This window comes from Strongylocentrotus purpuratus, unplaced genomic scaffold (assembly GCF_000002235.5).
Source record: "Strongylocentrotus purpuratus isolate Spur 01 unplaced genomic scaffold, Spur_5.0 spur5_scaffold_5, whole genome shotgun sequence".
Lineage (NCBI taxonomy): Eukaryota > Metazoa > Echinodermata > Echinoidea > Camarodonta > Strongylocentrotidae > Strongylocentrotus > Strongylocentrotus purpuratus.
In genome coordinates, this window is record NW_022145611.1 from 21527346 (window position 1) to 21599434 (window position 72089).

Sequence of the window (72089 nt, forward strand, 5' to 3'; positions counted from 1 at the left end):
TGTGCTTGGTAATAGGGCACAAGGAGGATCAATCCAATCAAATGGCCTATAAATATGACTATATTTCCACATGCTACACAATGTGGAATATCAGCAGAGAGGGATCCTATCACCCACACCATGCAGATGTACTTCATGAAGAACACTATCGGACTACTCACCACAAGGATCCCCTATCATGAGATCCTTGAGATACACAGCAAAAAGATCTTCATCTGGTGATACAGGTTCAGTCTTGATTGGAGGATGATGATGATGATGCTGATAATAACCACTCATTGTGAGAGCTAGCTTTCAAAGTCACAATCTACACTAATAGGAGTACGTTCAGCTGGAGTAATGTGTCCTACAACAAACAATGATAGTCAGACCGAACAAAGAACATCATCTCTGAAACAACACTACGGCAAGATTCTTAGTGCTGCTCCCTTAATTGCTGTTAAAAGTTGTCATCAACATGGAAATGCTTCTTCCTAACTTCTTCCCAATGCTAAAGAACTATTTTAAAGAACTCTTTCAAAAGTTTTTCCACCAGGATGAATACAAGAAAACAGGTTACTTGTATTCATGAACAGAACAACACATGCAACTATTCCTCTTTAACAGGTATCCATAAAGATCAATATAATCCTCTCATTTAATACAGATCTGCTTGGAGCTACGTCCTTTACACACTCCATTGGTTTACTAAAGTGATAAGTTTCATATCAATTATCTCTGCACACTGTCAATATCACACACTAAAACCTGTGTATGATGTCATTGATGGATGTGCGCACACAGAAAGCAAAGTCCTGTTACGACAACTATTATTTAAAGCACACAGCATTTCCTTGAATCTATGAATATGAAGTACCGACTTCCTTATATAGGTTCAGGGATTATATTCAGAGAAACAAGTACTCTTATCATACTTTATCTCTTTTAATAGCATTCTTATTCCCTAGAAAAACAAAGTTTTGTTTCATACCACCTTTTTTCAACAAAGAATGAAATGTATGAATATGATTAGCTGTTTAATGACTGGATGCTCTTAAATCATATTGGCGGATGTAATAGAAAGTTTACATGAACTTTAATAGAGTATGTAGATGTAGAATGACTGTGCTATATCTACATCTCCCAACAACAACAAAAGTTGTCTTTTAAACCCTGCCCTATAAGAAAATCAGGTGTATGAACTGAAACCTCCTATACAGGCTCAGACTTACTGTATTGAAGGGGGAAAAGACTAAAAGGGGTTGCAATGACAATCTACAGTCTTTGTGTTTACCGTGTGAGTCAAAAAAACATTTACACTTAGAAAATTGCTAATTATTTTAAAAATCATCTATGAACAGTAAATGATTATACATCTTATGAAAGGGTGTTTTATCCCAAATCATTTGGAACCATTTTTGTGTGGTATGTGACTGTGTTCACACTTGGATGAACAGGAGGCATCGTTTGCGAGAGTGCAAAAATTGATTTGCGCCAAAGTTGCTTGTGTGATGTTTGAACAAAGCAATGGGGATTTGGGTATTAATTCGGTCTTTGCAGATCCAAATAACATCCCTAAGAAAATTAATCATGCCACACATATCAAATATTGAATATTTAATATCAACGAACATTAAGTGCGCGCGTGTGTGTGACTTTGCTTCTGCAAAAAGCATCATCATCAATAGTGATCTGTCAGTTCATGACAGGTTCAGTGACTCATTAAAAATTCCATATCAAGTGTCTCTCCAAGCCCCTCTCCAAGTTCCTCGGTCTTGAGCCAACCGTTTCATCGTCTCATACCCCGTCGCTCCACATTGTGTGATTACATCATCTAGAAAGCCTTTACGAGGTCTTCCCCTCTTCTTCTTTCCATGAATACGACCTTCTATGACTCTGAGCATCAAGCCCTCATCATGCCGCATTATGTGTCCAAGCCATTTCTTCTGTCTCTCTCTAATCGTTTGAATCAGCACCCGCCTTTCTTGAGCTCGATGCAACACCTCTTCATTCGAAACTCTGTCCCTCCAAGACACACCTAGTAATTTGCGCCAGCACATTTCGACCGCCTCCAATCGCTGCATGTCCTTTTTAGTGAGTGTCCACGTCTCAGCCCCATACAGCAGTACACTCCATACTAGAGACTTCACAAGCCGCTTTCTCAAACTAAGGTCAATGTTGTGGCTCATCAAGATATCTTGTCTTTGAAAGAAGGCAGCTCTTGCCAGAACTGAGCGCAAGTTGACCTCTTTGGCAGACTTGCCATCCTCAGTCAGCACACTGCCTAGATACTTAAAGTGGTTGACTTGCACTAGTCTGTTGCCATTTATCATGATAGTTATTTCTTTTGTCTTGCCTTTACTTATCATCATCACCTTCGTTTTCTTCTCGTTGATTCTCATGCCATATCTCCTGACCACTTGATCCATCTGTACCATCTGTCTCACTCCGCTAATCCCAACATTATACATGCTGTAGGCATCACTTTGGCGCAAGTCGATTTTTGCACTCTCGCAAAGAATGCCTCATGTTCATCCAAGCGTGAACACATACCACACAAAAAAATGATACCAAATGATTTTGGATAAAACACTCTTTCATAAGATATGTAATAATTTACTGTTTCATAGATTATTTTTTAAATAATTAGCAATTTTCTAGGTGTAAACTTTTTTTTGACTCACACGGTACATACAAACTGGTAAATAAATTTTGAAATCCATTAAATCATCCATCAATTTACATGCTAACGTATTCTACGAACATCACTGTAGTAAAGGCTTATTTTCAATCTTTCATCAAAAACAAAAACAAAAACTAAGTCGATCTCATTACAATTCCCAGATGGTACATTAAGTTATGTGGGGGTGGGGGTAGGGGGAGGAGTTGTATGGACTTTCTGGTCTGACAAAAAAAATATACTGATCGAGAGGAGTTTTTTTCTGGGGAACCTTCAGAGACCTAAGTGTACATGTACCTTTGATAGGCTTTCTACATCTATAGGCCCAAATTTATGTACATTTACATGCAAAAAGTGAGAAAAACCACCAGCTATGGGATGGATTTGCACAATGATTTCCTCCAGAAAAAAAAGAAAAAATATATTGAAACTTTTAAAACTGATCAAAATAGAGCGATATTCAGTGAAACCAAGACCCATTTTTTATACTGTCTGCAGAGCACCACCTAGTGCTTTCTCTTTTAGAACTTAGAAGAAAACAATATTGAGGTAACATAACTATGACTTTAAAGGAGCTACACAAAGAAAATCCACTAACAACTCATAATTAGAACAAATTACATATGGATGGAAAGATTTTCTCTCGAAAAACACGAACAATTTGCTGGGAAATCATATAGATATCATGGAAAGGCGTAAAATGCAATTTTTCAAGACCCTCCTTAGACCCCCGAACGCCCCTGAACATAAGTCAAACACACAAGCGTAACGAGCTCTGAAAAGTGACGTCACACACTGGGTAAACAGCTCAGTGCCGTGTAGCAGTATGCAGCTAGCCAGCTGTGTCCCGTATGTGTCGTCACAAATATTGACGCTCTACAAAGGACCGCTGAAGGCAGAAAATCTGGATCTGAAACTAACATTTTTGAGAGTTGATTTCTCAGGCCCCAAACATATTTCAAAGAGAAGAGTTGTTGTATTTGATCGGCAATGCTTCCCCTTCGCAATGATATGAGTTTGGCATCAATTCAAAACACTTTTGATTCTTCGTGTGGCTACTTTAAACTATGGGCAATTCTAGCCTATCAAATATCAGGGGGCTGGTGATCGCTGCTAAATAGATTCACTTTAAATTCAATTTATTTCACAGGTGGGAAAATAGTGTAATTTTTTCCTACTCCCGATGTGAACCTAACTGCCAGATGTCAGTAGCCTACTATAAATAAATGTTAACCCAGGTCAAGACTGCGGAAGTTGGAAGATGTAAAGATGAGGTCAGAACTAGAATGTCATTTTATAACATTTAATAGACACATGGTTTGTAGTGAAAGAACCTATTCATGTCAAAGCCTTTACACACCCACACAGTGAAGTCATTGACACGAAGGAACAAAAATGTTCCTCTTGATCATTGTAGTACTAGTAATGTGTTTGAATCCGCTCCATTGTTGAGACTTACTTAACAAGTAACTCGACAGTTAACCAACAAGGTTAGGACATTATCTGGCGCCTTTTCTTTGTGTGCACTTCAGGGGGGTGTTTCACAAAGATCCTAAGTTGAACTTATCTCTAAGTTAAACTTAAAAATTATGGAAAGCCATTAGCATCATTGAAAATAATTTGTAAAAGTTATTTAAAAGGCATAAAATGTTGATTTAAATCATTCTTATTTTCTATTATCATGGGAGATTTCATGTTCTTGATGTGGAATTTATGAAAAGTCTAAAATACTTGAATTTTTGCTTTTGAATATATTTCATTATAATTCTACAAATGGCTCTCCATAATATTTAAGTCTAACTTAGAGTTAAGTTCGACTTAGAATCTTTGTGAAACACCTTCCTGATCCTCTAATTGGCAATGGAAATCAGTTTTCCATGATTTGGTTTCTATTCATTCTCTTGAAAATGATCCATGCGGACTAAAGAGAAAAGTCTGATATCTCAATCTCTCACTGAATCTCATAGCTCTAGAGTGGTTCATATCATCCCATTTCAGGGCTCTTATCTCCTATGAATTAATAAACATAGCTCAAGAATTACAATATTACATTCCTACTTTTATTCATCAGTGTTTCTACATTTCTACAGACTAAAGAGAAAAGTCTGATATCTCAATCTCTCACTGAATCTCATAGCTCTGGAGTGGTTCATATCATCCCATTTCAGGGCTCTTATCTCCTATGAATTAATAAACATAGCTCAAGAATTACAATATTACATTCCTACTTTTATTCATCAGTGTTTCTACATTTTATAAAGAGTTTTTTCAAAATTTACTTGGAATTTGCACACATGAACCAAACTATTTTAAATGAACACTTTCAATATCTTCCACATATTTCATAAGATTTTATCTTTTGATTGAAGCAAAAAAATATTCCACTGTTCCACATGAAATGTAATGATGTGCTAGTGCAAGGATGGAACAAGGATTTTTTTTTTAAAGCAGGACACTATTCACACCACAGGCTTTACAATTTATCTATGGAGCATCAACATAATTATTTGAGGGGAGGAAGGGGGGGGGGGGGGGTGCTACCGGGCACCAAAGTTTCTTGGAAGACAGTTTAGTCACGTACTATCTCTAGACTGTTAGCAAATAAATGAATATCTTAACTACAGAATAGTACAGAATACACTTCTGGCTTATAAATGAATATAATTATGAGCTACAGAATACACTTGTGGTTTACAGTAAATCCTTCCGGTAGTCCAAAGTCTAGCCATTATAAAATGTAGTGATCAAACTACATGTATACTGATCTGCTTTACCACTCCAGAAGTACAGTTTGTTTGTCCTCACACTCATCGCAATTTTTATGCCAATGGGATCCATAATGCCATAGCATGTTGCTTTGACATCACAGGTCATTTTGGCGCGGAATCCAACTGTGTACTGCCGGCCTGATCATCAAGTCATGGATTTTTTTCTTTCCTTCAGAAGATTACTATCTATTTTCCTTGATTAATGTTTTGTTGCCATCTTTACTTTATTTTAGTCTTTTGTTTTTCCTTCTCTTTCCTTGTGTTTTCCTTAGTTTTATCTTATCCTCTTCTGTTTCTACCTTTCCTTACGTTATCCTCTGTTTTCTTGCTATCTCTCCATATGCTATTCTTTATCATCTTCTCTTCCTGACTTTCCTTATGTTATTCTTTGTTTTTCCTGTTATGATCTTATCTTTCTGTCTTTCCTCTTGTCATTTTTTATTTTTACCATTTTATCATCTTCTCTCTTATTTTTATTTATGTTATCCTTTGTTTTTATTCTTTAACAATTATCTCTTTCTATCTTTCATTAGTTTCTTGCATACACACAATAATGCGAACACATGAGAACAAATGGGAAGAAAAACACTAGGAGAAATTCACTATTTTGAAAGCAAAATGGACTTTCAGAAACATGACTCCTGATAGATAGTCTCCGATGAATGAATAGTAAAATCTTTTACGCAAGAATGAACGGCCGCATACAATTTCACCTGCTCATTCTGCTCTCACTAGCAGAAAGAAAAAAATAAAACTCTAGCCATCTTTCTAACCAGCAGAAGCCAAGTTTTAGGTATGTGCAAAGTGAATGCAAAATCTACAGAGCTGTATGAACTGATCGGTGCATCGGATAGGTTAAATAAAACCCAGGCTCTGATGGTTATTGCCAGGGCTGGTTTACAAACCCAAAGGAATAAATGGGTTAAGTTTGATTCACATAAAAATATATAATATATACTGAAGTAGTTTCTATTTCCTTCTCATCCCTTAGAATGCACTTGATATTTATTTTTAGTGTCACCAAATAATTTTCTTTGCAATTTCCAGTCTCTTGAAAAAGAAAAGAGGTGGGGAAAAATACATCATAATGATTAACGATTCAAATTATGTCTTTGTCAGTGTATACAGTATATGCACATTTTCAATACTGAGTTGGTACAATGCAAACAATGAAGCAGATCAACCATTATGTAGATGAATTCATTGACATCAAAGCTTCATATTTCTGTCAATGCTCATCATTGCAATGTTGGAGCAGGCCGCTTGGCTTGAAAACCTGGAATGATGTACTTGTAGTATCCAAAACACTGCCTGTTGCTAAGGTCCCTGGAAGCTATATTTTTTATTAAGCGCACAAACACAAAGGCACTATTAAACTGGCTAATGAAAATGAGAGCACAGTGGGGGAAGGGCGTGGATACATTTCTGACTGGCTATTTTTTGTTTACATCTAATCAGTAATCAAGCATGCCTTTGCAAAGTAATAATCATCGTATTTCACACACCACAGATCACAACCAATTGAATAGAATATGTGGGCGTTCAAAGTACTGGAGCTCTTTTAATAATTCATTGGACAATTCACCCTCAGACAAGCATACATTTTTTGTAATGCTTTTATACTGATGTGTTAATGACGACATGACATGGATTTTAATTGAACAGCACTTGTGGTTCCCATTTATATTCCTTGGTGAACTTCATAAGTTCATATTGTATATACAAATGTACAAATCAAAATGCCATCAGAATGAATTCAAATTTGATGTGTAGTTGTCTACATGTATATTGGGTAATGTAGAGTGCTATCAAATTCTTAGGAAACTTTCACACAATGATAGAAACTAGAAATGAATTAAATGTACATGTACATACTGGCTTATTACCAAAGAGATATATAACATCTGGTCATGGCAGGAGTGAAAAACTAAATCATTATTACCTTTTATTTATTCTTTATTAGAAAGATTTCAAAACTATTCAAAAAAAATGCTTGTCCAAAACAACAGAACCTCCTTACTTAAGGTTCCTATGAAACCAGTTTGACTTTAATCAGAATTAAAGACACCCTTTAGAATATGCACAAGCAAGACGAGTCTTTCACATCTTGTAAACATATCAGTTATTACAACTGTATCTGGATTCAGATTACAGAAAGGCAGGGCTAAGGCTAAGTTTGAAAGGGGTTGTACAGTTCTCTGTCAAATGAACAGAGTATCACATTTTCCAAACACATTTAGAACTATATGTAGGCAAAATCTTATATGCTGCATATTCAAGCAGGGAGATTCAAGTAATACATGAAACTATTGTGTTTTCTAGACTACATGTACCTGTACATGTACATCTTACGGTATATACTTGATCCCTACATATCATCATTTTCATTTCCGCATGCCCAGGATTATAATCAATATCATACATGACATGTACACATGAACCTCTACACGTAGTCGTGTGAGGAACCATTGTTTGCATGAGGGTTAAAATTCTCAACCAGGGCATTATGCGCATGCACGACATATTCGGCCGTTTACAGCACACTACGTATGAGCAACGCCCCTAAGCTTGGTATTCATGTTCCAACTACTACGTGTACATTCAATGACAATGTGTGGCTGGTTTCACGATCTCCAGCCTTGCCCTTTGCACCCAGAAATCTGAAGGCAATGTTATCTTTTTGAAAGTCAAGTATTAACTCAATGTGATAAGAGTTAGTGCCCTTAGTCTCTCAGCAGACTAACAAATCCCTGAACCTAAAACATACAAGACAAGGGATATGGCCCAAAGATCAATCAAATATTGGTTGCGATTGCAGTCACTTAGTTTCATTTCATGCTGTTGAAATTGGTTCATGAGACGTAATGTAGACCTACACGTACATGTAGTATGTGTACATGTATACAAATATATAATTTATCAATTTCTGATCAATTTGTTTCACAGTAACATTAAAGATTTTATACAAATCGTGTCAAGTGCAGGATAAGGAAGTATTTCATCATTATCACATGATACGTTTCCACTCCAGACATACTCATACACAACCGCCTACATACTACATACAATGTCTCCTCCAATACATGTACTGCCTACATGTATTGTAGTTCTACAAAAAAACACGCTTCATAGTGCTAGTGCTATTGTTTAGTTGCGGGATACTGGGGTCGTAGGGATCAGACTTTGTATATAAGAGCCTCCTTGCAAGTCTCACCTTACAATTTAACTTATCAACACTCTCATACTGAGCAGTTCCGCATTGCAAGTTATATATATATATATAGAACCATGCAGATTTGAATTCCTTGAAATAAAACGAAGCCATTCAGATTGCTAAGTTCATTAAGTTGCTAATGGAAATGACTTAATCAAATGTTATGTGAAAAATAGAGAAGCGTGTCTTCCTATAATTACTCCATTAAATAACATCTGTTTATAATAACTAATACAAAGAGCTCTAAACTTTGTAGAACAATGCAATAATAATGTTTTTATGATTGTACATTTACATTGTAATGCACAAATTTATCAAACATGGATGAAACATATGAGACATAATTATGTGCATATATATATCCTATGAACTATATTGCATGATAGCTGAAGTGAATTCAAAAATTTGACAGCCCTGATTGCACATTTGTTCCAGTTATCCTGTAACACAACATTCCTTCCATCGGTGCCCTAAGATTTTATATTTCAACCAAATATGTTTGATCTCATTGAGGAAGAGAAAAAGGTGACCCATTTATATCCCACTTTTAAAGTGTACAAATATCCTTCACAAATTATTTTTTATGCAGCTAGAAGGTATGAAATCAACCTCATAAAAATTAACCTAGCTTTGTATGGGCTAACAGATAAAGACTATGAAGAAAATAAAGAATAACATAAAACCCTTTGCATAGAACCAAAGTTAGAATTGGGTTCCGTGCGTCATGCCTTATACTATGCAAGTGTTTGTAGCATTTTTTACAAATCCAAAAACAACAAAAATTGAATACGAGATATAGGTAGAAAGAAAATTGGGTTAATTGCCATAAAAAGTGATCTGTTTTCTGGAATTTCTCCTTCCTGATGAAAATACTTTCATCAATCCGAAATAAATACAAGCTATAATACTGTACATTTTATAATATTCAGATTGAATTTTGTTCTTTCTTTTTCTAGACAAGTGAATGAGAAATGAAAACAGAAGTTCTTCTATTCACAAGTCTCAAGATAAGTCTTGGTCTAATGGATGTGTTGCCAGAATATACAAGAGACCAATTCAACAACAACCTAGAAACGTAAAAAGCATCCACCAAATTTTTGTCTCACTTACCTTTCTTTTCTTTACCATGAAAACAAATGTTTCAAAATAGGAATTCTGATTTTCTGTTAACATGCATAAATTGATGTCAAGGGACAAGGGAACATGTTGAAAGAATTTTCTCAGGAAAAGTACATTTACATGTACATTTATAACAGTCATATGTACAATTCAAACAGACAGACCTGTCATTGGAATACCCGTTGAATGGAAGGGGTTTTAAAATGCATGTTCTTGGACTTTAGAAGCAAGAGTGCAGGGAAGATCTGAGAGATCTATAACCCTGAATAGCTTGAGCATTTTTAAATGTAAATAGTGCATTGAATTTTTCAAAGTGATTGACAAGTGGCTGAGGCTGGGGGGGGGGGGGGGGGGGGGTCACCTCCAACCCAGGAAAATGTAAATATTTTAAGTGGGAAAATTATAACAAAATGACACCCAGCATAGTAAGTCTGGGAGGGGGTATTGATCTTTTAGGTCAAGGAGAATCAAAGCATTTTTTAGAAAAAAGCCCCCCCCCCTCCCCACAAATATATGTGTACATGAATATACTTATTTACATGCCAGTCTCCTCTTCCTCCCCCCCCCCCCCTCTTTCCTTTCTCTTTTCCATTTCCACTATTCAAACCCTACATATTGCCCCATGCCCCAGTTATGGAATAGGCTGGCCATTCAAAATTCTGCTCTTTGCAACCAAACAGTAGAAGAATCCGGGGGAGGATATCCAAACATAGGACGACCTCCAAATTTGAAAATATCTGTTCTCTTGTATTTAATCAACCAGCACTTGCGAGCAGAGATAAAGTCAGGAAGCGGCAATTTTTTCAAATCAAACAACCCCCCCCCCCCCCCCCATCCATTGCCTAACATTATGCACTAAAACCAAAACTAGTGGATGTAAAGCGGTATTATGATTAAAGGTACTTGGAAATTCTGTTTCACTCACTTGATTTAAAGGACTGCAGTACATCCTCCATTGCTGCGTCCATCTCTATCATTGCAAGAGCATCCAAGTCCGCGTCTACAGACAATGAAGAACAAAGATGAATTATAAGAAAATGAAAAATATTTTGATCCAAAAAGATTATGCTCATAAATATGAGATATGATATATCTCGACCAAATTTTTCTTGTTTTTTACAAAAATCATCAGGTTATTTAAATCTGTTTCAGAGTATCGCACTTATTTTTTTCGCCATGTAACAACTCTGCCTGAGAATACATATTTGCAGGTCATAGTTTGGGGCAATATCTGCTACTCTTAACAAGTTTTACAAGAGTTGTTGATTACTGTACTGCAAACCAAAAAGAACACTTACCTTCTGTATCATCACTCCTGTGCCCATTTACAATTTCTTCAGGCTCCGTCTTAATAATCCTGCGTTTACGACTTGCCCTTTTCACAGGCATGGTGAATAATCTTAGGAAAAAGGAGTTCTTTAATTATTTCTCCTCACTCACTAAGCCACAAGTAGAAAATCAGGCCTATGTAGCTCAGATGTTAAAAAGTCACCAAATTGTAATGCCTGTGCTCCACAATGATACACTCGATCGACTCATGTACTGCATGTTGTTGTGGTTCAAAAACTTGTTCTCAGCGTACATGTAATCTCTTTTTAAACATTTAGATCTGGGATCTATATAGATTCTTGATCTACTTATTCAGTTTTTAATATTACTTATGCAGCTTTGAATATATCACACATTTTTGTTCTGCCTAATCACTCAAAATATTATAGCTGACAGTGTGAGTAATTGACATTCTGATTCGAATCAAATTGACCTACACAGGACTTCGAACTGTGTATCAGGATATAACATATATAAAGATGGCAATGTCTGGCAAGGTGCTCTTGATCTTGTGCAGTCTTCTTTTCTTCTTTGGGTTAAGTCTACCTCGGCCTCCTTCACAGTTGGTAAAAAATATGTTCAGTCAGTTGGTACAATAAAATGTACAAAGCAATGTCAACAAACAAGTCCTCAGTTTAGCCAGGATATTTCCTTGCTAAATTATTGTTTTAATATTGGTAAGAAAAACTAGGCCTAGAGTCTACTACGATTAACTGTACTGCACTAGGCCTACATACAGTTTTGTTTGTGAAAACAACCCAGGCCAGGCTAGCGCTGTTTATCAATATCAGATCAGGCCACAGCTGCACAGTCAATTGCCAGGGCCAGCGGTATAATTATAAAGGACTTTCATTTGAGCACTCTCTCAACTATTCACACACTTTCGCAACATCAACGATATTACTCATCGTAACACATACCTCGTTCTGTCATCTTGTCTGGTGTTGCGCAATTCAGGGATGAAAGGTTGGGAGAAATCCCGAAGTTTCACTTCAAGCAAATGGACGAAAAATCTCATTAACAGGAATTGCGAAATACATATTACGCATATAGTCTAGTTATAGTACGTACGGCACATACGGAACATGTACACATAAAATATCCGTACGCATCAACAGAGTACGACATGCAGTACAGCTCGAGTCGAGTGTCTCCGTTGTTGTTGTTGTTTTAGTTTTAAGGGCGTGTGTCATGAGCTCCCGATGTCTAGTCTTAGTCGTCTAAAGAAAAAAAAACATTAAAAAAATCATGCGTACCTTTTCCGATTTATACAAGAGAAAAAAAAACTTCCATGTACTACTTAGTTTCTCTCAGTTTTCTCGCATATTATAAAAGTATCCTTAGCTCAAAAATTATCACATTTGACGTTTCTGGGGCTTAAATTGAGGTGAGGGGGTGGGGGGAGCAGGGGGCAGGGGGGGGGGGGGGGGGGGGGGCAGGGGGCAGGGTGGGGGAGGGGGCGAGTGGAAAGGCTGGGAGCCGGGCACCAATCAGAGGCCGGATTGCCGGATATGGGGTTTGTGTTCCCTGGATCTAACATCGATTACTATCATTTTCTGTTGTACATAATCCTATATAGAGTTCACTCGTTCTATAATCAGGGAAAAGGGGTGAAAGAATAAGGAGAAGAAGTACGAAAGAGAAAATGCTATATGCCGGGGTGGCTGAGTGACTTCGAAAGTGGGGGGGGGGGGGGAGCACCTATGAAAAAGGGCACTTTCTTGGAGGAAAAAAAGGGCACATACAAAGAGAAATCTCAAAGCAAAGATATTCCCCCCAAAATAGACATTGGTACTTTGTGATAATATTATCAGGGATGATTTCAATATTCGATTCTCTTTATACATGTACATCATACAAGATATTACAGTTGGGTGTGATGAAATAAATATTTATTTGCAAGCGAGCAAAGCAATCAAGGAAAATGTAAACATTAATAAAGAGGAAAAAAACCGATTCTGATCAAGGTTAAGTGTCAAACTGTTAACCTATTCAAAACTAGCACAAACGTTTTATTCAAAATTGCTTTCGATGATTAATTAACTCTGTTCATTTTAATGTGTATTCCATATGTATTGTAATTTGTAGGTTTTAATATTTTCCCTTTTTTGTTTTGTTTAATATGTAATTTTTTATCAGTCTATTTTGTGTGTTATAGCGCTTAGAGACTTCGGTGGTAAGCGCTTTATAAGTAACGTTATTATTATTATTTTTATGAGCCATTCTTATAACGGAAGACTAAAAAGACTTTTGATAAGTGACACAACATAAATCATTGCTCTTAGTCCCTTTAAATTAGGGGCACGTATAATGATGAATGGAAAAGGGGGCCCTTATCAAAATGGATCGGACTAGTAAAAGATAGAATCGCCATATACTAAGGGCGCGTTCATGCTTGATTTTGACGGCCAGAATCAGGCATCTGTTACGCGTTTAGTTTAAACACGATTGCGTTCATGCTCACTTTTGTAGAATCACCGAAAAACGGCGATCACGATCGCCGATCGTAAACTCACAAAAAGATGCGTTTACAATTTGTAAACGCGTTTAAATGGGGTCAACGCACTGACCTCTAGTGGGTCTACGTAGCATGCGCACACAGGTTTGCGAATCCAGCTGAAGGCCACCCAAGGAGAATTGCCTGGAGAAGTGAGCATGAACAGTGCACCGTGGAACTGCGATTACGATGAGCGTTTACGATGAGCGTTACAAATCGCTCATTCTGCCTTCAAAATCAAGCATGAACGCGCCCTAAGAAGATCCGAACCGTTTGCAGCGTGGCACCGTGTATAAGAAGACTACGCTGTAATAATAGGGGGAATCCCCGTTACGTCATCTCTGTTCTGATTGGTCATAGTGTGTCAGGTGACAACGTAACAGAATCTCCATCCAGCGCCCTCACAATCTAAAAAAAGCCGCAGACGCTGCTCCGCAAAATAAACAAGTACATGTAAATATTGGCTTGATGCATGATTTGGAATAAGAAAGAGGAAACTCACGAATAAGCACAACGAGGGCATAATCATTTTGAAAGCATCTATGAATGTACAGGACAGTATAGGACAAATATATATGATTACATGTTGTAGGTCAGAAACTGACTGTACTAGATAATGGTAGTCAATAGAAACTGACTATATATCTATCTATCTAGTAGTCAATAGAAACTGACTACTAGATAATGGTCTTTCCAGTAAATTTCGATTAAAACGGCATTGTCTGATCGAGGAGAGTTTGACTTTCAAGAGTGGTGCACTAATTATGACTTTTGGTAAATTATTAAGCATGCCGTTTTTTTAGTCTTCATTTTTAGAAATAAATCAATTATAGGAACAATGGCATCGCGGTGACATAGATATTTGCGCACTAATGCACTATTTTTTGTTATGCATGACAGGAAGGAAACCCTATCATTAATTTGATTGGCCTCGTCACAACCTCCGGCTACAGTACAGGGATGTCTCTGGCTATGAACATACCCGTGTTTTCTGAAATATAATGAGCTATTATATAGTACACCATCGGATCCCCCATCCCCGCCGAATTGTTTCACTTTCCTTCCCCATTATCATTTTACACATTTTCCTTCTTCCCTTTACCTTCCTTGATTCCAGTATTAATTTTTTTTTTCATGAACGCTGTTTTTCAAATGAATATTAATCCCATCAAACAAGCACCTCCGTTCGTGATTTACGAGTGCATGATAATACATACATGAATTACGAGGAAAACATTTGAATACTTTCATGGAAGTTTACAGATGTATAAAGAGAAACCATGGTTTTAAGCAAAGACGTTTAAATATAATTACTAGACGGAAAGCAATGGATCCGGACAAAATGGCGGAGCTTGGGGGGGGGGGGGGCCTGGTTTTAAGTAATATGCGCAGATCAGTTTTCTTTTAGGATCAGAACTCCTTTTTGCGTATGTTCACTCTCCTCCCCCCCCCCCCCCCCTCTCTCTCTCTCTCTCTCTCTCTCCTTCTCGGTTTCTCTATTACCCCTTCTCTCTATATGCATAATTTCTTTAAGAAAGAAAACCACAAATATGGACCCGGTAAGAGCTGCATAATGACATAACCTTTCACAACATTTAGTATGCTAATCAAAATGAAGACTGTCGCTCTGACCTACATGGATTTCACTAAGTATCAGCAGCAACATAACAAATGTAAATTCCGTAGTGACGAGGAAAACATTTGAATACTTTCATGGAAGTTTACAGATGTATAAAGAGAAACCATGGTTTTAAGCAAAGACGTTTAAATATAATTACTAGACGGAAAGCAATGGATCCGGACAAAATGGCAAAGCTTGGGGGCCTGGTTTTAAGTAATATGCGCAGATCAGTTTTCTTTTAGGATCAGAACTCCTTTTGCGTATTTTCACTCTCCCCCCCCCCCCCCCCCCCTCTCTCTCTCCATCTCGGTTTCTCTATTACCCCTTCTCTCTATAATTATGCATAATTTCTTTAAGAAAGAAAACCTCAAATATGGACCCGGTAAGAGCTGCATAATGACATAACCTTTCACAACATTATTTTTATGCTAATCAAATTGAAGACTGTCGCTCTGACCCACATGGATTTCACTAAGTATCAGCAGCAACATAAAACATGTAAATTCCGTAGTGATGACCGACTTGAATTTGTGATATATATTGTTTTAGAGATTAATAATATCAAGTCTGTCCTATAATCTCACATATTATTTCATCTGTTATCCCTCTTGACTCCCAATACACACAAATAACACAATAATACACTTCAATTATTGTGGAATAGCCTGACAACGAATAGAATAGCCTGACGACTAGAGCCGGCCGTTTATTCAGTATGAATGTTTAACAAACATTTCTTCTCGTTTCCTTCACTGTAAACCGGACCTATCATGGTCCCGGATAGAAAACCAGAGATAAAACTCAACGAGCATAAAAACTCTGGAAAACCTTATTCAAACACAGTCATGTAACACTACATGACACAACGCACTTTTATTGTAAATAAAAATTGTCTCGTTGAAAGTTCAAGCTAGAATGCCACTTATTCATGCCACGGCCTGGTCTCCGTGGCAGAATTAGCTCGCCCACCTGTACGAGCTGCCTATGCAAATTACATTCCATCGGGGCACAGCCCCGAACCAACATAAGTATGCATTCATTAACGATACAAACAACATTTGTCTGCTATACAATCGTACCGCAGACAAATAATATTAATAGGGAACGGATGGAATAGATGGCGCCCTTCATAGTGTTATCGTGAGACTAGTAGACAGGGCTTTACTGTGCCGAGAAAAAGAGAGAGCGAGCTCGGGGGTTCGGGAGAGAAGGGGTGTGGAGGAGAGAGAAAGGTCCTTTTATCAAACGTGTTTTCTTGTGTATACATTTTTCACATCATCTTTCAACCAACAGAAAAGAAGAGAAAACATATCAAAGAGAAAGACAAAACCATCAAGTTGTGCCTTTGTTTTAGTTTTTGACAGTTTATTTCTACGTTTTATTTACATGTGGAGACTAGGATCAATTCTACTTTTTATCACATCTTACGACACAAATATTTTTCAACTACAAAAAAAGAACCAGCAAGCGTATGATTTTTCATGTATTTATTAATATTTTCTGACTGCGAATGCGACATTCATAGTAAATCAGACATGGTGTAAGTCATCATGAAGTGCAGTCATACATATAACCACTTTGACATTTTATTTTCATCAGCCAATGATACATGTATAATACTGAATATAACACATTTACTGGAAATTATAAAATAGTATACTTTAAAAAAAAAATTAAAAAATCATTTGAATATAATGGCAAATAGCAAAGAATCACAAATATTCAAGGATGACTGCTTTTTCAATGAATGGGGGTAAAGTAGTAACCTACAATTATGGATTTTTATTGTTGAAATAGTAGTAGGTAAAATAAAATGCAAATATGGCTATGAAGTGCCCTTTTCCATTCACTTTCTTTTTCTTACCCTCCCCTTCTTTATGTTACACTAACACACTTCTTGTAAAGGCAAGCTCTGAGACCTTACAAAGAATTTTTACAATAATCCTACCAAACAAATAATGAGCAAATATGGAGCTAAATTCAGCTCCTTTGTTCTGGCATAAAAGTACAGATTATAATGAGGTAATACGTTGTACAAAATGGATAAATCTCTCATGAAGCATATAATTAATAAAAAAACAAGTTGAAAGTAATCTTAAGCAATATAGAATATATCATGACAAAAGCAATTATTGACTGTGCTGTAAATAAAATGCTCAAACATATTTCATGTTTGATGAGTTTTTTTTTCTCTATATATACTATAAACTCATCATCTTTGCCAATTTATTTCATAAAGTTATATAGATGGCTTCAAAATGTTTCATTTACTAGTTGGTGACATGTTCCCAGTCCAGTGTTATAATCGTAGTCAAGTATTACTTTAAATCAAACTGGATCAATTCTATTACTGTCCCTGTAACTAATATGTCATTTATTTATATCTCAGCAAGACATGGTGACATTGTAACAATTAAAAGTTTATCTACTGAATGAGGTTGTGTCATATAATGATAATACATGTACCTTTCTTTCAGTGTAAGAAAATGATAAAAACACTTCAATATTGATACAAACAAAAGTAGGGCATAATTATAGGATGAGTTCATGATGTGTGGTTTAAATTGAGTCAGACACATAAAACTATTCATGCATGGAACTTATTATCAAAATTTGTAATATTTTTTTTTCTTCAATCTACCCTGTGATGAATTGTTGTAAAGATTTCATATAAATATCTATGCAATGTGACGGGGGAAAATGTAATAATTTATCCAGAAAACAAAACCAAATGATCTAAAAACAAATAATAAACACATTTTGTTACAGAGGGCACTACCACATGCATGTGGTTTTAGAGCCAGAATTGAATTCAAACATGGAGAATAATGATAACATTCCTTTAAACCATTATAAATTTATACTTTTCAGCCATGACCGCTCATATGATATCTTCCTAAAGCATTTTAAATGCAGTAACTTTCTTATATTGAAACATAAAAAAACATGCTTTATCCTCTAGCTTGCACATTTTCATGCACAACCAAACAGCCAAATATATATATTTGTAATCAATAGCACCTCTTGGCTAAAGAATAGAAAAATACCCCAATAATCATTAGAGTATGATCAAACTAGAATTATTACCCGCTTTTTTCTACCCATCATAATTTAATAGATTTTGTCCCAAAACACACCATGGCAATTTCCATGTGGCAGCAAGTTTAATGGCTTGCATTTGTATATGCAAGCCAATGGCACGATCATTTTGTGAAAAAGATATCAGATTCAGTTTATAGGGAAAAGTTCAATTAAATTAAAATGTAGACAAAAAACAATACCTACAAACAACATTTTATGATGTGGAGAAAATCTAAGAAAATGTTTCTTTCAAAATTAATTGATTTCATTGCAGCACTACTTGCATGATCTGATTAAAATATCATGATTTGTTACTGACATTAACCACTACATAAGGAATTTGATTGTACAGTTTTAGTCCTGAATTAAATGAATATTGTAACATAGTTCACTTTATCACAATAAATAATGGAATGAATGAAGTGCATATATAACTATCTAAAGCCTATAGTTGAACACATAGTGCATTTCTATCAATCTTAGTACGACATGCATGCTAGTCTGCATGTAAGGCAAGCATTTCACATTGTTAATCCTGGTTAAGAAGTGGCAACGTACATGACATCTTTGTAAAGAACGATTGTCAGATAACATCTGAAATAGTTCACATTAATAAAAAATATACACAAGACAGCCAAGACATCAATAAGTACACAGTGAATTTGTAAATCAGACATGTAATGTCATCATAAATCTTACTAAACTAAGATCATAAATATTACTCATCTAAGATCTTACATGTATATCACAATTAATTTGTACAATGTGAATAATCAGATTCTTATTTCAAAATATCAACTGCATAATCAAGTATCATCACAACCTCATAACAAATAGTTGTTCTTCATTTACTTTTCATTCAGCTTTGTCAAATTTCTGAAATAATATCACCTTTCTCCACTTCACCATGTGACACAATTCATTCCAACATTGACATATATATATACATATCTCCATGTTAAATATTATGATCAATTTAAGATACAAAAACACACTTTGAAACATATCCACAAACAACAACGACAAACGTAAAGTTAGCCTCATTGGTACAGATGGCACTAAAAAATGATGTTTGGAGATATAAAATATGAATTTCATCGGGTGTAATATCCACTTATTCATGTGGCTAATTTTCAGGGTAAAATCAGACTAGAAATAAATGAAAGATTTTGTTTTTTCATTCAGTATGAAACTTGTAGGCTACTTATGACTCGAAGATCAAGAGTGTGTGAATTTTCAACATGGTACGCACACTTCAATGTATGCTTGCTCTGTTTTCAATGTGCGAGCTTGACTAGTTTAAACTTTTCATATCAATTTTCTCCTATGAAAATGTTCTCAATGTTTTATCTCTTGTTTAAGTGTGATTTTCTGAACATATTCAATCAAAGTTTGAAACTATCATTATTTCATATATTAACTACCTACCGGTATAGCTATTTAAAACTGACAATTATTTAAATATGACACCGGTTGTGAATTGTCAATATGAGCGACGGGACATGGGGTCCTGGTACAGAATATCCATTCAGACCATGCTCAACAGTCTGAATTTGACCACAAATGTTTGAAACTCCATCATATTGAGATGCGGACTGCTCATGACCAGGTTTAGTGATCCATCACACATGTTACTGCATGATTCACAAACTAAACTACTTCATAGAGCAAATACATGTACAAATGTACTTCCTCGGATAAATAACATTAACAATTACAAATAACAATATTTTGACACTATAAACATACAGCATATGATTGTCTATCATAAAAGCAAACAACTAGAGAATTAGTTAACTTCAATAAATATTATTTAAATAATCGGGGAGAAAATCCTTCACTTTTCTTATTTCCGAATCTTCACAAATGAAAGCAGCAAAAAAAAATAGGAAATTAAAAAAAAAAATTGAACAATAGATTTTTTTGTATAAAATCAAGGAAACAAATGATCTGCAAATGCAGCAGCATATTAGTACAAAAGACAATATAGTACCAGTTTATCAGAGAGGCAGGTCACATTTTTATACACCAATTTTGAATCAAAATATTGTTGACCTATACAATTTATACATTTACTGTTCACCATACAAAAGGCTGAGGTATTAGGATACCAGTGTCTGATTTTACATATAACAATTGGCAAATAAATATTTGTTTGTACATAAAGGCTGCCTCTACTCTTCACAATATAAATCTGTTTATTCTATTGTTTTGTTTTGTTTCGTCTGTGAAATGCCTGGCTGGAATACACCCCAGGGAGTTGAGAATGTGCATACATTGTGTGCGGGCAAGACTGAATCCGATGACTGGAATGATATACCTCTAAAGCACTTAGAGACATTGTTGATGTATTAAGCGCTATATAGAAGCAGAATATTATTGTTTTTATCTCAAAAAGTTGTTCATAAAGAGCAAATATTTGTTGCCATTTGGTCCGGCTCCATCTCAAATTTGTCCCCAAATTGTTCTAAAATGTATAGTTTTTAAATTGATGAATGATCATGTTGTATTATATTATTTACTACCCACCCTCTCCTGAAAAAGTACTGTTTCTGACAACTACCCAAAGTTGTATGATGCAGAGCGATGATAAACATATTGGCATTTACTGTAGAATGACTTTGATATCAAGTGGTCCTTGCTTTATGTGTCAGATCTTGCGTGAAGTTAAAGCTTGCAATGGAAATATAATCGACTCCACCAAAGTACTTTCCAATAATTACATATGCTGCCATTACCACTACAGAGCCCCACAGCACGAAGGGGGATGTGAGCATGAGCCAAGCAGAGATGAGTACACCGGATATCCAGAATGCAAGTATAAAGATGACTTTGTAGACAGCCTGGCCAGAAAGATTCTCCAGTTTCCCATCTTCCTGGCCCTCGAAGGTCTTGGTGCCGGTGTAGAACTTCTCCAAACAATGCTCCTTCTCCTTCCACTTCTCCACACACCAGTTATCCAAGTCTTCCTTGTTCTGTGGGAGAGCACTGATGGGGTACTTATGGATCAAGAACTGTACCTCTTGAGGGATGTTGCCTCTGAAGATGTCCATCTCGCCCTTCTCAGGAACAACATCACAGTAACCCACCGTCACATCATACACAGTATCTATCATCTTGGCTAGATAAAGGAAGATAATGATAATGTGATACTGAGCAGTAAATAACAACCAAAAACATCCAGATAATCAGTGCTAAAAACAAGTTGATGGACTAAGAATAATGTGCTGTTGTTTTGACCCATAGTCCTTCATTTACAATTTAAGAACCAAATGTACCCCCCAAAAGTTTGATATCTTTATATGAATTAAGTTAAATATCATACTACTGTTTTATTTACTTGCTCTTCTTATTTCAGGTTCATTTTCTTACAAGCGTGATTTAACATGTAGGTCTGTATTAGTTCATGTACCATCACTTTTAACAAGTGGTGATATATATCTTTCCATGTCAACTTGTTTGGCGTCAACAATAAGGGATAGAGCAACGTCGATCTGGCGCTGCTCAGTGGCTGCCGTGCTCATGATCAATTGGGCAAAAAGAATTTCCGTTTCGGTTTTATTTACTTGCTCTTCTTATTTCAGATTCATTTTCTTACAAGCGTGATTTAACATGTAGGTCTGTATTAGTTCATGTACCATCACTTTTAACAAGTGGTGATATATATCTTTCCATGTCAACTTGTTTGGCGTTCAACAATAAGGGATAGAGCAACGTCGATCTGGCGCTGCTCAGTGGCTGCCGTGCTCACGATCAATTGGGCAAAAAGAATTTCCGTTTCGGTTTAATAAAATTTGGAGTGGACTATTGGGCTATTATTATTATTATTATTATTATTATTATTATGGATAGTACTTACAGAAATGAGTATAGGTGTGATTATACAGAAAGGCTACAGCCCAGGCATAGCTTAATTTTTCAGTAAATGATTTACATATATCTGTAAAGAATGTGAACTACAGTACATGAAGTAAGCTTTGATAAACATAATTAAAGGGAAAAATAATGTAACATGTCTCTCAGTATTACTGAAACCATCTATCATAGAACTTAAAGCCCCTCTTAAAGTGTTGGGAGCCCTACAAATTTGATGGCAAAATTTCACTTAAACTGTGTCATAATGTGAAAGAGGATGTCATTTAAGATACATTTCTGCAAGGATTTTTTAAACAAATAGTAAAGAATACAAAGTTTAGATTTTCTGCATACAACAGAAAACCCAATTTACATATTTTTTTGTCAATATTTGTCTTCCAACACATTTTTGGAAGGTAAAATCTCTGCATAAGTGCGTCTTAAAAGGACATCCTCTTTCACATTATGATACAATTTAAAGTCAATTTTTCCGAGAATTTGGGGCTCCCGACACTTTAGAGGGGCTTGAACTAGCCTACCGAATAAGTGGAAAGGCTGATTTGATACTTACATGTACATGCTGACATGTATAATCATATCTAATTTTAAAAAGCTTTAAGAATTCAATGAAATCTGAACTGAAAGGGGTGAAGGATGGAGGAAGGGTGGGTGAAGGGTGGGGGGGGGGGGGGTGATTGGGTACTTACTCTGCCTAAGATAGTCCACAGTGAAAGCAAATCCAGTGGTGTGGGGGTGGAGAACATGTTTATAAATTGGCAGGTCATGTTTCTGGGCATATGCATTGCTGATCTCCTTTCCTGTCCTACAAAAGTTAATACCTGAATAGCAGGATGAAAAGAAATATACAGTTTTTTATAAGCACATATTTTAACATGACAGTTTTTTTTTAAGTTTTTTTTTTTAGCAAACCAGAATTTGTAACGTAAGCATAAATTACATTCATGGAAATTTGTTTCACTCATAAAGGACTCAGAGATAGTTTACAATATTTATAGAATATAGAAGTCAACAACAAAATTGTATTCACTTTCATTTCAAAATATGTATTGCCTAAAATCTATTTAATTTTGTTTCTTTCTCTTCTAGAAAATTGCATATGAAGGGACATTCAACTCTTGCATTAACAGAACAATAGGAACATTTCAAAATCTTATCTGTGATTACAATATAGCAAACGATTCCGCAAAGATAATGCTACGGTCACAAATGTTCGTACGAACGATTCGTTTTTACGAATTTCAGAATTCGTAGAGATTCGTAGACGGTACATAGTTTCTTACGTCCTTCTTACGGAGTTCGTACTAACGCCGTTTAATTCGCAAGAAGAACTTAAGGCCTTCTTGAGAAACGAAGTGATTTTCGGTTATACAATGGCCCTAGAGTTCGTACGTTTTTCGTAAGAACGCCTTGAGTTCTTCTTACGTCAGACGTACGGCCATCTTACGAGTTTTGATCTCGCAAGGTGGTCGTACGTGTAACTCACGGCATTCACAAGTCATTCGTAAGAAGATCTTACGATTTTTTTAAATATTTGGTCGGGTTGCAAAAAAAGCGCTGCTGTATACGGTCGAAAATTTGAGTGTTGAAAGTTTGATATTTCACGATGGCAGTATTGCCAAGAAGACTACAACTGCAACTGCAACTCTATCAAGTGATTCTTGAACTTACTGTTTTTTGTTCTCCATATTTTTCCCTCCACAGGGATTTTATTGATTTTCATTTGAAACAAATTAACAAATATATATTCAAGGTAATTTACATTTATAACATTAATACAATTGGTTTAGTACAATCACATAGCAGATGTATAACTGTTTCAATCTGTTCATTACAAAACGTACATTCTTTTTTTGGGACTAAATTCATTTTAAACAGTAGATCGTTCGTATATAATAAGCGTTGCAGAACTTCAAACTGAACCCATCGTAAGCCCACATCAATGGTAAAATTAAATCCAATAGAACAATATGTTTCCCAACTCTTATCATTCAGGTCGAAATACACGTTTACATAGTCCTTTTCTTCTCTTTAAAAAAGTTGCATAGATATGTAAACATCTTTTAATACATTTCATAACAAATGTCATTGTATCTGGGAAAAGAGGTTGTGGCACCATGTTAAAAAATAGTACAATTGTTAAACCCTTGTCTAATTGCATCGCATAATCCACGATAAAAAAGAAAATTTATTTGAATAATATACTTTTCTTGGAAATGTTTCAGAGAGAAAAAAAAATCACCATTTGTCTCTAAAATATCATTGACAAAGCGAACTCCCTTTTGACACAATTTTATATTATATATTGAGCTATTACCTATTTTAATGTAATCATTATTCCATAAGGGTTGGCAAGAAATGTTATCACAAGAGCGTACTGTAAGCCATGAACATTTCTTTCCAAAAAAGGTTCTTTGTTTTACCTGCCAGTTCCCGAAAATAATTGTTTCCCGAATATAATTGTTTACTGTTAGCATATCTGTTACTTCCTTTATTATAAAAGCAGCCATGTTCACCGAGGAAGTCAACAAGTTTTTGCTCTGTGGTGGCATCAAAGTCATACTTCTCCTTTCTTAGTTTCCCCGTTGCCTCATCTTCATCGCTATCAAACTGCCGTCTTGATGGTTCTCCCTCCTCGTCGTCATCGTCTTCATCTTCCATCGCCTCCTCCCGGTCGCTTTCGATGGCTTGATATTATTGCTTGATATTATTGTTGCTGCTCTCCTCCTCTTTCTCCTTCCTCCTCATCTCTTTCATTACGTTTGTTTCCCTTTCCTCTCTTTCCTCTAACGGATTTCCCCTTTGGTCCCATATTTCTTCGACAGGGGGGCACCCTCGACGACACTATGAACAGGCGCACCAGAAGCAGTTTAGGATTGGGGGTGGGGGGGGGGGGGGGGGGTGGCAAACATTTCAGGGGCTCACCTTCCAGGGGCAATGGCGTAATGAGCAAAAACGTTTGGAAGGGGGAGCAGAAGAAAAATCTGCATCACCACCACTCTTACACGTAAATTCGCGTGGGGTCGAGGGGCTGAGCCCCCGGAAGCTCAGAGGTTTTTAGATATTTAACTACGGTCAGATGAGCATCCAGGGGACCGCCTTGGGGCCCTTAGTGGGGTCCGAGGGCGGAGCCCCTGTAAGCTCTTGGGTTTTAATTAGGCATTTAATTACGGTCAGATCAGCATATTTTGATACCTTATTTGTGACATTGGCAGGTCACTTATTTTTTCTCTCTTTCTTTCTTTTTCTCTGTAACATACTTTTTCAAAAAGTGAGGGGGCTCGAGCCCCCGAGCCCAGCTGTTCTGCAGGCCCTGACATGAAGGCTTTAAATAAGCATATTTTTCGCCCGACTGTAAATTTGGGAATTTCTAGTTTTCCAACAAACGCATCAAAAGGTATGACTTACAAAAAATTTGAGAAAAAATACCGGAAATCATATCTTTTCAGTAACATTTGTAAATCACTGCATGGTATCGAATAAGAAATAACAATAAAATCAGTACGCCAGCGTTCAGGGGCTCATGTCTTCTCACCCCAATACCAAAAAACACAAATGCTTTCCCATCCTCTCACAATAATTCGACGATATGCCCGTATCGCTATTATAAGAACCTCCATTGATAAATAAAGGTTGCATGCGGAATGTTTAAGAAATTTAATTCCTTAATCCCCCCCCACCACTTTTTTTGGTTGGCCGGGGGGCGGGGCTCTATGATTATGAACATAGTGAGGATTTGAACTTCACGCGCTTGGCTTTATAACCGCTAAAAATCAAAATTAGCATAAATTGTGTACGTACACCTTACGAGCACCTTACGAACGCCAGGAGTCGTTCGTACGAAAACCATAAGAATCTCCGCTCGTAAGGAGTTCTTACGAACGCCATAAGAGCCCTCTATGAACAACTTGAGGCGTTCTTACGTTCATCGTAACAATTTGAAGCTTCTAGAATTTTCCCTCGACCCTACAAAATGTACGAAGATCTTGCGTGGTTCTTACGATGTAATTACGGCGTCATTACGGCCGCCTTACGAAGAGAGGGTTTCGTACGATGCTAAAAAAAATCTTGGACCAGACCATCGACCAATTTGTGATCTTACGAACGGTCTACGAACGGTCTACGAACGCTGGTTTCGTACGGCCTTCTTAAGAAGATCTTACGAAATGGTCTGAAAATCGTTCGTACGGCGTTCGTAACAGCCCGTAAGGGTATTTGTGACCAAGGCATAAGCAACAACTGCATCGATGTACAAGAACAGAGTGTGCTATCAATTCTCCTCATAAGATTTCATGTTTGCTGCCACCTACTGAAGCTCCTAATAATGCCCATGCAGGGGCGGATCCGTGGGGGTGCATGCCCCCCTTTATTCCTTCCAGAAAAAAATTGCAGGAATAAAGCCAAGAAATATTCACCTAAATTCAGTTTATGCATTCAGAAATGTCTCAGAATGCTACCACAGCATTATAAGGTGCAAAATTATCCGAACCCCACGCTGCACAGGCTTCGCATTCGTAATTTTGTACATTTCATCCCCCCCCCCCCCTATTTGGAATTTTCTGGATCCTCTCCTGCCATGTATAATTATATGAACAGTTATTTCTTTCAGACTAAAAGACCTCAGACAATTAATTTTTCAAAACTACATATCATACGCATTAGGTAGTCATATTTATCTGTATTTGACACAAGTTGAAAGAGACTGTCCACTAAACTTAAATGGTGTGGTATTCTGAAAATTCTTGTGTCAGTTTTCATGTAACCTTTCTTGTATCTTCTGGAGATACTAAAAGTTTGAAGGCAAAACATCTGGACCAGAAAAATTATGAGTTTAAATGCAAAAAAAAAGATTTTCCCACACAGGAATCCACTCAATGGGCAGCCTTGAATCACAGAATAAAAATAGCTACCACCTTCCAATGGTGTTGGATCAATTTATATTGGTATAATTATTGAAAGGAAAAGGACCCTTGAACTTCTTCACGCCAATGTTAAACTCAAAGTCACTAGGCACGTATAAGGACCACCAACAGGGTTAGAAGGTTCTGTTCTACCCTACAACAAACATAAAAAACCACAGGGTGCACAGGTTCAGTGTTTGCTTTGCCAAACTATTTAAAAGTTGTACATGACATGCCAATACAATAATAAGGTACCCAAAACCCACCATTGGCTCTCATTTAATTGGAGAATGGCTGCTGACAGGAAATTTCATCACATGCAGAATAATTGAAATTGTAGTCACTCTTTCTGATATGCTAAACGCAAAGTCAAACTTTTAGGTACAAAGTCTACACTGCTGTCATACGTGTATACTGCAGAAGCTTATGATAAAAAGGATACAAACTTGACACAATCAGGGCCCACTTCACTAACTAAAACTAATTCAAGCTTGAACCTTGTTAATGAATACATCCCAAAACATTAGTTTACGAGTGTTCTTTCCCTTTTTATCTCTCAATCTAACTTTAATTTTAAAGGACACCAACATAGGCATTCTATATCCATAACCATGAGAAAAAGATTAGGATAAATCTAGTCCTAGTCCAGAATCAGGCCGATAAAATTATGCAACCTCCCCCCCTCCCCCCCCCCCCCCCCACACACACAAGTCAAAGATGGCTTTTCAAAGAATTCATGAATGTGCCGTCTTTTGCCTTTAGCAGGGAGGAAGAGATTGCATAATTGGAAATATGATCTCCACGTGTATGTAGAGATTGTTCAAATACAATTGACTAAATTCTGGACTACCGGTAGATGAAAACATACAAGATTTTAGTGCAGTGTCTGTATGTATTATCTGGATTCATAGGTACACTCTACACTGTAATGTACATTAGACAACCACCGCCAAAATAGGAGTTTAATCACATACTCATTTTCAAAACAGTGATTAAAAAGGTTGTGATAAGGAAACAATCTCTGTTATGTTTTTTTAGCCAAAAGGAAATGATTTATTATACTTTATAAGACCAGGCGTTTTCACTTCCTACTAAACCTCATTAAGCACCTTCTGGAATGAAATTGAATCTAAGCTCAGTCAGATAAAGATAATGCATTTCAATATAATTCTTTTTTTAAATTACATATTACTGCTCAATTCTGATGTAATGTTTGCGTAAATATATGAAATATATGGTAGCACATCAATGCATAAAGATAAATAAATATAAAGACACTGTATTGTATACACACATGAAACCTGTGTACATGGAGGCAAGAAGTACATGTTGTCTATAAGATTAAATGGTAACTTCCAATTGTAATTACCAAGGTAAACATCCACTATATGTCAGATTACACATACTTAGTCCTGCAATGGATACATGTAGATTAGTTTTATTATTAGAATTCTCACTTGTGAATAACAAACACCCAGTACATCTACCATACAGTACGTGTTCATTGTACAAGTATAGCAAGTGAAAATCTGATATGTATACTGCAACACTTATACTCATACATTAGTCAACTGTTAAATTGGGATTTGATGAAGATACTCATTTCATATTCAGATTCTAGTGTAATTGACAGTACATTTGCGATTATGATGAATTGACCTGATGCATTAGAAAATACCATTACGAGAATCAAGAGTTGTGCATGGTTGTGCATGGTTCTGGATTGCTCAAAAAGCTCTGGAACACTACAAATGTTAGAAGGAAACCATACTTGTAGTCTTTTTCTTTCGTATATATCGTGACAAAGAGCATTATGAGACAATTGATTTCTTAGAACTTGCATGTACGTACATGCTTTAATTAGCGCAATGCAAATTAATTTCCCCTCATTGCTTTCATCCCTGGGAGCAATATTCCACATCAAAGTAATAAAGCAATTATGAAACGAGTTGAACATCGCTATACTGCAAGTAGTTGCTATGGAAACCATTGTACAGAGATAATTCCTCATCTCTCATCATGTCATAACATAACATCAAGCTACATGTGTACATGAACATGTTATGCATGTTAATTAAATTCTGTTTGTACAAATTAACATGTACTGTTCAGTGAATGGCCTACTTGCTGTCAAGGATAAGGAGCCTAGTACCGTATGCACAAACGCGTCTTCCCATAAGAATCTCGAGGAGTTATGAGTATTTGTGATAAGTGATATATTACTCGGTACATGTAGTTGGTGCACATAATGGAGGGAGTGTGGAAATGTTTATCAAGGGATTTTCAGAAAACATGACATATATTACAAATATTGGTACAAAATACTGTTCATTTACTGTGATAAAAAGGTTAAGATGTGGTAAAAGGCGTCAAATAATTTGTGAGTTTTTTCATTCTCTGATTTTTGTCAGTTTAAATGCCCTCATCATAAAAATATGATATAATTTTTTTTTTATTTCACATTATTTGATCAATTCTAATGTACTACCGGACAATAATCAAGCTTTCCCCAATTGCTTGCTATCAGTATATTTCACAATATACTGGTAATTGCATGACAAAAACTCATCTTTATTTTTTTAATGCCCTTGAAAATGGAAAATTATTCACTTATTGGGCAATTCCACGGTAACGGAAGGACACTCAGACAAGATTTTTGAACTTCAGGTTCATACTAAAAGAACTGTTTTATTAGTATAAGATGTGAAACAGTACAGATATAATACCTATATAAGTGCCTTTAATTCTCCCCCAAAAAATTGTCATTATAGTTAAGTAGTTTAAGAATGTGCATATTAATTATCTCGGTAACGGAAGGACATAAAAATGGACATGGTTTTTCCAGTTAATTAGTGTTTATCCAAACTTTGTGAAGTTGATGAAGCTTTCCACTTGACTGAAACACATTTTGTTCCCCATAGTTTAATACATACTAATAAAACATTTCTTTTAGTATGAACCTGAAGTTCAAAAATCTTGTCTGAGTGTCCTTCCGTTACCGTGGAATTGCCCTATTACATTCATTGAGATGCCATGCTCTGCAATGATACTACTACTTGAAAGGCATATTAAATCTAAAATTGATCTCAAGAACAAACACATGTAAGAGCTACCTCCCGCAGATAGCTAGGCCACTTATGACAAAAGAAAGATAATCAAAGTCAATTTCAGTGTCCAGGCCAGTCATTGAAACAAGATCTTCAAGATTTCAGCACGTGTAGTGTATAACAAACAAATCACTTTGTGTGTCATGACTGTCTATAAAATCAACAAAGTTGATATATAAATCAGAGCATTTAAGATTTTTTTTAAATGAGGAAAAAATATCATTTAAAGATACTACATGTATGTCCCTTTTGCAGCCAACCCCAAATTCTGTAGAACTTTGCAGGAATTATGAATATGTCATGTATGTCCTATCTGTGAGATTTAAACATTAGCAGTGTCCTTATATTCAAATTATGCAAGGAAACCTGTTCACTTGCTAGACTTCACTGTCAGATACTATTGTCAGTATTGAGTGACTGACTGCCTTTTTTTCTTCTTTGGTAATAACATACATAAATTGAGCTGTAAAGGATTTGTCTCCATCAATAAACTACTTCTTGTAATGGCCAAAATTAAACTGATTGAATCTTTGCGCAGCATAAAACGTACGACCATGCGGTACAATGGTCTGAAAATCAAGACTGTTACTTATTGGCTCTATAGCTCCTAAGTGGATTTGACAACTAATAGTTGTTATTTCCCCACTTAAAGACATTTTCAAGCCCCATTTTTTTAAGGGGAGTCTAAATTAGTATTATCTTTCAAATGCCATTGGAATTCAACCTTTTCATTTTTTTGGCCTGCAAAAGGGTAGTACCTTTAACAGACATATTTCATTACTGTCTCCTTGTTTACCCTATTAACCTGATTGATTTTTTGTTTTTCGCTGACAGCATATTTTTGCACCTAAATATCAACAACTGAAAACTAAGATTGTCTACTAGTTTGTATATACATGTATGAGTAATCCAATAAACCATCAGTACTAAATATAATACATGTTCCCCTTAAAACAAATTAACATTGTTTGTGAAAACTGAATTCTAGCCATTAGAAGCATTAGTGCGATCAAACTTTTGATCAAATTAATGCATGAAAAACTACATGTTAGTGAAATGGCACCATTCTTTCTATTAAAGGTAACTAGTATTTCTAAGTCCAGCTGGACAGTATGAAGTTCTTTTGTATTACAGGAATGCAACATAAAGAGAGAGAGGGGAGGGAGGGGGAGGGACGGGGAGGGAGAAAGAGAGAGAGAGAAAGAGAGAGAGAGTGAGAATTCTAATTATCAGAAGGCCGGGGCCACAGCATCATCACTCCCACCCCTTAAACTTGCCTCTTATCATGCAAGGGGGCGACAACCGAGAGATAACATTAACAGCTAAACGATATGGCTTGTGACACTGCTTGGTATGAAGCCGACAAATATCACAATGACAGTACACCTATCTGATTAATGTTTTCTAGTTTGGAGTTGTTTGACCTTCTTGTGTACGTATTGTAGTAATACATGAAAATTGATACAAAGGGAAATTATAAGAATGTGTCTTCAATTAGTTATACATAGTCCCAATCTGCCAAAAGTGCCAATCATGTTCTAGTTATCATTTTGAAGTTACCTATCAATCATCCACAATAAAAGATATTGACTTATAAACCGCCAAATGTACAAACGTCTATTATTCTTCTTTTAAAATTCAGTAAATTGTACTGAATTTCCAGACACACATCTGCGACCTACATGTGAATGCATAAATCTAGTTTAGTACACCGACAATTAAATGTACCAGCATTTTTCAAGTATATCTTTATTAAGCATAACACAGATAATTCAATAAAAATAGTTTATGAATACTTTTTAAAGGGACATAGCACAAATTATATTTTCATTGTTTTCAAATTAACATGATTATACACAATTCAATTTCTATGACATAGATTAAGTGGTGCATTTACATGTACCTTGGACAAATTGATGACTTTACAAATTAGCTATAAAAAAAAAATCCAATGAATATAGGGTAAAATTCAATATTAATTGTTGACTTTAACATGTGAAATAAGACAGCAAATGTGGGCTTCATGGTCAAGTTTTTACTTTTCTAATTTTTTTAATTCTGTTTTTCTTTGTGTTTATAATAATAATAATAAAGATATATTTATTTAGCGCATAATAAACTAAAGTTTCTCTATGCGCTTTACAAAGTAAAAAAAACAAGCAAGTACAAGTATATTTAAATACGGTAGTTACAAATTATGGGTGATTGCCTGGTAACTTCTGAAGAAAAATTCCTCTGTACGTCCATGCATGATGGGTCAAGGCAGAACTCAAACACTGAATAATACACTAGATTAAATCAGTCAAACATTGGATTCAGCCAGAGTTAAAAAAAATAACACAAGAAGTGTGAAAGTAAGGAAATACTAACCTTCTGAAAAGAGGAGGAGCTGAAAGTCATATCGCATCTCTCAGAAGTACTTGAGAACAGAGGTCAACCAAATACAGTTGACCCCTGTTGACCCCTAATTTGGAGGGGTGCGTAAAATGAGGAAAGTAAGGAAATGCTAACCTTCTGGAAAGAGGAGAAGCTGAAAGTCATAGCGCATCTCTGAGAAGTACTTGAGAACACAGGTCAACCAAACACAGTCCTTGGCCCACTGACGAGCTAAAAAGACAAAGCATGCCTGCTGCATGGCCCATCCTGCACAATAAAAAAAAAAATAACATGAAATATATATGACGTAATTTCACACTAACTTGAAGAGCAGCATCTTAATTGCTATGCTAGAACTCGGTCAATCGGTCAATGGTCACTTAGAACCATATGTAATACATGAGACAAAACATAAGGAATTTCTGGATATCTACAGGGTTCTTTAGTTGCATATTTTATTGATATCTAATCTACAAATGCATCTAAAGGTTTTAAAAAAATCAAGATCGGAGCAAATAAGAGATTTAACATTTCAACCTTTGACCTACCAATACAAGGAGCTGACCTGAGCTGAGATTTGAGGACGATTTTAAGATTGGATGCTCGGGTGTGTCTCAGCAAACAAGCAATGAAGAAGAGCCAATCTAGTCTGGTTCGATGGTTCATGATGATCACACTTCGTTCATTTGGCTTTAGCTTGTCACCAATCGCTTTAAATTGTGTCCCAAAAAATGTCTCTGCATAAAATAAGAAAGGGAAATACATTGTATCAATTCTCGCTACCGCAACTACAGTATTTGGCCATAGAGGGCAGCACCGGCCATGGGTATATTTAGAAAAGGTACTTCATGTCAAGAACTGGAAAGTCCGAAAGAAATTATAGTTTCTGAACCAATAAAGAATAGGTAGCAGATTATGATGGTGCCTCCTTATGGTAGCCAGAGGAAACGTTGTATTATCGTCTTCCCCAGTATTGTATCTGCGCAAGTGCTGACCTGCGCAGTGCGGGAGGAAGGTCACCAGCTACTGTTGAACATGGTATTTGCGGTAGAGAGAATTACTGATGAGCGATGACAAAGAATATCAATCAGATACATGATCAAAATAATAAATTATGATTAATTATGAAATAACAATAACAAAAAGATGCGTGATCAAAATAATGAAATAATTCAACTAGAAATGTGATGAAGTGGTGCATTGATTTTAATAATTCAATTGCAAAAAGTACTGACATTTAATTTCATTTTGAACATTAACTTAAATGTTCGAAGATAAAGTACGATAGATAGAGAGAAGAAGAAAAAACATGTGACCATACTTTTGAATTTATGTTTTTACTTGAACGGATCCAAATGTAAAATATGTGTTGTGTTTAATTCACACAAAAGCTGAACAGAATGAACAAATTTTAACAAATTTTACATTTTCGATGTTCCTTTCAGAATTCCATTTCAAGAAAACTGCTATCTGGAAAAGATCTTTTACAATTGAAACTATTGAAATGAACAACTTATTCTAAAAGTGTCCATGTGTCATAAATAAGTTCAACTTACCCAGCAAAGACTGATTGATTAATCATTTGGAGCGTAACATGAAGAGCATGAAAGAGAATACAGAGGGGAAAAAAATAGTAATAACACAAATTGAAAATAAAAACCTTACTCGTCAGAAATAAGATCAATATATCTTTATATCGTTCATGTTTTGTTTATTGAAATGTTTATATTGAATTTACTTTTAATACTAATTTCCCTATGATTGTATAAAATATTCGATGTAATGGCTTTTTTCACACCCCAATGGAAGAACAGGCATATTTTGTTAGTACGCCTGAAATGGGCTGACCGCCATATATTTCTTTTATGTATGTATTTGTACGTTGTGATGATTTTATACGGAAATAAAAATAAACAAACAATATAACAAATTAGATTCTGTGCTTGCAGACTACATCCAGTGTTCATATAAAATTATATTCTATTTAACTCACTCTAGCATGAGTTCACCTCTCCCATATATCAAACATGATACAAATAAAGGAATATGTTTGATTTCTTCTTAAATGTTCACTGACCTGTCGCCTATATGATTTGTTGGTTAAAAACTGTTCAAGTACATGTACCTACAGTACTATTACATACCGGTAATTAAAGATGAAACTATGTAAAATCAATGTTTTTGGTTTGAACACTTACATCCCTAATGCATCCTTTACTCCTCAGTCACACCGCCGAATCAACTCTAAACCGACCAACAACCGATCGATCCCCAATAATAATAATAATAATAATGTTTAATTTTTAGCGCTTATTACAAATGTCTCTGAGCGCTTTACAAATATAATATTACCCCGATCGATCCATTTGATGTAATATAAACCCTTGTTCGGTTTGATGTCAGTTTGGCATCTAGGTCTCATTGGTGTGTGACTTTTAGGATTTGACCAAGTTACCAACTACATGTACATGTAATATGTTACTTGTATTGACTGTTGTGAATGGTTTGTCTCGTTTCATGTGAGTATACTTCATGTTTATGAAATACTGTTTGTATATACATGTACTGTACATTCTATACATGTATGTAATGCTGATAAGGAAAAATGTAAAAACATGCTCTACTCTACTTACAGATGCAGGACTCAAAGGTCATCATTATTAATTAATCCAATCAGTAAATAATAAAGAAACAGCTACCAGCAGATTGTAAGAACATGTATATCACCATGCAATGCCTGCCTATTAATAATATTCATGCACAATTTCCAGGAAAATCTCCAGAACAAACAGACCCCTTGTGTGAAATTTACCCCCAAAATATTACACTGTGGTTACTACACTGTACATGTAGGCCTTTTTGTGTGTCTGTGTATGTGTGTGGGAGGGGGGGGGGGGGGGGGCTTTGTTCCAGTACTAAAAGGTAACCCAACCGCAAGAAATAAATTGTTATTCTGAGAGATTTATTGTATTCTTGCCCAAGATCCTCCACCTAAGTGTATGAGAGAGGCATATTAAGCAAGAACAGTTTCTCAGCACGACATGAGCATTAGTATTTTTTGTTTAACGTGACGTACTATGAGAAGTCGTTTATCAAGTAAAGGTATTCAAATTTATGGATGCTTCCTTCCCAGACCTATTGTGTGCTGATGAAGCAATTCATTCACGTGCTATTATCCTTTGTACACTGCAAATTCGTTGTGTAACGGCTTTACACAATAGTTGGGTGGTTCACTCCTTACATAGGGGTTGTGTTAAGTTGTGTAAAAAAAAATACTAATCCTTTGGAGTAATAGGTTTTCTTTAAGCATACATGTACTATGTACAGGGGGGTGTTTCATAAAGCTGTTCGTAAAGTTACGCATGACTTTACGAATGACTTGTATATGAAAAGCCAAATGGGATGCTCAATCATTATTAAATACATCAACTAAAGTTAAACTGTGCAGATGTATTTTAACATTCTTATGATAACAAACATTTTTAATGCAGAGTATATTTTTTGCCATAACTTTATTGAGGTTATTGAAAATATCAGAAAAAAATTTGGGCATCCTATCTGGCACTTCATATACAAGTCGTTCGTAAAGTCATGCGTAACTTTACGAACAGCTTTATGAAACACCCCCCAGATCATGCAATTTCAAAATTGGGTTTCTGAAGACAAGCGACATTCATTTAAAACAAATAAATTTGTGATCAACTTGCTCACCAGAACGAAATCTTCAAGATGATAAGTTTTCACTTTTCAGGTGTCAGTAGATCTATAGTTGAAAGTAAAATAACTACATGTAGCACTCCACCCACTCTTTCCCTTACCCACATTATTATTTCATATCCAATGGTCACTTTGCACTCATGGAAAATAATGTCTTATCATCGAGAATAATCATAGGATTATCAGGCACACATCCACTACAATAATAAAGGTGGATAATTAATAGCCCCCCCCCCCCCCCCCCTCAAAAAAGGAAAGAACTAAATGTACGATATCTGCAATAATTTATCTTATTTCAAATTCCCACTGATACAAATATAAGCCTTTATAATGATCTTTCATCTATATCTATAGATAGCAACAAACTGATTTAACATTACTATCATCCGCCCGTTACACACTCCACCATTTCAATGATTTCATCTTGGACTACACACCTCCACACTACATGCACATGTATGCAATATGACTCATAATAATTACTGTGACATCATCACTCTCACTGAATTGTAATGGCCATCATGACTATATACACAAAAGTGAACTGTAGAATTGGATAATAGTGAGTGACTCAACACTGCATCTACATATATAACAATTAGTCACCATGTACAGCATCAAAAATTAAATATGATGGCAAAGAATTATGAAAAATCAACCCAATGGTATATTTTTCCCAATTTATTTTTGTATGCCTATTTTCACCCATGTACAATGTACATTATGTACTACCATGAGTTGGTGCAGCATGTTTGTGTGTATATCTTGGGGTTTTAGAGACATCAATCAGATATGATTATTTACATCTGGGGACTGACCTTTTACATCACCATCCAAAAGGCGTGACTCGGTTTTGAACCGGGGTCCGCCTCAGTCAGTTTGGAGGCAAAGACAGAGATCGAGCTGACCAACATTTCCGAAACCCCCTTTCGTGGGCTTTTCGCAGGCTTTTCCTGCCTTGGAGACCCCCCTAAATCATGAAAAATGGTCAATGTACCCCCCTTAATTCGGAATAATTTCTTAGGAGTGCAAAGAGATGAGAGAGAAAAAGAAAAAAAAACACCCCCTTTTTAAAGAAATCTCTGGGTGAAAAGTCAAATACACCCCTTTTTTTACAATTCTCGGGCCGGACTTTGTCGCACGAAAAGTACCCCTTTACCGGACATTTTGGCAACACGCATGCGGTCATTTCGAACCCTGAGTGGGAGGGCCGGGAGTATAAGTAGGCCTACCAGACCAAGAGGCAGGATAAATCAATTTCTTCTTTAAAAAATCAATTGGAGGACTTTAAGGTTTTCAAAAATGAAGTGTGTAGCTTAAATCCCTCTGGCCCCCTTCCTATTGTACCTTTTTTAGCTCTTTAAACTCCAATCATTGATTGAGTCATTGTCATTTCACATTGATTCTTTCGATTGTCTTTTCCAAATAAATGTTTGTATTTGTCTGAAACTCTTTTTTACAGGATCTACTTCTGCTTTTAACATTTATGAAAAGCACATCTACAACATGGAATCGACGACTTTTCCAATTATTCATCTCAGTTACACAGCACTTTCACTTTAATGACTTACGACAGGCAATGCTAGCCACATCCCAATGACGAGGTCCGTTGCTCTCCGGTAAACCTGAGGGGCAAGAATCATCAGCGGCATCATCGGACCCATCACAAGAACGGAACCCACGAACGCCGATAAAAAGGCAATACAAAGCGCCCCAAACCCTTTCACTTTTTTATAATCCATTGCGGTATGATATGGGAGGAATAAAGAAAGCAATGGGAAGTCGAACCACACTCTAAATTCCCTGCATTTCCTCTCCAAGTTTCTTACTCTTGTCGATAACCAAAGCTGCGCTGCATCACTGGTGGTCAATAGAATTACACTGAATATTCACTCTCATCTTCTCCGCAACTACAATGCATGAATGAAGTCTAGCCCGGTCTTTGTATTGTGCACTCCACTATTCACTGCATACCGGTATACCGCGTACTACTGTGCTTTGCGTGTAATGCCACCCCCACACTGATCTCTTCATCAGAGTGCATAATGCAACCAAGATGAACACACACAAGTAGCTTTAAAAGATAAATATCTTAACTTCATGAAGTAGCACATACTTGAGGAGGTCGAGAGGGTTCCCGTGGGCGTGGCGATTCTTCCAGCGTTATAGAATCCATTCCTTCCGCAGAATTTATTTTCTCTCACCCCATCCTCTCTGTCTCTCTCTCTCTCTCTCTCTGTCTCTCTATCTCTCTCTCTTTTAACATTCTTGTTCTAGATTAATAGTATCCTGCAAAAAATGATTTATTTTTTTGTGTGCATTCTGTTATGTTGGGTTTTCCTCAAATCTCCCGTTCTCAGCCGCTGAAGAACGGGAACATGCATTCACCCCATAAAAGTTGCAATAAATTACTGAAAGTGACAGTTTATAGGGGGATTTATATTATGGCATATGAAAGTGCACTTAGTTTTGATGTGGCAATGAACCGTTCAGTGATGGAAAATAACCTGTTATAATACGTATTCGTAAATTATTTGAATCTTTATAAGTTTATATTATACATACTTATACAATTATTCATAAGTTGATGCATTAGTGAAAGTCATATGTATCCGAGCCTCCGAGGACTCATCTGGAGTGAATAATGCAATTTACCGTGCAACCAGGGAGGTACCCTGTCTTATCCATAAAGAGTTAAAACTAAGAAACATCGACAGATGCAAGTTGAGTCATATCTAAAAGTGCATTTGATTTGAGAAAGAAAAAAAAGAATAAAGATAGATGACACACAGAAACTGCTTTATCCCTTTTATTTATGATGAATTATTTAAATCTAGTATCTCTCATTGTTTCATGTCATCACCCCGTAAATATAAACCATGTGATAATTTTAAATAAAAGTGATAACTATTGCAAATGAGAGTATGATAACCTTTTAAAAAAAAATTATGATCTATTACATGTATTGTCATTATTATTATCATTGACATTATATCATCATCATCATAGATTGATAGTACCGCTAAAGCCATAGAAATGCAGTATAAATTATGTGGCTGTTTATATAGCACCACGACGTCCTTCAAGTAGATTTATTTCCCTTGGCTTCATAAAGAATACCAGTTTGTGTCTTATAGTCTGTAGTTTGTCAGGGGATTCAGGTAGGAGAATCTCCAACTTAGGTTCAGGGATGGAGTGTCTGCTTTGGGTCTGAGTAAAGACAAGGGCGGCGGAGCAACTTCCAAAGTTGGGGGGCAACAAAAGGGGCACTTTCTGAAAAAGGGCACCTACAAATGGAAATCTCAAAGCGAAAATATAGAATTGTTTAGACATTGGTATATACCCCTGCATTGTGATGACATTATCAGGGATGGTATAATTTTTTCCTCTTTATACATCATACAAGATATTGCTTGAAGCGGTATACTTTGTATTTGGGCGTGAGGGTCAGAAAGTTTTCAAGATTTATGTCGTAGTGCGAAAAATTACAACTAATTAAGAGGAAAAAGCACATTCCTGATGGGGTTATAAGCACTTTCTCATAACGGAAGACTGAAAAGACCTTTCATAATATCATCAAATATATAGTATAAATTGCTCTTAGTCGCTTAAAATTATGGGCACGTTTAATGATGATAGGAAAAGGGGACACTTATTGAAAGGGATAAGACATTAGAACATAAAAGGAGCATGTGCCAAAGTACACAGGGTAATTATCGAGTCAGAGGTGAAAACGAGGCACTTCTTACACCTAAAAAAGAGGTACTCACCAGGGATGAAAAGGGGCACTTATGAGGATTGGAAATGGGCATTTGTCGACGGATTTTGATAGGGGGCATTTATAAAAAGGGATTGGTCCCTTATTAGAAAGGGAAAAGGGCACGTATTATTGTTAAAAGGTAAATTATCAGACGTGAAAAGGGGCACTTATCGCACCTAAAAAAGGGCACTGACCAGATATAAAAAGAGACACTTACAAAAATAAAAAAGCGGTACTCATCAGATTTGAATTGGGTCACTCGTCATATTTGAGTTGGGGCACTTATCGGAGTCGAATGGGGCACTTATCTAAAGTGAAAGAGAGTAACCCTCTCTTACACGAAAAGGGTTATTTACCAGAAATGAAAAGGGGTACTTAAGAGAAATAAAAGGGACACTTTTCATAGGAGAAAAGGGGCATTTATGAGAAGGGGAAGGGACTCTTATTTTTAAATGGGGGCACTAATCATGAGGAAAAGGGTCACTTATTTGAAAGGAAAGGGGCACATGTGAAAACACAACGACCGCTTATCTGAGTTAAAAAGGGGGTAGTTATTAAAAGGGGAAGGGGCATTTTTACAATGGAAAAGGAGCACTTATCGAAATAAAAGGGGCACCTTTCAGATCAGAAAAGAAGCAATTACTAGAGATTAAAGGGGGCACTTATCAAAAGTGAAAAGGGGCACTTTTCAAAACTGAAAAGAAGCAATTACTAGAGATTAAAAAGGGCACTTTTCAAAACTGAAAAGAAGCAATTACTAGAGATTAAAAAAGGGCATTTATAATAATGGGAAATGAACGTCCCTGGACATCATTAGATTGAACAAAAATTCCCGTTTGTTTTCTACAGGGGCGCTTTGGCAAATTTTGGTAAATGTGGAAAATCATCACTTTTTGGCCAAAATCGCAAGGGGTTAGCTCGGCGTTTTTGCAAATAATATGAACATTTCCATTATTGTTTAGTTGGTCTTAATGAACGTCCCTGCACTTCATTAAATTAAGTTGATCAAACCCCCATTTATCGAATCCCCGTTTGTCTAATGGAGGGGCGCTTTGGCAATTTTTAGAAAGTCGTCACTTTTTGGCCAAAGTGGCAAGCGGTTAGCTCACCGTTTTTGCAAATAATATGAAAACTTGGTCTCAATGAACGTCCCTGCACATCTTATTAGGTTGATTCAAACTCCGGATGAATTCAAAAATCAATTAAAGCAAGTTTAGTTTTGAATTCTTTAATTTCCGGGATTACTTAATAGATATTATTTTCGTTTTCAAAAGTAATTGATAAATGACAATATAATCTTGCCTGCGAGAATTCTATAATGAGTTTCCAAAATGAACAGTGACATGTTGCTTACCATAATGATTGATAACTCTTTTCCATGTACTCAAATGTTCAAAATATGAAAGAATAGTGCACCTGTATACTTGATATTAATCTCCAACAGTCAAGTGCCATTACAATGAATTGGAATTCCTTTGAAAATAGAATTGTGACTTTCTATGCCTTTTGTCTAACTTCTAGATCTCAGCATCAATGAATAGATTGTCATAATAGCATCAATTACCATTTAACAACAAAATATTTACACTCACACACTAATTTATATAATTAGGTACTCTTTCGACGTTCTGGTCAACAAGGAAGCTATTGGGCAAAGAATTAGTGATAGCATTGTGTAGCAGGCGCGTACGCAGGTGGGGGGGGGGGTTAAACCCCCCCCCCCTTGAGTTTTTTTTTATGTGTATGTTTTTGGGGGAACCCCAGCCCCTTTTTATTTTTTTTTGTTAATTTAAAAAAAAAAAATATATATATATATACTGATGGCTGACCTTAAAAAGGTGACCTTACCCCCCCCCCCTCCCCCCCCCCCCCCCCCCGCTTGTTCAGCGGCTGAGTCGTTGCAATTTTTTGGGCCCAATTTAAAAAAAAAAAACCTTAAAGGGCCCATGACATCGAAATACAAGTGTATTCCTGTTGGTGTGCAGTCCTGCATACATCTCATATTTTGATATGTAGACTTCTGAATTTGTTTCATATATTTTTAAATATTTTTTGAAATATTTGTTTTTCAAACTTGCTAAGCTCCACCCCCAAAACCTCCAGATCTCATTCTTCTTGTGACATCACCTGTTAGTCATCAATGACCTAACTTGAGAAAGTGGTATGTGTCTTTGCCGAAGTCGACCACCTGTTACAATACGTAATACAATAGCAACATACGAGTTGCTATGTCAGACATGCTGTAGCATCACCAGGAAGACAAAGGCAATGATGATGTATCGTACATATGTATGGAAGCACGCAATTCTATTATGAACGTGTGCTAAGCTGGGGGAAATTACATACCATTGTCTATTCTAGAATATTAGTTTAGTCTGACATGTTCCAACAGCATTCCAACAGCATTCAAGCCGCATTCGAGCGGCAATCTAAAGGTTCCGACGGCATTCGAAGTGCTTTCCAGTTGGATATTCTTTTAGTACCGAAAATATCAAAATAGATTCCGGCGGCAATCGAGATGCATTCTTACATCCTGTTCGGGACGTTCCAACTGCATTCAAGCCGAATTCATCTAAAGATTCCGACGGCATTCAAAGTGCATTCCAGTTGGATATTCGAAAGATTCCGGCGGCAATCGAGATGCATTCTTGCATCCTGGTCGGGAAGTTCCAACTGCATTCGAGCCGCATTTTAGTGGCAATCTAAAGATTCCAGCGGCAATCAACGTGCATTCCTTGAGGTCAGATGGATCATATAACAGCTGCACTAAAGTAGCTGTACAGATTTGAATAACTAACTTTATTTTTCATAATTGCAAAGGTGAACTTTGATTGGACAATTTTTATAAAAATTCAATGCTTGGAGACATTTAAAGAAATGATTGTCATCCATTACAAAACGCTTAAATAAAGCCCAACATAGCACCTGAAGAGCTCTCTAAACACTGAGTCAATCACTCATAATACCCTTCTGCAACATAGATTAACATGGTTAACACATTTTTTCATTCTGTTCATTTGTTTTATTACATTATTTCACTGTGGACTGTAAATATCACTATGAAACACACAACTTTACATATTGCCAATATACAGTATGGTCTGGAACTAAAGAAACAAAGAATATAACATTCCCAATAATATAGTATTTAATCTCTGTTCACAATCTTAATCGGCATAAAAAATACATTGTCATTATTTCATATATTTTATTATTCATATCTTTAGTTTAGATAAGATAACCAAAGCACATTTGGTATTGCCCAATTGAACATGTTTCGGAGACACTGAGCAGGAAAGTTCAATTATTCAAACCACAAAATTATGCAAGCCCTTCGCATGACTATGTGGACTGATTTGATGTGTGTCTATACATGAATGACAAAATTGAATTTGCTTTACACAAGCTCACCTTTTAATCTCCTTGGGTATACCAACCTAATGATTTGCAGACAAATGTTGCTAGAATTCTATTTTCTAAATTACTTATCCTAAAGTTTCACATATAGTACTAGTTTAAATTTAAACTTATGATAAAATGCTGAAACTACTATAAACAAAGGGGAGAACAAACTCTAATGGGGAACATACATGTACAACACATTCAGTAATGGTTACATACAGGGTGTCCCAGAAAAAAATGTCACTAGAATCGAATGTGCTAAATCTCTTAAAAATATTACATTTATACAGATGAAACCTCATTGGTAACATTGCTGCAGTAATTGCCTGGAATTCATAGGAATTTCTGCATCCAAGAAAAAACAAGATAAACATTGTTCCTATAACTTTAGAATAAATAAGGTCTTACAGAACAAAGATAAATTTCTTGTTTTGCTTGTTTTTTTCCAAAAAAGTTAGTAAGAAATTTGAATTTGATTTAGAAGATACTCTAACAATACAACATACCGATTCTCATTGATGATGGTTGCATACTTTGAAAACTCTTGTATCATTTTTTGTTATGGCACACCCTCAGTCACAGTTTGGTGGGAACATTCTAGTATATAGGAAATCTTTCTCTAATCTTTACCAAGACAAACATCAATTTTTTAAAAACAGAGGGCTAAAACCAGATCATTAAACAAGTTTCACAAATAGTGGACAAAATATACATAGAAGAATTGGTTGAACATATTTATACTTGTCACTTGGGTGTATATATACAGGTATAAATTGAAATCACAAGTAAAGGAGAATAGAATAAGACCCATCGAAGTGCAAGTATTAAAGTGGAAAGGTCCATTCATAATAATCTTCAAATTTCTCCATTTATTTCTTTACTTTATACAGACATTGATTACAAAACATGTGAAAAAATTACCTCATAACGCTCATTTAATTGAACAAAATATAATACATGAGTTTCATTATGTAACATGAAAAATCCATAACAGGTAAAAAATGAAAACACACCCCCAACGTAAGCTAATTTGACTAGTTTTCTTAGTCATCTAATTAACAAATTATTCTTGTGATCACATCTTTGGTACTCTGATTGTCATGAACAAATACATTTTCATATTTTGGTTTAAATAAAGTTTTGACAGGTGGCTCTACTTTTCTAAAAAAACAAGACTTCAATGACAAATGTGTTTTCACATTTTCCAGCCCATCCCCCCCCCCCAAAAAAAACATTCACATACCTCACAAACCCACAAAAAAAACACCCCAAAGTTACTAATTACATAGCTATACTCAATATACCCACTCAAACAAGGGAGAAGGATTACACTGGAGATCAGATCATTATCCCCTTTCAAATACAAGAAATATTTCCATCATTCCAAGAATTTGCGCTCATCATGAATTCATGATTTCTAACATAAGAATTTACATTTCAGAACATGGAATTCAAGAAAATATTTTAAAAAGTACAAAAACATATACCTTACATATTCCCTAATCCGAAAGTACCCCCATTTCCCCTGGATAAAAACATGTTTCTATACATGACTCTTCCAATAATAATAATGATATGTTATTTTTACCCAGGGTAGCCTCATCAGTATTGATACAGTTCTCCTCGAGGGCCCTGCACTGAGCTGCCATGATACAACAAAGTATGGCATCAAAATGTATGCAATACAAGATAAAACACTATAAATCCAATCTCTTGTCCTTGAACCCATACTGCCTTTGGATATGAGCACTAACTAATCTTAGAGTATTGGTAAACATTAGATATATGTTTCTTTACTTGTTACTTTACACACAACCATCAAACGTTGCTGTACTGTATAAAAAGATCACATTAATGCAAGCCGAATAATTACTACCAATGTCCAACAATGAAATACCCAATCAGGCAAGATATTATTGATGACATAATGATGACTTCTTGCACAAATATTGCATGACAATTTTTTTGTATTATTAATCATAGGAAGTGCACAGCAACTCAAGACTGTCTGTGATCTCTAATGCGGAGAGAAAACAGGGTTGCACAACAAACTACTTTGATCTTACTTACACACACTCACTCTTTGCTGGGAAAGTTATGTAGAATAAACCAACAACAACCAACCCCAAACCAACTAAATGTTATGTTCATGCTCAAGATGATGAATGGGTATACAGGAGAGAGAGAGAGATGGAGAGAGAGATAGACAGAGATAAAGAGAAAGAGAAAGAGAGAGAGAGAGAGAGAATAGCAAAGGGTTCAAGTCATTCTTTCCCCATGCATGGTACAAATTCCTATTGTAAGAGAGGGACATTCACAGCACCATCAAATACACAAAGAAATAAAATCGAGCCTAAACTTAATCGTCCTTCTTCTCCTGACTCGACTTATCTGCAGCCTCAATAGAAGGTGTGGCGCCCCCATTGACTGCTGCATTTGGGTCTACCGCTGCGTGCATTTCACCCGTAGTACCAAACTCATTCACTCGCTTGTAGTCAGTTGGATAGATGTATTTTTGATATAAGAAGATGAGAAAGACGACATCTGTAGAATTGGAAAAAAAGCCACATAGCTTTAATAACAGATTGTTTGATAATTATTGGGCTGATAACAAAAGCTCCATCTCACAGCTGAAAGAACTCAAATTAACAATGACCTTGAACCCTAAGAAGACAACAAGATCATCACAATTACCTTCACTAACTAACTCCTGTACAATGCTGGTGATGATACTCACAATGAAATTTAGTGAATAAGTATAATCAATCGCCTTTGAATATCGTACAGTAATCTTTATTTTCTAGAAATAGAATTTCCTCACTGCGAATGAACCATGTCAAATAAGAAGGAAATATAATTCAGGGAAAGTATATCACATCCATGAAATAATTTTGTTAAAGGAAGAAACCTTAAAAATTCTTATGCTCATTCATCCACTGTTGATATAGTATTAATTATCTACTAACTTGGCTTAAAGATAAACTTGAGTTCTGGTAAAAAAAAGAAAATGAATTTTCACAGAATCTAACGAAACTTACACTGAATGTTCAAGATTACAAATAAATGTCATGTGCCAAACAATTTTGGAAGAAAATGTATACTGGCTGAGTAATGAGCATAGAAAGATAAGGAAATCAGGGTAGTACTAGCCCCGACACCATGTGTGTTGTCCCATATACATCTATCTGTGTAAGTGATTGTTACTTTACCAAGACTCTGCCAAATTTATGATGATTTTGATGACTCTAGAACCTTGCATTACACACCATTACTTACATGCTATATGATCAGCTTTTCTGATCCATTCCACACCTTTTCTTTCACAATGCAATCGCATTACCAGAACTCAAGTTTATCTTTAATGAGAGCAGGTGAGGGGGGGGGGGGTACATCTGACCATGGAAGGTCCACAGACATGAACATGCAGTTTAAAGTACTGCTGAATGTTAAACGGTGATAAATTGCCTTATAATAATGTTTTCCTAAGAATAGGGTTAAACTTGAACTCACCATCTCTAAGGCATCCAATGCGATAGAGTGTAGGCATCTTGATTACAAATGCAAATATATCATCGATGAAGGTGTTAAGTGCTTTGTAAGTCAGCATACGCCAGGGAAGATGTGCTATAGACTTCATTTTGTAATTAATGAAGAGTTGTGGTGTCATCATGATAAAACCTGTGAGAAAATCATAGAAAGAAGTGAAGCTGGATTGAACACTTGAAGAAATACAGAATACCAAATGTCACAAAACTAAAGTGCTCCAATGAGCATTTGAACAGCCAAAGATCACTACTCAGAATACTTTATTCATTCAGAAAAAGTTAATGATATCTCTGTCATCTCAATTACATGTATTAGCTAGATCAATGGAATAAAACGATCAATTGATATCCTACTTTACGAGTGATCTAGTAATTACATAAAACCTGTCAATTCACACTTTTTTAGGAAGTGGGGGGGGGGGGGGGGGGGGGCTTGAAATATCTGTCATCTAGTAATTGTATAAAAAAAAAATCCTTTTAAGAACACATTATAACCAGACTTTAAGTCTCTATATTCAGTCACTTTACAAATGCTATTTCTACTTATGTTCATGTAATAATGCGAGTCAGTACTGAGGAGTGAGGAGCTGCAGTAGATCTTACCAAATGTAAGTAAGAATCCATAGAGCATATTGAGCACCCATGAGTACCAGCCTCTATGCTCCTGATAGAAGAGAGAGTAGACGGCAAAGCAAGCCAGCAGAGGGAATAGTAACCATGACAGGTACTTGAACGCCATCTACAACAGGAAAGGAAAAAGGTTGTTTGATGAGGGTTATGGAAATAAAACAAAATGCTATAGAAAAACAACCAGCTATCAATACATTATGGAAGTATTCGTGTGGGATCAAAATGAAAGTTAGGAAACAAACCGACGTACATCAAGTTTTGTTTTGTTGCAATGGGAGAAAAGTACATAATTTCTTTCTTCATATATAACATATTTAATTCTGATCAAAACAACCAGCTATCAATACACTACAGAAATATTTGTGTGGGATTATACAAATGAAAGATAGGAAACAAACTGACATCCATCAAGTTTTGTTTTGTTGCCCTGGGAAAAAAGTAAAGAATTTCTTTCTTCACATATAACATATTCACATAATTCTGATAAAAACAACTAGCTTTCAATACACTAAAGAAATATTCCTGTGGGATTATACAAATGAAAGATAGGAAACAAACTGACATACATAAAGTTATGTTTTGTTGCCCTGGAAAAAAAGTAATTAATTTCTTTCTTCTTATATGACATATATTCACATAATTCTGATCAGAAGGTCTAATAAGCAAACAGCATTAGGGTTGAATTAAATTAACTAGATGAAATGTGCACATTAGAATGAACCACTTAGAAATAATATTACCCCTACAAAAGTTGCTTTACTCCCTTTCCCATTATTCTGCTAAAGAAGAACATATAAGAGATGATGAACATACCTTGTCGTAATGCTTTGTACTTGATTCTGTGTAGGAGACTTTGTCAGCGAATTTTAGCTTTGGAATGAATCCTAGGATTAAACTCTCTCTGTCAAACTAGATGGAGAAAAAAAATACAATAAAGAATTAGACATGAAATACATCTTGCATTAATATACCAATACATGGATTGTGACAAGAGGCTAGAGGAGACAAAGGGTACACAAAATAATAAAACAATTAATCATTCGGAATGCCAAATAACTACATGAATATACCACATTACAAACCTGAAGCTAAATTATCATGTTTCTGGCAGAGCTGACAAGGAATTTGTTCATACAAGCTACCTTTGACTTTTCCTGGATAGAGGATGGCAAATATTTGCTATACAGTAGAAATAACCCCTACCCTACAGAGTTAGTAGATCCAAAGGGAGATTAATCACTCTAAAGCACAACAGAGAAAATCTGAACATCCAATCAGGTTCTAATCCAACTTTTAATTTGGTTTACCAGCAACCTAGATAACTGCCTGGCTTGCAAATGTCAATAACTGATGGTCATTTACAGTCTACTGCACAAAATTTATATTGAAAATTGATACACATGTATACCAGGGGGGTGTTTCACAAAAACTAAGATCAACTTTAAGTTCATGCCACTAGTTGATCCCACCATTGGTCTCTCAATTATAATCTTTAGATACTATTTTTTCCTTCAATCATGAACTATCAAAAATGTAAATTCTGTACATTTGTGACCATGATTTGTACGTCCCTTGAGATACCAATGCCAGGAATGGTTAGAGGAACTAGTGGCATGAACAGCCTGCCATAGTTAAGTCCAACCAGAAGTCGATCTTAGTCTTTGTGAAACACTCCCCAGGTATTGCTTTTACATTGTGCATACCTGGGGGTGTTTCACAAATATCCTAAGTTGAACTTATCACTAAGTTGGACTTAAAAAATTATGGAAAGTCATTAGCATCTATGAAATATTTTTTTAAAGTTATTTTAAAAGGCATAAAATGTTTCCTTCATATTTTCTATTATCAAGGAGATTTCATGTTCTTGATGCAGAATTTATAAAAAGTCTAAAAAAGTTGAATTTTCGCTTTTGAATATATTCTATTTTAAGGCTACAAATGGCTCTCCATAATTTTTAAGTCCACCTTAGAGATAAGTTCAACTTAGAGTCCTTGTGAAAGAACCCCCTGATGTTTATGTAGAGACTGACCTGTAGATTGGTGACCTTGGTGATCTTCCAGCAGTCGATGAGGAGACCGATGAAAACACTGACCTTGACTACAAAGTTAGTCTCGTTGTCCAAGATGTAGAGTAGTACCACAAGGGATTGGAACACACCAAAGAATACAGAACGTACGGACAGGCCCTCCATAGATTTACGGCTGTTCCAGAATTGGATATCTGTCGGGAGGAAATGAAAATATATTCAAAGCCCCACTGCACTACTTTTAGCTACTTGCGCCCTCTATATAGCAAACAATGCCTAATCGGTGACCATTGGTCCCCCATGATCCTCTTTTTCTTATGTTAATCAAGAGCTGAGTTGATGAGATAACCACTTGTCAGTGACCATGCAGGGAGGTCTAATCCCTCCTGGCCAAACTAGTGCAGTAGATTTTAAAGAGGGCATTGAAATCTTCTAAATTAATCCTTATTTATACAGTCAACTTTCAAGCATTTAGCTAAAAGGAATATAAAGCTCATACAATGATATTTCAGGCAATGGCAAATTTACAGATGAAGCTGGAAACTATGACAGATCCAGGACAAAACAACATGTATGGTTTATCAAAAGAGACCATTTTATATCTCCAGTATAATGCTACGTTTACACTATGTTCCCGGTAGCGGCCACGGCAACCCCGTTTCGGGCCAACATAGACAAAGCAGGACACAACGCGGGGGACCGTATGGGCGAACGTGACAGGCCGTGATTGCCGTGGATACCGTGTCAGATTTTTCAACTGTCAAAATAAATGCCACGGCAGTCACAGTGCGGATGAGAAACCTAGTAGGCCGTAGTAAAACGGGGTGAACGTAACACAACGTGACAGTCCAGGCCGTAACAAAACTTGGGAGGTGGTCCGTAGTAGGATCGGCATCTTACGGTCTATTCAAGTTTGTTACTTTCTGCCACGTTTAGTGCACGTTTTGTCACGGTTGCTTCACGGTTGCTGCGCATTTTGTACCGTTTTGCCACATTTTGCCGGGAACAGAGTGTAAACGTAGCATAAAGACCATATCCAAATAAATCTGATCATATTTGGGGGAAGACCTTAGACTGCTTTTGACAGAAGTGACCTGGGAGTGTTTCACAAAGCCTTTTTTCAATGACAAATGACAAAAATCAGTGACAAATCTGATGATGACCAATCAGAAGCAAGAATTTAAGTAGCTTATAACGTACACTGCCATGTGTCACTGATGAAAAGTTTTGTGAAATGGGGCCCAGGACTCATATATTAAGATGCACTAAGAAAGCAACATTTAATGAAGTTCATGTCCCTAACCAACACTTGGGATTCTTTTAGACCAAGAACTCACCATTCTTGAATGCCAGGAATTCAAAGACGCTATGTACAATGGACACAGCAAAGGTTAGACCAAGCAGGTATGGGTTGGTTTCTAAGATGGCTCTCTGTGAAAAATAAAAAAGTTAACAGACAAATTTGTTACAATCCACATAACACTGCGAAAAGGAAACATGTCAATTCCTATCTATATTTCTACAAAATTTAATTTAGATAAAAGCTATTAAAAAATAGAAGAAAAAAAAAAAAATCAACTCCGCACGGTCAAAAAATATGCCTGCGCCTGCAACATTATTAGTATTTTCTAATTATGGGATTGAAGGTAGTAATTGACCTCTGACCTTTGACCTTTTGACCCCAAAATGTAATCAGGTAATCTTTACATGGTTATACATACATAATTTTTTCTCAAATTATCGTGTTCACGAGCAAATCTACAAAGAATATGTATACCATTGCTATGAGAACTATTAAGCACCTCACACAAAATTATACTGCCTTGACTACACAAAAGAAAAGGAAGAGAAAATGAATTTGTGCGAACCTTGAGACCATCTTCTTCCTCATCTTCATTTCCTTTGTCCTCTCCGAGAAGCGCAGACCACTGATTCCTCATGGTCTGTGCAGCATAGAACTGAAGCTTGAATAGACCCATGGGTGTATAGGTCAGTCGAAATGGTAATTCCCTGGAAAAAAAATTAAAAACATACAGAGCAAATTTTCAAAGAAGGAAGTTGTTCATGATGGTGAAATGTAAATGGTGAGTAGGGAGATTGATTTCAACATTGCATAGAATTATAGCTATACAAAAACTCCCAAACTTGCCACAATATCAAATTCTTTTAAAATGGCCGTTCATAATCGGGCTATTAACATATAATGGGATCTTATGATTAGGAATGTTTAACCTACTGTCTTATCAATACTTACTCTGTTGTTTCATTGATGGGCTGGTATTCACTGTTAAGATTCCAGTAGTCATTGATGAAGACAATAGGATAATAGTCGCCAGAAGGATGGAATTTGATCACTAATGATATAAAATAGAGGGAATAACATAAGAATACACCATTTAACTACACGATGGTACATTTTCCAGAAATCAGACACATGTATGAAATATAACATAGACCAATCTTCAGGATTTATGTTTAATTCTGGAACAGATCATGTATCACTAACTGTATATATTAACTCATTATAGCCAACCCTGCATAATTATGTATAACACAGTTGGCATGAAACTTTGAACCCGTCTTCAGCATCATTACTGAAGATACATGCACCTTAGTTAAAGGTAAAGACCAGTATTGGAAATGCTCCAATTTCAAAAAATGAAATGGAAGCTCTTATTATCAATCATGTGAAAGAATATGTTTTGACTAATACATGATGATAACAATTTTGCCTGGAAACCGCCTACCAATTGATATATTTGGTAAATTAGTTTATCTACATGGTCTGTGAGAGATAAACGCATGTGTCGCGCACGTGTGCATATAGTCCCATATACATCTTTCTGTGTACAGTGCTTGTAACTTTACGAAGACTGGGCCAAATTTCTTATCATTTTGATGACTCCAGAACCTTGTAGTACACACCAATACTTATATGCTAGATGATCAACCTTTTCTGATCGATTCCACAACGTTTCTTTCACAATGCAATCCCATGACCATAACTGGTCTTTACCTTTAATACCAATATAAAGACGAAATGTTTAATGTATCAACATATTGTAACTTGGAATATCACTATGATTGACACTATGACAATATTGTGTGGTCGTAAATGTGATTAAGTGTGGTCATGAATATGATTAAGTGTGGTCATGAATATGATTAAGTGTGGTCATGAATATGATTAAGTGTGGTCATGATTGTGATTAAGTGTGGTCATGAATATGATTAAGTGTGGTCATGATTGTGATTAAGTGTGGTCATGATTGTGATTAAGTGTGGTCATGATTGTGATTAAGTGTGGTCATGATTGTGATTAAGTGTGGTCATAATTGTGATTAAGTGTGGTCATGATTGTGATTAAGTGTGGTCATGAATATGATTAAGTGTGGTCATGAATATGATTAAGTGTGCCATAGTGTGGTCATGATTGTGATTAAGTGTGGTCATGATTGTGATTAAGTGTGGTCATGAATATGATTAAGTGTGGTCATGAATATGATTAAGTGTGCCATAGTGTGGTCATGATTGTGATTAAGTGTGGTCATGATTGTGATTAAGTGTGGTCATGAATATGATTAAGTGTGGTCATGATTGTGATTAAGTATGGTCCTACATTACAAAAATACAACCAAGAGGATGGAAAGTCCATTTCAGAATATAGAAATGGAACAAGTATCACTTCTGTAGCCCATATTATAAAAGAGTTGTGATTGATTACAAAAGATTTGCAATTGTTACCAGTCCCATCTCAGTACTACGGCCCAGATTTATTTATTACAACAACCGAAATCAATGCAACATGAATTCCTTTTGATTAAGGCTATGCACAACAGTTTAATGAGGTACCCGAGTACACTCCCAGGCTTACAAGTGAATACTCGAATATTCGGACGCCATGTTTTTTTATAATTTTTTTGAATTTTTTTTATTTATTTTTTATTCTTTGGCCACCATCATACCTCTGGAGCACTATCCCAGTTCTGTCGCCGAAAACGCATGCAATTTTACTTCGAGTTGCAGTTGAAGGCGCCGATTTAATAATAATAATATCAGTAAACAATGCTGTTTTAAAAACCAAAGATGGCAGAATAATCCATTTTCCTCCAAGTCCAAACAGAAATCCAGACATTTTTTGGTCCAAGTTTCTGAGTGGTGAGTTTGACGGTGCTTGAGTTTGGAAACATTTTTACCAACCAGGCACGGCTAAGTGTCGTCCTGGACAGATTTTTTTTTTTTTTGCGGCCGAATATTCGGGTACGAGAAATCCTACCCGAGAAGTTGTCAACCGTGCGGGTACTCGAGCATTCGACTACATGTCGCAGCCCTACTTTTGATATTCTATTTGACTACATGCAGTAAAGCTATAAGATTAAATATTATTCTATACTTTTACTTGCAATAACAATATTTCTGTAGTACTTAGAGACATTGTAGATGTATTAAGTACTAAATAACATGCTGTGTTCATAAATCTGAGGATTCATGTAGTTGTAACTAGCATACCTGGAAGTTATGCTATAGAATGGAGAAATATCTTTTTGTTCTTGAAACAAATTAGCTATCACCATTCTATCAGTTAAGAAAAAGAGGAGAATACTCACTTTTGTCTAGGGGTGAAGGAACACTGCCTTGTTTCCATGGTGAATGATCATGGACAAGAGAAATTGTCAAATTAGGATGCCAGTGAGACAGAACTTCAACTGGTCCCTCTGATTCTGCTCTCTGTGGATGTAAAAGAAATATAAGAAAGTGAATTTGTATGAAACATCAAGTTTTTGTGGATTGATGAAGGCTCTTGGCTCTCGTACGACAGGTCCTTGGTTTGAACTTTGCTGTGAGTTTACATCATTGGATGATATATTTATACACTTTTGTGACTCTTCAGCCAGATGTAAATGGCTTGAGTAATACATATTACAGGGCCCTATTTGATTTGATATGAATTGATTTGATTTTCTTCTGCATTCATGTAAGTATACAGTTTTTCGATAACAATAATAATACAAGTCAACGCAAAGCGTAGCATCCCCTCACAGGGTACAAATGGCCTATATACGTCATAACAAGTTACCTCTATTGGACTATACTATTATATTACTAGGCAAGGAAGTTAACCACATTTTTACCTATATAATTGGGTGTTTTTGCATATTTAATGAGCTATGACCTTTCACCTTTGACCTCTGGTGATGGCATATCTTGATGCATCTATACAGTAACAGTTTCAACATGTATTTCTACAAAGCATCATGTAGATTGCAAGCTCTCACTCTTTTGTTTCCAGGTATCTGTAAAACAAATAATTTGGTAAAAACACCTTTGGTTTGATAGCACACCTTCGAACAAATCCCTGAAAAGAAAGCTGGTCTCCAAGTAATTCTTATTTCTTCAGCTTGGGCAGCTTTTAAAAATCTGTAAGGCTTTAAGTATTTATATATATATTTTTTCAACCAGAGATATTTAATACGCTTAAAAGTTTCAAAATGCAATGATTTGTTACCTTAATCATTTCTGGGTCAGCCTCTGTTTCTCCGGTCAACAAATTTGTTGTCTTCTGGAAACGCCTCTTCTTGAATTTGTTTATTCCTGTCAGGTGAAAAAAGGAAACAAAAAGTCTTGGACAAAGAACTTCAAAACATCATTTGTTTCTTCATGCATAAATTAACAATTAAACCATTCACATTCTGTAATAAAGAAAATGTATTGTTAAGCTACATTTTCATCATGTATACGTATGTATCGCAATATTGCATAAATCAAGTAATCTTGTTTGGCTACAGTACTTTGTACAGATCCCTGGTTTTGATATGCTCCATTCAAAATGTAATACTTAATTGAAAGTAAATTCAATAATGTGACTCTTTGTGCTAACATGAACAATTTTTAAAATTACAATTACATTTCAAATATTTTTTTTATAAATCAAAATATATTATAAACGGCCTATAACACAGACTACACTTCTATATAGGAGTCTATACAACAGGGTGTTGTGGCGTGTGCCTGTAATCCAGCTCATAATGGAAGTTACAAACTGATTCAGCTGAGGATGCATGTTTGAAACTGAGTCACGTCTTTTGGACGGTGATGTTAAAAGTCGGTCCCCAGACGTAAATAATCATATCTGATTGATACACATCTGTAAAAAATCAATTACACACACACACACACACACACACAGTCATTCAGTTTATATATTCTTCACTCTTCAGTGATAAGTAAGCCATAATACAAGTGAAACAATGTAAAATGTATTGCACATAAAGAAAGATGTTTACCTAGATTATATACTCACTTTTTGAGATTGACACAGTGTACTTTTTGGCATACTTTCCCCTCTGTCTGGGGTCTGGGGAATACCCTGATTTTGTGAAGAATACATGGAGGTATATTGATGCATTGTTCATCATACTCTGCAACAAAGACAAGAGATCGGGCAGTAAGGTAACAATTAACAACTTCATTTTCAATCTCTAGATAGACTAGAAATTTGTACAAAAATCAGAAAAGAAAAATGATATTCAATCAATTTTACTAACAATGTGATTCAGTCGCTTCTTTAAAAAAAAAAAATTCTCTGTCAGTCTTCTGAAGGAAGAGAGAAGGCATCTTTCCATAAAAATTAAATTTTAGGTTTACTACAGAAGTTGGAATACACAGGATTGATGCAGTATACACCGATTCGGTTTGGGGGTTTTATGTACCTGCCCGCCGGTGGCGGCGCTATAACTGGGGGGCTTCTCCGATCCAGCTGACAGTACAGAGAGCTCGAGAGCGGTTACTAGCTAGCGGAGCAGCGACCCTGGCCGGCCTGGGCGAGGTTCGGTATAGGTATAGCATACACGTTGCAATGTAAGCTAGCTAGCTGCAGTCAGACGCCCCCCAGTTATGGCGTCACCTTATGAGGGCGCACTTCCACCAGAAGTCGCCCGAATCGGTGTATAACAGAGGAGTGGACCACTGGACTATTGGATGAACCAACAAACTACACATCAACTATTAAATACAGGGTTCAAATCTCAGAGACAACCTTGGAAAGATATCAATGTAAATGTGCTACACTTGACCCAGGTGTAGTAAATGGAGACAAAGAAAGAACTGATTCCTTCGGTGCCGTTTTAGTGCTTGAGTGCTGTATAAAGGAATCCAGCTAAAGCCAGGATAATAACATCCAATCATATTATGAAGCATGAAAGCTCACAGCAAAATGTTCCATAGGTGATATGAGCAAAGCAAGAATTATCGTCAATGAAATTTCAGTTTTTGTAAAAAAATTACTTGTTCCTCAATTAATCAAGTCATTACTTACCTCTGTAGCTTGAATTTGTCCATCCAATTCAAATGTTCCATCACCCTTTTCACCAGCTTCCCAGTCTCCATACTCTAATTCTTCAATCTCCCAAAATAAAAACTGGGAGTTATTAAACTCTGTAAAGATCTCCTCCTCCGATACATATACTCTCAGATCCTAACACAAAAAATGAAAAACAAAAAAAGAGAACAATCATATATTCATTCTCAATTAATTTTCTCATCCAGCACGACTGCCAAATGAAAGATTCAAATCTCACCGAAAAGTTTAAAGTCAATATTATACTATATAGTTATAGTAGTACATTAAATTGCCAAATATATTCAAACCACCCATAACAACTTTTTAAACGCAGTTGGGAAACTGAGCATGGAGGTGCAAAAATACATAGATATGATGGAAAATATCTTATAAACTTAAATTATTCCCTTAATTGATTAATAAAGGGAGTGCCATCTCAGTGCAAGAGGGTAAAACAGAGAGAAAGAGAGAGAGAGAGAGAAAGAGAAAGAAATGACATATATTTAAATATATAAGCAGTTGGAAAACTGAGCATGGAGGTGCAAAAATACATAGATATAAAGGAAAATATCCTTTACACTTAATTTATTCCCCAAATTTATAAAGGGATTTACTTCAGGGATATATTTTAAGGGATATACATGTACTTAAGGCCATCTCAGTGCAAGAGAGTGCAACAGAGATAGAGAGAGAGAGAGAGAGAAAGAGAGAGAGAGAGAGAGAGAGAGAGAGAGAAAGAGAGAGAAAGAGAGAGAGAGAGAGAGAGAGAGATGATCACGAAGAGAACAATACCATGAGAGTTCCAGTAGAAAAAAGGTTGGTGCCTGGTCTAGTGGCTATTTGGCCTGGTTCGCCTGCTGGTGTGTCGGCCGGTGTACTGCTGGATCTACCTCTGAAGAAGCTCATAATCATATAGATGATGAACATGCGGAATGCCATACCCTTCACCATCTGCCACATGTTAGGTTGTGGTTGTGCTGGCTGCTGGTCACCTTCCCCTCCAGCCTGAGATGTAAGAATAAGGATGAACACAAACATCATCAATTAACGCATCTACAGAACTGTCGTCGGGTATTGACGGTTTCCTGTTTTCGGGCCTTAATTTGCAAAACACACAATATCAAAATACTAGAATCAAGCAATAGCAAATAAGAAAAATTTTGTGATTAAAAAAATATTGATCATGAGGCCTATTTGAACCCATCATCTCTGAGCTCCTTTTTGTGATACATGTAAGTCACCACCCTTTCTCTCCGCACACCAACAGCAGTTTACTTTGTAACTTGCAGGTTGCATGTTCTTCATGAAGAGGCCGAGTTGTCCGGGGTAGAGTGTTACTGCTGAAAGCTTGACCAACTTTTTACTTGCACCTAATAAATAGTATGCACGCTGCACCTGAACTCAGCTACCCACACACGCAGAGTCAACCATCTGCAAGTATCTTCAAACCTGAAGGAACTACATGTAGAAGCAGTTCATGTTACCCGAAGAAAAGGAAGAAGAACTTTGTTTTCTCATGTTTTAATAAACTCAAGTCACATGTTTTACTCTGAATTGTCATGAAAGTGATTAAATATATTCACACAAATATCGTTTGACAATTGACAGTGCTGTAAGCCAGGCGCCATGTTCCGGTTCAGGTTCGGTTCGGTTCAGTTTGGCAGAGTTCAGTTATGTTTTACATGAGCTTTGGTTCTGTTTGGGGTTTGGTAATATAGCAAGACTAAGAAAAGTTCGCAAATATATTCACCCCTTAACTTGATTTACTAGGCTCGGATCGGATGGCCCCTGTCATATTCCACCCCACATAGAATTTTAGCTTACATTTAGCGCAAAGTTCTTCGTGCACCCGCCTTCAACCAACAAGTCCCTAGAGAAACAATTTCATCTCTTATCTTGACTTTATCGTCGACAATCAAGACCGGATAACATTATAAAAAGATATAATCCTTCTGCCTTACAATATCCAAGCTGTGGGCTGATTAGTGCCGACTCAACGCAAGAAGGCCATTCACTGATTCAGATTACTGTACGTGCGCAAAGCGCCCTCTTGTGCCCAATGAACGTGCATATTTAGGTTAGGCTACGCACACCCGTACCCAGTCAAATCTGACTCATTTTGCTCCACCAAGAGTGTTGAGCCGTAGCATTTACTGATTCAGATTTAGATTTTAGCACTAGCCTGACTTTCCTGTTCAAAATGTTTGTGTCACTGGATAATTCGCACTGTCATCACGGTCAATGAAACATGACCCTGTCGACGTCTGTGCGCATGTTACACATGATGTACACATGCATTGATGCAAGAGTAAGTCGACAAAAAATGAATGGACAAAAAAGCGAGTTGTTCAATCGGCATCAAATTGTTCAACTTTCCACCATTTTTCTCGAGTAAAAAAAGGATTTAGAATTCACACCACACTGCATTTGGTCTCTTTAAGACTTACCACCACCCCATTTTCCGGAATAGCTGCATTATCCGTGTCTTGACTCTCGCTTACTTGGCCACTTTGAGTATCAGTGGTGGACGCCATGTTTGCTTTTGCTGTGCATGAAGAAATTCGCTGTACAATGCGCGTTATACAGTATCCGCCTCAAATTTAATGAGAGTCAGCGAAAAATAATTATGCTCGTCGCTATTACTAGTTTGAAAATACAGACTCGAGAGGTTCAATTAAATTTTTACAACAAAGGTCAAAGCGAAACATATTCAATCATGGTTTGTTCTAGGACAATTACCCCCTGGCCCCTAGGCAATCACCCCCTGGAAAACTACCCCATAGGACAATTAACCTCCGGAAAAATTACACTCCCCCCCCCCCCCCCTGAGGACAATCACCCCTAGGACAATTACCCGTCGAGGACATTACCCCCCGAAAAAACCCTTTTACGAACAGGGGGGGGGGGGGGGGTGTGATTTTCGGGGTGGGGGTATTGTCCTCAGAGGTGGTTGTCCTCAGTTTTCCTGGGGGCGGGGAGGGGGGGGGTAATTGTCCTCCTAATTGTCCTTGGGAGTAATTTTACGGGGGGCGATTGCCCAGGGAGTAATTGTCCTGATACGTTTGTATCTCCCCTACAGCGAAAGAAATGAATTAGGTTTATATTCAGGCATAGGCCCATTATTTATACGCACGAATATAGGGGAATAAGACGCAGCCCGGCAGCGCTCGAGGGTGCAGACTCAGAGATGTTTTTTCAAACTGAACTGAACTAATTTAGTTCAGTTCAGTTTATTCTCAATCTTTACTGAACGTAAGTCTACAAGCATATAAACGACTGAGCATCATCAATAGAAAACAATACAAAGCAATTTCACAAAATTATGAGAATGAGGGTTCAACAAAAATAAAGGAGCAATTTAAATAGCCTTGTGATATTTCAGGGGCGGATTTAGGGAAGCGTTAGGGGCACACGCCCTCCCCCTCCCCTTTTCCTCCAAAAAATAGCAGGGAAAGCGCTAAGAAATATTCAATTAATTGTTCAGTTTACACGTTCAGAAATGCCTCAGAATGTACCTTATCTTAAGCGGTTCACAATCATGATTGTTTCCGGGACCCTTGGGCCCAGACCCCACGCCGTTAACGCTTCGCGCTTTGCGCTCGCAATTTCGTTTATCCTTCCTCACCCCCCTTGGAAAATTATTGATCCGCCAGGCTACATGCAACAAACAAATAAATGAGACAGACATGTAATACACCACATCACACTATGAATACATGCTTTAATGATGGGATTAATAAAGGCATTAATTTAAAAGAATTTAAGCGATGGGCTGATTTTAATAGTGCAGAACGGAGATCGTTCCATAGAGAAGAAACTTTAAGATATTGAATCATGGCCATGAAAATAGTTTTGGTATGTGGTAAATGATTAAAGTGTTCCAATTAATCACCAATATACCTTTTCCCTTCACTCCTTAATGACTATACTTTTGCCCGTAAATTTCTTCTTTCATTTCTTTCGAACGAAAAATTGGTTATTGGCTAATATCAATCATGTTAATTACGATTCACATTAACTAAGCCAAATCACGTATCATTATTTTATTCCTTATAATATGTTGGTATATAGAATTGCTATATTGATAGAATTATGTGTTTTGCTTATAAAGCGCTTAATACATCGGCAATGTTCGAGTTTCTAAGCGCTTTAAAGTTCCCCGACCATGAATTTGTAATGACATGAAAACCTTTTCGAAATCACAAGACAAAGTGGTAACACACTCATGAGTCTGTGACGTCATTGCCTCACTATCGACTTCATATTGATAAAATAATATTTCCAATTTTCCCCCTAAAAAATTATTTCCTCACACCAGCATCAAACTTATATTGACAGTAATATGTTTTTGTGTGGAAATATAGATTTTTTTTCTTCAGCTAAATCATGAAAAATTTGAATTTTGATAAACTATTTATATAAAAATCAATTATTATGAATATACAATATTCAGAAAATAGTATCCATTCTTCAAATTTCATAAAAGATTTTGTGAAATGTCATGCACGCAATATGATACAAATCATATAGCCTGGGCCCAGGGGCGGCGATTTCTTTTCATGACCGGGGGGTCGAAATGCGAGGGACGAGAGAGCAGTGGCTTAATTGGCAAAAACGTTTGGGAGCGGAGAAAAAAAAACCGCAGGCCCTGGGAACGTTTTTCAAAGTGAGGGGGGGGGGGGGGGAGGGCTAAAATATTTACGATCAGGTAGAGCCAAGCAAAGCAAAGCAAAGTGGAGCGTTCATTGGCGTAGGGTCCAGAGGGAAGCTCCGGCGGGTGTCCATGGGCGGAGCCTAATGAAGCTCAGGGGTTTTAGGCATTTAGGTCAGATGAGCATATTTTGACAATTTTGTGACACTGGCATGCAGGTCACTTATTGGGGTGGGGTCCAGGGGCGGAGCCCCCAGAAGCTCAGGGGTTTTAGGCATTAAATTACGATCAGATGAGCATCAAGGGGCCACCTTAGGGCCCTTGGTGGGGTACAGGGAGCAGAGCACCTGGAAGCTCAGGCGTTTTAGGCGTTAAATTTCGGACAGATGAGCAACCAGGGGCCAGATTTATAGGGCACTTGGTGGGGTCCAGGGGTCAGGGCACTCGGAAGGTCAGGGAAAAATCATGCCAATTCTACAACATTTGTAAAACTGGAATCGAATTAGAAATAAACTCCTGAGAAATTATTCCGAATATAGGGGGGTACATTGAGCATTTTTCCTGATTTAGGGGGGTCTCCAAGGCAGGAAAAGCCCGCGAAATGCCCACAGAAATATTTGCAGTCCTCAGATAGGGGTGCTTTCATAAAGAGGGAACGAGCATATGCGTACCCTAAATAACATTGAGTGGGGGGGCCGGGGAAAAAGGACATGTACAAAGGATAAGGGGGCACAGTGTCCCCCCTCCCAACCAAGAATGCCGCCTCTGACTGTGGGTAAAAGTGCCCCATGCACCCCCCCCCCCCCCCCCCCCATCAGTACGACAGTGCTTCCACTATCCTACCATTATGCAGCTGTACGTTATAGACCTCTAATTATCTGGCGGCCGCCAGATAATTCCTCTTAAATTTTATTTCGTATGGTGGCACTAATGGGCTTCCGTAGGTCCCCATGATCCCCTAGAGGATCATATGGGGGACCAACAGGCACCGATTTGGGAAATTTTCTATAATATATAGAGGGAGCAAGTAGCTACAAGTAGGACAGTGTGCCTTTAATGATGGTTGTTGCACTGAGACTTAATAGAGACTATATTAACCGAGGGAAGATTTCCAAATTCATTTTTAGGTAAGGATTGCCCACATGGACAAGATGGTTTATTCCGTCTAATTTAGGAAATGTATAATTCAGCAATTGACCAATAAGGTTGCAAGAGTATTGGTAGGTGTTGTATATTATACAAATAGTGAATGGCCATGAGTGCATTGCACGGGGTGAAAGATAAGAGACGTCAGATACCCAACGAGGGACAGTTCATTGACACTTCATTCACTATTTGTATCCGATTTGTATAGCTCGCGCGATGAAGCATTACACAGCCAGCTCATTATGATAACGTAATATGTGTCCGTCCACGTTAGGCAGTCTCTCGCTCTCAGAGTCTGAGAGATCAATTCGTAAACAATCAACATGGCAGCGGTAAGACCAAGAAACGTTTGTGTCGTCGGCGCTGGTATTATTGGGCTCTCATCAGCTGTTAATATAATTGAAACAATTCCAAATGTAGAGGTAACATTGATAGCTCAACATTTTGCTGCTGATGTTACATCCAGTGTATCTGGCGGCTTGTGGAATCCCCGAGACGTCCCTCTCAATACAACACCAGTCAAGCTACTTCAGTAAGTAGGCTACAATATAATTATTTACACTCGGCGAGGCGCTCCGGGCCAGCTTGTCAGCTGGTAGCGATATATCGGCTGCTCCTGAAAAATGAGTCGTTGCGCACAGCGCGCGCCTTGGCATATGAGGTCAGTGATATCGCTACATTAAATGCTGCTCGGTCGAGCTAACTAGCTGGCCGCAGGCCGCAGCAATGTTTCGCCGAATTTACATAACTAATCAATATATTCAGGGGAGGCAACAACAAAAAAAGGACACTTTCATGGGGAAAAGGGCACATACAAAGGTCATTCATGCCTTAGTTGGCCTCTGCATTTTTCTTGATTATTTTACCTACCTCCGTACTTTAATTAATTCAAGTTTTGCAATTATATATATATATATATATATATATTATGGTGGCCCTGAAGGGACATCGCGAATAGACTAAATCGTGAAAAATATGCGATAAAATTCACGATATCGTCAATTTTATCGCATATTTTTCAAGAAGAAATTCACGAAATTGACGATATCGTGAACTTTATCGTGAACTTTTCACGATGAAATTGACGATATCGTGAATTTTATCGTGAAAAGTTCACGATATCGTCAATTTTATCGTGTACTCTATCGTGTACTCTATCGTGTACTCTCCTGACGGGCGCTTCGTAAACAAAACCAGCCCTAGCTGGGGGAGACAGAGAGAAGGAAAAAAGGGAAAGGGAAAGAGAAGATAAAAGGAAAGAAAGAATAATAAGAAGAAAAGAGGGAAACGGGGGAAGGGTGAAGGGCTCTTGCCTCCTCCCGCCCCACCCCCTGCCAAAAAAATAAATAAGAGAGAGAGAGAGAGAGAGAGAAGGGAAAGGGAAAGAAAGAAGAGGAATAAGAGGGAAACAGGGGAAGGGCGAAGGGCTCTTGCCTCCTCCCCCCCCCCCCCCCGCCAAAAATAAATAAGAGAGAGAAGGGAAAGGGAAAGATAATATAAAAGGAAAGAAAGAAGAGGAATAAGAAGGAAAGAGGGAAACGGGGGAAGGGCGAAGGGCTCTTGCCTCCTCCCTCCCCACCCCCCGCCAAAAAAATAATAAGAGATAGAGAGAGAAGGGAAAGGGAAAGGGAAAGAGAAGATAAAAGGAAAGAAAGAAGAGGAAGAAGAAGAAGAAAAGAGGGAAACGGGGGCGAAGGGCTCTTGCATCCCCCCGCCCAAAAAATAAATAAGAGAGATAGAGAGAGAAGGGAAAGGGAAAGGGAAAGAGAATTAAAAAGGAAGGAAGAAGAGGAAGAAGAAGATGAAAAGAGGGAAACGGGGCGAAGGGCTCTTGCATCCCCCCGCCCAAAAATAAATAAGAGAGATAGAGAGAGAAGAGAAAGGGAAAGGGAAAGAGAAGATAAAAGGAAAGAAAGAAGAGGAAGAAGAAGAAAAGAGGGAAACGGGGGCGAAGGGCTCTTGCATCCCCCCGCCCAAAAATAAATAAGAGAGATAGAGAGAGAAGGGAAAGGGAAAGGGAAAGAGAATAAAAAAGGAAAGGAAGAAGAGGAAGAAGAAGAAGAAAAGAGGGAAACGGGGGCGAAGGGCTCTTGCATCCCCCCGCCCAAAAAATAAATAAGAGAGATAGAGAGAGAAGGGAAAGGGAAAGGGAAAGAGAATAAAAAAGGAAAGGAAGAAGAGGAAGAAGAAGAAAAGAGGGAAACGGGGGCGAAGGGCTCTTGCATCCCCCCGCCCAAAAAATAAATAAGAGAGATAGAGAGAGAAGGGAAAGGGAAAGGGAAAGAGAATAAAAAAGGAAAGGAAGAAGAAGAAGAAGAAAAGAGGGGCTCTTGCCTCCTCCCCCCCTCCCGCGCCAACAAATAAATAGGAGAGAGAGAGAGAGATAGAGAGAAGGGAAAGGGAAAGAGAAAGAAAATATTAAAGGAAAGAAAGAAGAAGAAGACGGAAAGAGGGAAACGGGGGAAGGGCGAAAGGCTCTTACCTCCCCCTTCCCCCTTCCGCCATAAAGGGAAAGAGAAGGGAGAGGGAAAGAAAATATAAAAGGAATGAAAGAAGAGGAAAAAGAATAAGAAAAGAGGGAAACGGGGGCGAAGGGCTCTTGCCTCCTTTCTTTTCTTTCTTTTCCTTTCTTTCCTATTCTCCCTCTTTTTCGTTTTTCTCTTTCTTTCTTCTCTTTCCCTTTCCTTCTCTCTCTCTCTCTCTTATTTATTTTTTGGCGGGGGGCGGGGGGACGAGGCAAAAGCCCTTTGCCCCCGTTTCCCTCTTTTCTTCTTCTTCCTCTTCTTTCTTTCCTTTTATCTTCTCTTTCCCTTTCCCTTTCCCTTCTCTCTCTCTCTCTGATTTATTTTTTGGCGGGGGGGAGGGGGGGCAAGAGTCCTTCGCCCTTCCCCCGTTTTCCTCTTTTCTTCTTCTTCCTCTTCTTTCTTTCCTTTTATCTTCTCTTTCCCTTTCCCTTTCCCTTCTCTCTCTCTCTCTGATTTATTTTTTGGCGGGAGGGGGGGGGGAGTGAGGAGGAGGCAAGAGCCCTTCGCCCCCCCCCCCCCCCCCCCCCCCCCCCCCGTTTCCCTCTTTTCTTCTTATTATTCTTTCTTTCCTTTTATCTTCTCTTTCCCTTTCCCTTTTTCCTACTCTCTGTCTCCCCCAGCTAGGGCTGGTTTTGTTTACGAAGCGCCCGTCAGGAGAGTACACGATAGAGTACACGATAAAATTGACGATATCGTGAACTTTATATCGTGAACTTTTCACGATAAAATTCACGATATCGTCAATTTCATCGTGAAAAGTTCACGATAAAGTTCACGATATCGTCAATTTCGTGAATTTCTTCGTGAAAAATATGCGATAAAATTGACGATATCGTGAATTTTATCGCATATTTTTCACGATTTAGTCTATTCGCGATGTCCCTTCAGGGCCACCATAATATATATATATGCATTTTTATGTGTGTGTATTTAACATGGGCGTCAATCCTTACGTAATACCTATTGTTCAGGGGGATGAGTGAATAGGTATTAATGACAGATCTACGCCCATGGTATTTAAGTTATATTTAAATTATATTATAAACTATTATTGTCATTTGAATGTTTTATATTTGATTTAGATCTATCAATAAAAAAAAAATCTCAAAGCGAAAATATATAATATTATTGTTTACATTGTGATCACAATAATGAGGGATGATTTCAATATTTGTTTCAATGAGCTACTGTTCAAGCATAATTTTACTTTCAGTTGAATGTGATAGTCTGAATATTCACCTGCCTGGAAGCAAAGTTTCAAGATTCGTGAGGTCGCATTGCGAAAAATTACAGCTTATAAAGAAGAAAAAAACAATCCTAATGGGATTTTTTGCACGATTTAATCATGAAAGACTGGAAATATATTTGATAACTAATTATATCAACTATAAATGCGAGCGAGCGTAGCCAGGCGCGGATCCAAACAAAAATAGTGGTCCTCCTCTCCAGCACCCCCCCCCCCTCCATCCCTGCTTATTCATCGGCCGGCTGAGTCGGCGCGAACAAAATTTCTCAAAAACTGGCCAAACTAAATAAATATAATATGTGCTCTTATTTTTTATTCAAACTTTTAATCTTGGTACTTGGTACTTGGTTGGGTAATCCCTTTGGCAGCTCACTCAGGAAGCTATACTGGGATGGTAGGTGAGGCATTCTGGCATCTATACCTGCTTTATTTACCTTCTTGTCTGTGTATTAACGGTGCCAGGTAAAAATGTCAGAGGTAAAAATGTCAGAGGTAAAAATGTCAGAGGAAAAAATGTCAGAGGAAAAAATGTCAGAGGTAAAATTGTCAGAGGTAAAATTGTCAGAGGTAAAAATGTCCGTTTCACAAACATTAACACATCAACCAAATCAAAATATCAAAAAATGTTAGACAATCATTATATGCAAGCCTGATCACAACAAAATAAATTTCTAAATCTATTTTCCACATTGTATTATCCTCAGGACATGTACGAAATACTTTGCTAATTTTTTTGCTTGTACCTCTGACATTTTTACGACTGACATTTTTTCCTCTGACATTTTTACCTCTGACATTTTTTCCTCTGACATTTTTACCCCTGACATTTTTACCTCTGACATTTTTACCTCTGACATTTTTACCTCTGACATTTTTTCCTCTGACATTTTTACCTCTGACATTTTTACCTCTGACATTTTACCTCTGACATTTTTACCTCTGACATTTTTTCCTCTGACATTTTTACACCGAGCCGTATTAACTACGGCTAGATTTCGTATCGTTTGATAGATTGAGTAAAATGAACGAATCAATCAACGTCAAATAATTGATTGATCATCACTGTATAATTAATTATTTCACATTTTAACATACCTGCATTCGTATCCATCACAAATGAACATTAAGCAGGTATCTTAAAATGTTTGTTTTAATTAATTTCCTCTTCACTTCTTTTTCCCTGTTTGATACTGATAATCAAATTTAAGCAAAAGATTAAATTCATATTTTCTTTATGCAATAGAGGGAATGAGAGAATATGTTAAAGTCTAATTCCACTCCAAAAATAATTTGCTTTGAATAGATGCAGAAAAACAAGAGAAACAAAGCAATCCAAATTTGAGTAAAATCGGATAACTTATAGGGAAGTTATTATTTTTTGTTGAAAGTATGAAAAACTATGGAACTTAGAAAATCACTATACAAATTGCCTATTTGGTTATCAGTTAATTTGAGACGTAATTGCCTCACTATTTATCAATTGCTTTAAATATATTTGCCCCATTAATTTCCTTTTTTATACCCCAAAACTTGATTTCCCCATGCTTTTGCCCAGGTCATATGTATCATATTGCGTGCATACATTTCACAAAATCTTTCATGAACTTTGAAGAATTGATACTATTTTCTGAATATTGTATATTCATAATCATTGATTTTTATATAAACAGTTTATCAAAAGTCACATTTTTTGTGATATAACTTTTAAAAAATTACTCTATATTAGTGCATCCACACAAAAACATACTACTATCAATATAAGCTGGTGTGATAAAATAAGATATTTAAGGGGAAAATTGACAATTTATTTTACCAATATAAAGAAAACAATTTGTGGATAGTGAGGCAATTTAATGACATCACAGACTCATGAGTGAAACTTGTCTTGTGATTTCAAAAAAGGTTTTCATGTCATTAAAAATTCATAACTTTCTTATTAGTTATCCGATTTTGCTCGAACTTTTTTTTGATTGTTTGTCTGATTTTTCTGCTTCTATTGAAAGTAACTTATTTTTGGAATGGACTTGCCCTTTAAAGCTTATCTGCCGTAGTTTACAGGAGGGATTAGACTGCCCTGCAATGTCACTGGACAGGGGTTATCTCATCAACTCAGCTCTCAGTTAACATAAGAAAAAGAGGATCATGGGGGACCAATGGTCACCGATTAGGCATTGTTTGTTACATAGAGGGCGCAAGTAGCTACAAGTAGTGCAGTGGGCCTTTAAGGTTGAATGGCAAGTAGAGATGAAACAAGCTGTGTGCAACCAAGCCCCAAGCATCCATGTGTGTTATGAAATACAGAAATATAAAGTTCATTATGATTGTGTCAATTTACTGTGCATGGATTTTTTTTTGTCTTATTATATTTGGTATTTATTTTATTATATTTATATTCATTTAGGCAGTTTATTGATACATGATGCATACAAAGCTTTAACAAGTCAATTATTGCATTTTTGCTCGAATTAATTTTGTGCATTATCAGTAGGACTGTTTTCTGACTGTCTTGTAGTCTCCGACATTTACATTTTGATTCCCCGTTGGAGAAAAAAAATGAATTACCTTTCAAGCATCTCAATGTTAGCACAATTTTGTGCAATGTGTACATATGACATATGTTTTTTCCATCATATCATCTCAAAATGATATTTGTTTTTATAACCTTTTACTTACGTTTGCATTGATGGTCAGTGGAGCGGTCAAATGTTAAACCTTGTATATCTAGAGAAAATTATTATCTGATATTGGTTCGGTTTTGTCACAACCCTCATTGATGATCATGTGATTACAAAACAATCTCGTCCCAAATATGAAATTTGACTTGCTTTTACTATTTTGTAGGAAATGGAGCAGAGACACCTGGAATCATAGTATTCCTTTAGCTTTGAGTCCAGAAGCTACCAAATTTGGAATAGAGTTCCTTCCAGGCTACCGCTTGTATCCTGAGAAAATTAAGGAAGAAGTAAGTTAGTCAGATTTTTGTATGTTATGTCTTAGAAAAGGATTTAACAAACTTATTTCTTATTTTATGAATATTTCAATTACAACCCTAAATTTATAATTTCCATGAATTTCCATAACGTCTGAGTCTAATATTCATATATATGATTTTGACATGTCTTAAAGGAGGACCCATGGTGGAAAGATGATGTCATAGGATACAGAAGAGTTCCTCAAAAAGAAATAAAACAACTCTTTGCGCCAACATTTCAGTAAGTTCTTGTTTATGTTGTCACTTACATGCTATACTTTTCAGCTAAGACAAGTTATGTATGTATGTAATAGATGAATGTTATTTAGCTCAGCATTCTTAGACTCCATGAATCATTTCATATCAGTAATTCTGGTAGCTTTCGTTGGATGTCATCTTTATTATGTTTCCAAACGAGATGACTTATGTACCATACAGAACTTATTTAGATTGTACCAGTCATCCAGTAAATGGGAAGATGGCTTTTCTGTGTCTATATTTATGCTCAACAGTTTTGGATCGTTGGACCAGAGAGGGTTATATTATAGTAAATAGTCCAAATTCGAAAATTGTTTGACATTGTGTTGTTATTGTACTGTGTTATGAAATATAGGGCTGTCTCATAAAGTATTACTTACATAACAGCACTAAAGAGACTGTTGTCTACTCTACAGGGGTCCTAAAACCATTCATTTAATGATGTATAAAGTTAATATAATGTTGATTAATGTACTATTACCAGTCTTTTTTTATGTAAAAGATTATATAATGTTTTGTGTGGTTTTGAATAAATGAACTTGAACGCAAGCTCAAGAAATGTATAAATCTCTCTGACATGATAATTATGATCTAACCACATTTTTTCTTTTTACAAACCTCTCACAGTGATGGCTATTCCTACATGACTATTATCACCAATTGTCTAATCTACCTGCCATATCTTATGAAACGGTAATTCACCTCTTTCCATCTCTACATATCAATCACATTAGAAAGACCAATTATCTCTATAATAGTCCCTGCATCTAGACTTAATTGTCATTAAACTATCAAAATTCAGTGAAATCTTCCAGTGTGTAGCACATTTTTATTGCGGTTACCAATATTGTTACATTCCTTTAATTCAATGAGATTGTAACTTTGTATGTTCTGTGTTGTACTAATGACCCTTTTGTATTTATTTCCATTCATATGGTTAAATTCAGCAACCCCGTCACAGGCATAAATGCCTTAATAATGATAATAATACTAATAAATTGGGGTCCCTCATCTGCTAGAAGCCCTTAGAAACCAGAGTTAATTAATCCATTTGATTCATCTATGGCTACTATTAAAGCATCCTCTACAATAGGGATGCAGACCTCGACATTCCCTTCATGATATTTCATAGAAGTTCTTATGAAGCACTCATTTATAAGTCAAAAGTAGCAACTTCTTTCACACTTCAATCTTCTATTATCGTTTTTTTTTTTTTAATGAATGCAGCTTTCTACAAAAGGGTGGCAAAGTTGTACAGAGGAAGGTTGGCAGTTTAGGGGAGGTCAGTAGTGCACATTTAATCCTCTTATCAGTATGTTTAATGATTGTTCATTTGATTGTCTAAGTTGCTATTTTCTTTTATCTTGAGTAGTGGCATTGATATTTTCTAGTGATGTACATACAGGTATATCTCGTTGCTGGATAACAGTTACCGTTTATGAAAATAACATCAATTCAAGATTTATTGTCATGTAAAAAATACATAACATTTGTTTTCAGACATTTGAATGTAAATAAATATATAAATACAAACAAGAAATTACATTCTATATTACAGGTTGCAAATGGTTTAGGTAAAATAGCTCCTAGGATTTATTAAAATATCTCCACTACGAATGTTAATATCATGATAAAAATAGTGTTTTTTGTTTTGATTAGTCCTGGGGGGGCGTTTCACAAAACTTGTCATCAGTGACAAAAGATAGTTTTTGTTATAAGCTACTGAAATCCTTGCTTCTGATTGGTTATCAACAGATTTGTCACTGAATTTTGTCATTTGTCATTGAAAAAAGGCTTTGTGAAACGGGTCCCTGGACAAGGTCAGCAGCATTACACTGTATTTGTTACAGTCCTATAGTCAAACACAAATCACACATGTACTTTATATTCGGGGACTGGCACCTAAAATTGCTTGCGTACAAATGTTTTGAAAGCCCTGTATAGATGGCAGAGTAAACTGCCAATAAAGAAAAATGAAGGAAAAAGAGAACTGCAGCAAAATAGATTAGCATAAGTTGCTTCACATTACTGTATTTTGTTATATTCAAACAAGGAAATATGCCTAGGAAAGGGTGTTGCCAATACCTCTCTATTTCACCGATTTCCCACTCATTTACATGTGGCTTATTTTGCAGTTCATCATCTTTAAGGTGTTGTTATCACATTATGTAAACAAGACACTATTCTGACAGAATACGGAAATATTCTCTTTTATATCATATTCCTTGATTTTTATAGTTCATAAGCATTGAGTTGAGTAGAGTCTAATTGAATGTTCATAACAAATCCATGTTACATTCTATCAGTTTGCAGGCGTGTATGATGTT

General features: G+C 36.6%; 4 protein-coding genes across 6 annotated transcripts in view; 1 reads left to right on the forward strand and 3 right to left on the reverse strand.

The window, feature by feature from the left end:
• LOC575231 (putative transcription factor p65 homolog) overlaps positions 1-12170 on the reverse strand; it is a 29327-nt gene extending 17157 nt beyond the window's left edge. The window contains exons 1-2 of one of the 3 annotated variants that reach the window (XM_030998943.1): positions 12010-12170; positions 10686-10760 (exon numbers count right to left, since the gene is read on the reverse strand). In XM_030998943.1, the coding sequence (XP_030854803.1) occupies positions 10686-10760; positions 12010-12022 (88 nt within the window). In that variant the 5' untranslated portion in view covers positions 12023-12170. Of the gene's footprint in view, positions 1-161; positions 789-10685; positions 10761-11058; positions 11982-12009 lie in introns of those variants that run through there. The other 2 variants (XM_030998942.1, XM_775648.4) reach the window with 2 other exon arrangements.
• Positions 12171-20598: 8428 nt separating this feature from the next.
• LOC100892514 (lysocardiolipin acyltransferase 1) lies at positions 20599-38192 on the reverse strand. Its single transcript, XM_011678833.2, has 6 exons — positions 37834-38192; positions 34102-34111; positions 33094-33282; positions 32681-32812; positions 22851-22982; positions 20599-21409 (listed from the first exon to the last, which is right to left on the reverse strand). The coding sequence occupies exons 1-6, from the start codon at positions 38002-38004 to the stop codon at positions 20916-20918; spliced, it is 1128 nt and encodes a 375-aa protein (XP_011677135.2). The 5' UTR covers positions 38005-38192; the 3' UTR covers positions 20599-20915.
• A 5315-nt stretch (positions 38193-43507) lies between these two features.
• LOC582927 (cleft lip and palate transmembrane protein 1 homolog) lies at positions 43508-59543 on the reverse strand. Its single transcript, XM_011678832.2, has 14 exons — positions 59413-59543; positions 57758-57970; positions 56942-57100; positions 55928-56045; positions 55133-55218; positions 54234-54354; positions 51881-51980; positions 51495-51636; positions 50964-51057; positions 49630-49820; positions 48413-48508; positions 47573-47708; positions 46935-47102; positions 43508-45968 (listed from the first exon to the last, which is right to left on the reverse strand). Exons 1-14 carry the CDS (start codon positions 59497-59499, stop codon positions 45784-45786), a joined length of 1896 nt encoding a protein of 631 aa, XP_011677134.1. The 5' UTR covers positions 59500-59543; the 3' UTR covers positions 43508-45783.
• A 3494-nt stretch (positions 59544-63037) lies between these two features.
• The window catches only part of LOC582896 (D-aspartate oxidase), a 13969-nt gene continuing 4917 nt past the window's right edge, over positions 63038-72089 (forward strand). Inside the window, exons 1-6 of the mRNA XM_782829.4 lie at positions 63038-63294; positions 69375-69495; positions 69660-69745; positions 70390-70455; positions 70990-71044; positions 72069-72089. The exon at positions 72069-72089 is cut by the window's right edge and continues 81 nt beyond it. Of these exons, the coding sequence (XP_787922.3) occupies positions 63086-63294; positions 69375-69495; positions 69660-69745; positions 70390-70455; positions 70990-71044; positions 72069-72089 (558 nt within the window). The 5' untranslated portion in view covers positions 63038-63085. The remainder of the gene's footprint in view (positions 63295-69374; positions 69496-69659; positions 69746-70389; positions 70456-70989; positions 71045-72068) is intronic.

What these genes read in the sequence shown, in the direction of transcription:
- LOC100892514 (XM_011678833.2), bottom strand. Translation starts at nt 38,004, where the DNA reads ATGGATTATAAAAAAGTGAAAGGGTTTGGGGCGCTTTGTATTGCCTTT. An exon ending in CAGGTCAGCTCCTTGTATTG is followed by an intron (nt 32,813 to 33,093) that starts GTAGGTCAAAGG and finishes TTTATTGTGCAG; the next exon opens with GATGGGCCATGCAGCAGGCA. An exon ending in GCTTCTCCTCTTTCCAGAAG is followed by an intron (nt 22,983 to 32,680) that starts GTTAGCATTTCC and finishes CCTGCTATTCAG; the next exon opens with GTATTAACTTTTGTAGGACA.
- LOC582927 (XM_011678832.2), bottom strand. Translation starts at nt 59,499, where the DNA reads ATGGCGTCCACCACTGATACTCAAAGTGGCCAAGTAAGCGAGAGTCAA. An exon ending in CACTGTGTCAATCTCAAAAA is followed by an intron (nt 55,219 to 55,927) that starts GTGAGTATATAA and finishes TTCACCTGACAG; the next exon opens with GAATAAACAAATTCAAGAAG. An exon ending in CCAAGGTCACCAATCTACAG is followed by an intron (nt 48,509 to 49,629) that starts GTCAGTCTCTAC and finishes TTCTCCATCTAG; the next exon opens with TTTGACAGAGAGAGTTTAAT.